Below are 58,249 nucleotides of genomic sequence, written 5' to 3'. Positions count from 1 at the left end.
CATTATTCAGTCAGAAACAATTCTATTTTGTTAAAAAAAAATATACATTATTAAAATCAGTAAAATTGTAAACATTACATAATTTATAATACTTTATATATTATGTCAATCATAAAATCATTATAAATACATACACTTGTATATACAATATTTAGTATTTTATATGTGTTTATAAATAATTCTATAATATTTAGTTTATGTGTGTTATGTTAATGTATTTATAAAAATTCATAAATGATTTGTGTTCTTGAATTATTAATAATGCTTTAAAAGATGTCATTTATAACATCTGGAAATTTTATATATATATTTTTTTGTAGAGAATTCAAATTTTAAAATTGCAGTTAAAAGAATTTGAAGTAATTTTTGAAAACACAGACATAATCACTTCCAAAATCTTATTTCCCCCTGAGTCAAAGCATCATAATTTTTTTTTTTAAAAAATGCATGCATTTCATGTGTGATAACATGCGTGTTTATTTTATTCAATTTTAAAAAGTGTGTATTTTCTTTTAATTTAATTATTGAATAAACAGTTTTTAACTTGATATAAAGCTTATATTTTTCAAATTTTGATAGAAATAAAACCTTATGTTTCATATTATAGTGGTGTTTTTGGTTACACACATTTTTTTCTGGAAATATACATTTAATTAAGTTATTAAATATTCTGTGAACATTTAAATGTGTTATAAAAAAATTTTATTACCATTTTGAATTAAAAAAAAAAAAATCATAAATCAATTCATACACTTATATGTAATTAAAACAACTCATTTTACTTATTTATGTCATGCTCATATGCCATAAAATAAAATGTATTTTTAAGATTTCATGGATGTAAATTAACATTCTATACATTGATGTGTTGAAATATAACACAAAACTATATTAATACTGTGAAATACAACAAATTTTTAAATATGATTTTAAGCTTAAATTTGGTTTCTTTTTGTTTTACACTTTATTGAAATGGACAAATCCACAGGTATACATATCAATAATTGATAATTAATTTTTATTTTTTGTCTTAATCATTAGTAGAATATATATCTATTAAATATTAAGTCATAAAATGTAGAAATTTGATTTTTTTAATAGTAACTGATAATTATTTATATTTTTTTGTAATTTATCTGTTTTTCACATTTCATAGGGGTGAAAAACTCAACAAAATCATGTCATTTTGTTTTAAAATTGTTGTATACATATATAATTTTTTCTGGTTTGACTTTTAAATAGGCTGTAAAAAGCACGCACAACAAAAAAATTTTAAAATTTTCATTTTAAAATTTTTGTCTGGCATTGCTACATTATACAATCACACAAACCTCTTTGTTGTGCATAAAACTTTTTTGTGTATTTTACATATTTAGGAAATGTTTATATAGAATATCATATCAGTTTTGCTGTATATATCTCCCATTTTTGTGGTTGTGCATGATGAGTTTTATATAATCTGCATTGTTGCTATCAGTCTTGGGAATTTTATGATTTTGTAGAGTGTATAGCCTGCATGGCATACATTGATTTTAAAAAGTGACTAGAGACTAACATTAAGTATTTTATAGTATGTTCATTTATGTACTAAGACTATGGTACTAAGCTTTGAGTTACAGCGGACTAGACTGGGATTTGAACCCAGGCCCCCTGAATCTCTGGTCAGGCGCTATAGTTGCTAAGGTATCTGGCCGTCGGCGATTGAATCCTGTTGACTACCACATTCCTCCCTCCTTAAAGGTCTTTGACTTCCATAAGACCCCAACCCAGGCTCATCCCTGGCAGGCCTCTCACCTGTCAGTACCAGGGCATGGCACAGCACCAAATGTAATGGGAGAGGAGAAAAATGCAGCGGACCAGACCTGGATTTGAACCCAGGCCCCCTGAATTTCTGGTCAGGTGCTCTACCGACTGAGCTATCTGGCCACCGGGGATGGAATCCGACTGACCGCCACACTGCAATAAGCCTCTATTTATTCTTCAATGTTGCAAGTTTATATTTGATTTGCACTGGAGATTGACAGATTCTTGATAAAGGTGGTCATGGGCCAGTACAGTTGTTAGACTAGTACACTGTAGTTCCAAATACTAGGCCACCAAGGGGGTGGGTGGGGATTGGGGACCCCCCTGAATTTTTGCAGGTTATTCTATGCACATATTTAAATTACTAAAGAATGAACTTGGACCCCAAAGCAAACCTGGATCCTGGTTTAAGATAAAGTTGATTGGAAAACACATAAATATGAAGGATATATAGTTAAAGAAGAGCAGATGTCATCCCCCTTTCTCACACATAAAGGATTTTTTAGGAAAGGAGTTAATTTAAAAAAAAAAGAAATGTCATTCTTGTCAAGATTTTTTTTGGAGGGGGGTGGGGGGTGGGGGTGGGAGTGGGGATTGGGGGGTAGAAGTAAACCTTTTGGTAATTCCTTGATCTGGGTCTGTGTATCAAAGAAGTCTGAAGACCTATGAATTTAAATGCTTCTGACATCAAAAAAATCTTTCAAATGAAGTTTAATTTAAATATCAAGTAAATGTGGGTAGTGATTTTACCAGCTGTGAATTTGTAAGCAGATGAGTTCCATGTACCCCAACAGGACCCATGCAAATCAGCCTTCCATTAATTAAAAATGTCTCTGCTATAGTGACCTATAGATCATTGAATGACATGCAGAGGAAAAGTTCAAATAAATGGCACCCAGTAAGAAAGTCATATTTTCAGAGGATGACGACATTAATCAATCAAGCCTACAACATGTATCATATAAGGAAACATTATAGCATGTATTCCAATCTGGTAAAATCTTATTGTTTGGCAGTCTGCGGTACATGTATAAAGTTAAGTATTGTATCATACCATGATCATTGAAAGTTTTATAGCAGGAGTGATATTATTTTATATAAAATGTTTTCTTTGTAATGGGAACTAATTAAGGATGCAGCTGTTTCCAAAAAAAAACAAAAAAAAACAAAAAAACATATCCTACAAAAGCAGTTTTTTCTTCTTCTGTATGGCACAGATCATTAATTTCCATACTGACATTTTATTTTTTACATTTATGCTGGTTTAATTAATCACACAAAGGATTTTCCAGGGTTTGTAGTTGGATATGATATTCTATTCAACAAATTTTCTATTTTATAATTATCCTTTACTGTTAACATTATTTCAAAGGACACTTTTAAAGATATGTGCAATTGCAGAGTACATACTACATGCACTGAGGCCTTTCAATACATAAACACGTAGTTTTGAAAATGTTTACAAATACTATAAAAGAAAAATATGCTGATTATCGTAATTTTAACATTTTGTGAAGATTTTCAGTCCTAGCATTACTTGGGTAATACTATATGAGTCCCTGGGTTATGTTGGTTATTGGCTGTCTATTGATGAGCCAGGGTGACCAAATTAACTGTTGACCCTGCTGCACTGTTGACCGGACACTGCACTGTGCAGAAGAGAGCCGGGGCATTTCAGGACTTGACTGATTCACCTGTACCGTCTTACAACCACAGAACGGACTCATCTTATTGTTCACAGACACCCAGCACAGGGACCGGCTATTGTTACCCTGGCCACAGCTAATGACTGTTAGAGAGGGAGGGGGAATAGAAGGGAATTCCTCCTGCTAAATGACATACTGACTTGACAGGGATGCCAACAGGAGGGGTCAGATGCATTAAGGGGCATAAAGTTGCATGTCAACAGCAATGCATGTCTACTGAAGGGCCAAACAATGGTGCTCTTTCATATCTCAGCAGGGCGACCAAGATTAATGCTGTATTAGTTTTATTGGCTCTTGTCCTGGAAATGCAAACAATTTTCCCAGTCTGCACAAATACAATGCAGCTTCCGTCTTGTCATAAGACAGAAGGAATCAGTAAAGCAGATAAATTTTCTGCCTTAGTTTGCCAAACTGATCAAATGCACATGGTGTGTTTTTCTTAAGGAGCAACATGCAAAGGTGTATATTTAAAAAATTTCTGGGTAAATTTCTTTACATAAATCTCTATTTTAAAATTTATAACTTTGTTTTGATGTATTGTAAGAATGTCTGTTATTAGACAAGTTTTTGAAAAGACATTGGTATTTGGTCTTCTGAGTTATGTTTTGTCAAAATCTGTTGAGTGTTCAAATTATGGAGTTGGTTTTCTAACTTTTTTTTCAATTTCCATATTTAAGCTTGACAAATCAGCCGTTCTAAAATATTCCCATTTGAAAACCATGTATGTACATGTATATATGATTTTTACATGTATTATGCATTAGCATGTTTGATAATGATAAGTGTTCTGTTTGATAATTGTGATATTTTGCATCATTTTTCTGTAAATTTTATGTCATTCTAATTTACCGCAGCATTTCAAGTACAATTTAATGACAGTGTAAAATATTCTGATTTGAAAACCATGTATGTATATGATTTTTACATGTATTATGCATTAGCATGTTTCATAAGTGTTCTATTTGTAAATTGTGATATATATTGCATAATTTTTCTGTAAATTTTAATATGTCATCCTACTTTACCGACAGTGTAAATTAGGGGAATGATAAGTCTTGATCTTGTCAAAAGAATTCCTGAGTTATGTAATAATTTTAATGTTTATTTAACATTTGGATGAAGTTATAATAATATGAAAGGTCAAACAATGGATATAAATATAAATTCATAGTTTTTTGTTTACTTTGTAGTTAATGCCACTTTAGTAAAATATTTCAGTCTGTTGAATTACCTCATATAGAACAACTATTTTGAATAAATTTTCTTATTTGCAAGAGAAATAATTTGTTTATTTCAATGTAAAAAAAGATTTTATAGCGCAATAAAACTGTGAATTTAATTCGCTATATCCGTAATTCGTTATATCCGTATACATATTCGATTATAACGAAAAAGTTCGCAATATGCATGTTTTCCTTTAACATTATTAAAATATGTTAGGAAAGCAAATATTAAAAAACACATCTTCGATAACTAAGGTTATAATATGAATTGGATTTTATATACAAATGCCAAACAGAAATAGAGTCAGTTTAAATTATCAATTTTTTTATAATCTTTGAGAGTTCGTTATAAAGGATGTAAATTTCATTATATTTAACCTCAATGTGACTCAAAATCAGTTCGCTATATCCAGTAAATTCGTTAGATCAGAGGGGTTCGTTATAACTGTAGAATTTTATCAAAGATTTGGGTTATTTTGCAAGAGAAAAACTTCGCTATATCCGTGAATTTGCCATATCCGTGTTCGTACTAAACAAGTTTTACTGTAAATCTTTTTTGTAAGTTGATAGATTTTTTTTCTGATCAGAGACCTGAACAATCTGTGCTATGATCATGATGATAAACCTTTGAATTTTATTTTTGTTAGCTTTTTCAATTAAAATAATAAATTAATTTTGTTTAGTAACAGATTGTTTTGTAGGGTCAAAAGGTATAAATAATAATATATGATTGTGCTTTCTATCAAATTATTGCATTATAAATGTATAGTACTATAATTTTCGAATTATTTTATTTTCAGCCTTGTAAACTCTCTGGACAATGCAGGGCCACATTTTTAATGGATTTTAGTCCTGATGGGTAAGCAGAATTTTCTCAAATGTATATAACTATCTGTTTTATTTTTAGGACAATGGTGGGACACCTTTGATTTAAAAGGGGTTTTCAAAATTAATGAAACTGATGTAGACTAAATCTGTTTTACAGTACATGTACCCCATTGTCAACCTGAGGCTCTAATTTTAGCTCAAGTGCCAGAGGCATTTTCATTAACAGGCTTTATTTTTTTATTCTCATCGTTTTATTGAAAGGCAATACATTCAGTGATAAGAAGTAAAAAAAAAAATAAATAATGAAAATAAATTGAAAAAAATATTATTTTGAATGCTATAGAAGTTTTTTCAATGATTTTAAGTACCAGTGAATATTATTATCAAAATGAAAAGTTCTGAGGTATTCCAAATGAAAAGTACAGAGATGTTCTGGAGAGATGTAATAATTATAGGGTGAAATAAGGGGTGCTTATATATAAATTGTGAAATACAAGTCTGGGTCCATTATCAGGGATGCAAAAGTCCTGTATTATATAACAGATATTTATAAGATTAATCATGCAAATGCCATCTTCTTGAGTTAGGAAGGCACAAATGTGTGATGTACGTGCTATGGATACTTTTATATGTAATAATATGATTTGATTCTCAGTTTGATCAGAAAGACTGTCTAATTGGTTTTTGATGAGGTTTTATATCTCTTTGCTTCTAAGGCCAACAATAAATGATTAAATGTTAAAGCTGTGAAAAAAATTAAGCAATTCCTAATGAAAGTATCCTCATCAGTGTACATAATGTTGTTGACAGGCATTATAACAGTATATAGTTACATTTTAGTGGGAATATTATAAATGGTAGTTTTTTAGCTGATTATAGTCAGTGGAAATTTTTAAACAGGATTGATACACTGCTCTTGATACTGAAGTGTAAATGATGTTTATAATTCTCTCCCCTCTGATTCCCATTCTCTGATGGTTCCTATGTTTGATTCCTGCGATCTCTGTAAACTGTCAGTAAAGCCAGAGTAAGCATAGCCTTGGTCAACCAGGGGTCAGATTTTCTGCACATCAAACACAATGGTCCAATAATTGGTACGATCAAATGATTTCTGGTGGTCTGGCTGGGCTGGTTCAGTGACCGGTCAACAGGTACGGGGGATAGATATAAACATCAACACAGCAGAAATGTTTGTTTTAGTTAAGAGCTTACCCACTCCACTGCATTCCATTGGAGAACAAGATTCTACAAGTCTGGAGATTTTGTATTTCTGGTTATATAGTCTATGGGAAGTTAACATAGCCATAATGGCTTTCTTTGTGTTTTCATTGGAATATTTTTTTGATTTTTCATATGGTATTTAGAAATCTCCAGGCCAGTTGACATCTCCCTTTAAAAGTACATAATACTTGTATTTATAGATGTACTAAAGTTGTGTATGTCATACTTTGGGAAATGCGCCTAACGCCAAAATGTCATTATTTTCCCCCCGTAAATGCAAATAAAAAATTCAATATTCCTAGGGGTCCCTCCTCAGCCTTTTTTTTTTTTTTTTTTTTACGTTAACAGAGAATAACTAGTGCTAATTGCGCATGTCTTAACTCCCTTTTAGTGCCATATGTAAGTTTCATTAAAATAGCTATATTTAAGACTTAAACAACATTGCATGAGCGTAATGACTATATCATCTTGGTGCATTTTTACCGTTTTTAAGTGACCGATTGTATTCATGACGTATCTGAGCATACTGTTACTTCGTTCAATCAGACTCTTTGTAGTCGCGATTTATGTTTTTTACACCAATCAGAGCAGCGCACGTACATGGTTGTTTTCAAGACAATTATTATATATCATAGTTGTACATGGAATATTTCCTTTAAATTTCAAAGCATTTTGTCAGATTACGAAAAGATAGAAATTTTTACCGAATACTGAGTCAATTATATTTATTAAAATTATATGTAATGATTTAAATAATAAACATATGAAAGTAATACTCCAGTAAGTAATATGTCCTAATAATATTTTTAAAACTTTGATTATATATATTTCGAAACAAAACAAGTAGAAGTTACTCAATTGTGTATCCAAACACATGCCCGAAATGCCTCCAAAGCGAAGATCGGTATTGGGCTAACTTGACCATGTAAACAACGAAAGCTTATATATTGTATAATTACATTTCATCAAAAAATATAAACATCCATATTAAATATATCAGTCAAACTTTTTAATTACCAGACTCGGCTGATGTCTCTGATTAAGAAGAACAGTCCAAGACGTTGACTTTTGATGTCAACGTCAACGATGGTCGTCATTTCCTGTCCAAGTGGCTAACTTTGCATCCGTGGTTGGAATTAGATCAGATGGGACTAAAATGTTTTGCAAACGAATAAAAATTTTTTCATTTAAGTTTTTTGCGTATTTTGCTCCAATTTGTTCTTTGCAAAAAAAACCAGTCCAGCTGTGTGTGTGTAACCAAATTTAATCTGCAACTGCCCAAGGTAAATTCATGTGTGGCAGAGAAATGTGCATGTAAGTTTGCATCCTTTATATATAGCTCTTCAACAACCTCCGAGAAATATATTAGTATAAAATCCAAAAGGTTTTCGTTTTCAGGAATTAACTCTCCAATATGATATTTTTCAGTACTGAAATGAAATTAAAAAAAAAATATTTTATATTTATAATATTATTGATTTTATTTGTAAAAAAAATTAAATTGGTTGTGTCAGAAATGGCATTTAAAAACCCTCAGGTACAGACCCATGTGTATTTACTTGAAATTCATCACAAAATAGCATTGGAAAATCAATTTTTCAGTTCCATAATTAGACAGGGGGCTATGCCCACTGTTAAACATATTAAATCTAACAGTCCCAATGGGGGATATGGGGTAACCCATATCTATTCTTGTTTAATTTTAATGTTGATGGGCCATTGGCCCATCAACATTAAAATCCAGAGTGATCCCTGGTACTTCTAGAATAAGAAAACATGTACTTTGGCTTCTTTGCTTCATAATTACAATGTATATATATATTTAGATCAGTGTTTTTACTTTTACGTGCCAGCCAAGATTCACAACTTAATACTATAATTATAAACTAGATATAAATTATATTGGCCACTAAGAACAGTATCTCCTGGTTACTACCACATCTTACATAACAGTGGCTGTACTAGACATTCCCCTGTGTACAGTACACAGTACTGGTCTGTAGTCTCCATGCCTGAGGCCCTGTCAGGCTGTGTCACTGTAACCTGCCCATTCCTTACATCACCACTGAAGCCAATTATCGGACTCTGCTATATATGTCAGTGTACACCTTACAGGGGTCAATAGTTCACAGCATTCTATCTGACTTATAGTGTCTTCTCTGTTTATTTATTGGGTTCATCTGTGTTCTCTGTCTCAATCCATCCTGTAGTTTACATTGAAATAAAGATTTTTTGTCAGTTGAACTGAGAGATATAATTCGTTTGTAATATCAGTACATGTGCATGTTCTGAAAAGAGAAGAAAAAATGTTGACTCAGACTTGTTTTTCCCCTTGTACTCGTAGTTAAATGTCAGATCATGAAATGTATTTCTCCTCCTAAAATTGCAGTTTACTTACTGTTCAAAACTTGTCGTTTCTTTCTATATATTAAAGAAAATAAGGATCAATCTTGATTTTTTTCCTGCATATCAGGTTTTAGTATCTACCAACAGGTACCACTTTTTGTTGGGGATATTGATTTTCTGTGTCTGTGTCGTATATTTTGATCAATCTGTCTTCTTGGAGGACACTCATTTGAGGGATAGGGTGGCAGGGGTCAGAGAGAAGCATGACCTTCTGACCTCTGGTTGAAGCTTGCTGCCTTGTCTGTAAAGCAAAAAAAGTAAAATAAGAATGTAAAAAAAAAAAAAAACATTTCAATAAGCATTGATAAAAAGAATAAAGTGATTTGTTATTTCAGTTGGTTGGGTATGTCAGAAAAAAGGTATTAGAAAAGAATCAGGATTCTGTAAGAAAAAAAAAAGTTTTAAAAAAGTGAAAACATTGATTGAAAGTCATGATTTTGATCATTAATCTAGCTAGTAAATTGTTAAATCGCCAAAGAGAAAATCATCGCTTAATGCACCATTAGCTAGCAATGCTATTAACTTTCTGTTCTACTGCCTGTCAACTTTTATTGAATCCCCCCTGAAAGCCCTGTCCCCCTGATTGGCTGGTCACCTGAGGACATGGACTCTACCTGAACTCTGCCTCACAGACCCCCTTATCATTGATCAAACAAAGTCACTACAACCTCCAGAACAGCTAGGAGGAGGCTTATCATTAATAAATGATCAGGAACATATGGTTTGTTAGATGGGTCATTGTTATGATGTGGAGAGTTATTAACATGATTATAATTTTTTTTGTTTATGTCTCAAACATAGGACAGCTCCGTGTCTCCATTGGGTTTTGTGAACATCTCTCTATCTTGAATAATGTGCTGCCTGTACTAAAAGGCAGTTGTTAATGGTATTCAGACCAATATCATCAAAAACTTTATCTTCCTGTATGTATCACACATTCAGGTTTTTGAGATGATGAAATGAAATATACAAATTTGAAAAAAAAAATATATTATGAAACACTGATATGTTTTGCTGTTGATACATTTACTTACATAACAACAAAGGCTTTTACTTTTAAACAAATATTTAACTACATATAATTCTTAATCTTTTCCACTGTATCCCTGCTTTTTCTGAGACTTTCATATTCTAAATAATGTTAGGCATTTCCTATTCAAAAGTTGCACTTCTGACATATTTTGATCCAATCAAAAACAAGGTCATTTTTAACATTTAAAAATTAATAAAATATAAACTTAAAAGATTTAATTATTTGTTAAGCTTTATAAAAAAAATTCTGCCTCCATGATGTTGATGTATTTAGCTGATTCTATATCTTTTTGATCATCCATTTTGGAATTATTACCCCTGGACTGTGTTTTTTGAATACTGATTCATAGTCCAGACAAATGTAAAGGGATTTTTAAAAAATTTATTACAGCAAGTTAAGCAAGTATGACTCCTGGGAGCCTCTTATTTTTGAGTGGTTAATTATTTTGTGATTCTTTCAGAACCAAGGTGGCATCCACACATGGGGACCACACAGTGAGGGTATCAGAGGTAGCCACCGGTAAATGTCTCCACATCTTGAGGGGCCATCCTCGCACACCTTGGTGTCTGGCCTTCCACCCCTCATCCAATCAGATCCTAGCCTCAGGTTGTCTGGGAGGAGAGGTTCGAATATGGGACCTACATGTAAGTTCTAACTATACATTCTTTAGGCCATAATAAATAAATTGCTAGATTCTCATCCGAATTTTTTCAAAAATCGAGGCGCCCGGCTTTTATATATATTTTTCATTTTTTCAGTTTTGCAGATTTTTTATTGGGTCAACAGAATTTTTTAATGTTATTTTGACTTAAAGTTAAACTGGTAATTCACATCATCACCAATCTTTTTCAACCAATGACCGTTGTTTAAAATATATACGCATATATTACAGCAATTACCATCTTTTCAACTGTCAAAATCATGTCGACTCCACTGTACATTCTTTACCATGAGAATTGAAAAACCAATATATATGACTGTAAATCAAGTTTTATTATCAAGAACTTTATTTCCAATGGCATGCTATAATAGAGAAACTTCTACTCATGATCTTTTTCTTTGTTTTTAATTATTTTTTTTTGACATTGATTGAATTCTTGAGAAGTATCAAGAATATAACTTGCAATTTGAATTTTACCCTATGAATAATATTATTCATCAATTTTTAGGGTTGTGGAACAGAGGTCTGGAGGTCAAAGGACAGCCAAGTCATAACCTCTTTGACCTTTCACCCCACAGACCATGTGTTGGTGTTTTCAGTGACCAATCATATTTACTTCTGGGACTGGAGTCAACCAGACCCATTTGTTGTCTGTAAAACTAAATATGAATTCGAAAAAATCAGGTTTGTGTCTACTTGTTAATGCCTTGAATTCTTTAGACATAGGACTTTTTACTGCATAGTTTACCACATAATGTGTGCAATAAAAATATATCAGTTTATACTATTTTAGTTTTTCATTTAACTTGACAAATTTTAACAGTTGTTTTATTATTTCTATCATAGATGGGTGAAGTTTGACCCCCTGGGTTCATACCTATACACAGGGATAGCCAACAACATCACAGTAAGACCTACATCCAGAGTGTCCTTTATAAGGTTAGTGGGTAAATAGCCTCTCTATCATAAATGTATGCATGTTAGATTTTTATGATATCTCTGGATATAATTTAAATTAAATTTTGGTAAACAAAAGGTAAATTATTAAACCCCCTGATTTTTCCAGCAGTAACAGTAACACCGCCCCACCTAACCCCCGGACCCAGCAGCTGGGTAATGTGTACGATGGTCTGGTGGAGTGTTTCCAGGCATCGAGACGAGACAGAGTCCTGAACCAGACCGAGGGAGGACAGGGTAAATAATAATATATAGAGGATATTCAATTTTTAGCTCTACTGGTCAGAGACCAGAAGAGCTTATGCGATAGTAATTATCCGGCGTGTTTCCCACTATCGTTGATGTCTGTCTGTCTGTCTGTAAACAATTTTTCAAAATGCTACTACTCCTACAGTTTTGATCTGATTTTAATATAACTTGGCTTATAAGTAGACTACACTAAGATACATAATTCTGTGTATCGGTTTTTGATTTCGACGAACGGTGTTGGCGATGTTACTAAAAATAGAAATTTCTATGAAATTCTTTCAAAATGCTACTCCTCCTACAGTTTTGGTCTGATTTCAATATAACTTGGCATATAAGTAGACTACACTAATATACATAATTCTGTATATCTTTTTGATTTCAAAGAACGGTGTAGGCGTTGAAAAAAATAGAAAATTCTGTGAAATTCTTTCAAAATGCTACTCCTCCTACAGTTTTGATCTGATTTTAATATAACTTGGCACACAAGTAGACTACACTAAGATACATAATTCTGTGTATCGGTTTTTGATTTCGACGAACGGTGTTGGTGTTGTTACTAAAAATAGAAAATTCTGTGAAATTCTTTCAAAATGCTACTCCTCCTACAGTTTTGGTCTGATTTCAATATAACTTGGCATATAAGTAGACTACACTAATATACATAATTCTGTGTATCGGTTTTTGATTTTGACGAACAGTGTTTGCGTTGTTACTAAAAATAGAAATTTCTGTGAAATTCTTTCAAAATGCTACTCCTCCTACAGTTTTGGTCTGATTTCAATATAACTTGGCATATAAGTAGACTACACTAATATACATAATTCTGTATATTGATTTTTGATTTCGACGAACGGTGTTGGTGTTGTTACTAAAAATAGAAAATTCTGTGAAATTCTTTCAAAATGCTACTCCTCCTACAGTTTTGGTCTGATTTCAATATAACTTGGCATATAAGCAGACTACTTTAATATACATAATTCTGTGTATCGGTTTTTGATTTTGACGAACAGTGTTTGCGTTGTTACTAAAAATAGAAATTTCTGTGAAATTCTTTCAAAATGCTACTCCTCCTACAGTTTTGGTCTGATTTCAATATAACTTGGCATATAAGTAGACTACACTAATATACATAATTCTGTATATTGATTTTTGATTTCGACGAATGGTGTAGGCATTGTTACTAAAAATAGAAATTTCTGTGAAATTCTTTCAAAATGCTACTCCTCCTACAGTTTTGGTCTGATTTCAATATAACTTGGCATATAAGTAGACTACACTAATATACATAATTCTGTGTATTGATTTTTGATTTCGACAAATGGTGTTGGCGTTGTTACTAAAAATAGAAATTTCAAAATGCTACTTCTCCCACAGTTTTGGTCTGATTTCATTATAACTTGGCATATAAGTAGACTACACTAATATACATAATTCTGTGTTACTATCGGTTTTTGATTTCAACGAATGGTGTAGGCGTTGTTTTCTAAAAATAGAAATTTCTGTGAAATTCTTTCAAAATGCTACTCCTCCTACAGTTTTTTTTTCTGATTTCAATATAACTTGGCATATAAGTAGACTACACTAATATACATAATTCTGTGTATTGATTTTTGATTTCGACAAATGGTGTTGGCGTTGTTACTAAAAATAGAAATTTCAAAATGCTACTTCTCCCACAGTTTTGGTCTGATTTCATTATAACTTGGCATATAAGTAGACTACACTAATATACATAATTCTGTGTTACTATCGGTTTTTGATTTCAACGAATGGTGTAGGCGTTGTTACTAAAAATAGAAATTTCTGTGAAATTCTTTCAAAATGCTACTCCTCCTACAGTTTTGGTATGATTTCAATATAACTTGGCACACAAGTACACTACACTAAGGTACATAATTCTTTAAATCCGTTTTTGACTTCAATGAACATTGGTTTTTTCCTTGGTTTATAAAGAGAGCAATTTCTGTTACTCTCAAAATGTAAATTAAATACATTTTGATTTGATTATAATATAATGTGGCATGCAAGTAGTACACTAAGAACATAAAGAGACTTATTCAAGGATCATTATTCTCTTTATTTGCTGGTGTAAAGTTATAAACAAAATTGTATTAAGTACTTTCCTCTTCCTTTGCTATATGTACGAACCAGTAGAGCTTCAGTCTCGACAGAGACTTCTGGTTTGTTGTTGAATATGGAATTTATTTCAAGAGTGGGACAGAAATTTTTTTTTTTTTATGAGTGCAAAGCGCGAATTTTTTCTTAAAAAATTCCCGTTAAACAGAAAATTAAAAAATTTTATATTAAGTGACAGAATAAATTTTTATTCAATGAATAAATTTGTATTTCATAAAATTAAATGCAATACATCAAACATTAAAGACTTTGTAAGATCTGATGACGTTGTTAGATGCAAATACAAGCATATTTTGAAATGTTGAATACTGATATGTCAGGTATTTTTAAAGTTTTTGACAGTCTTACCATGTTTTATTTATGTACAATTGACAGTTCTTTGTATTTAAATGAGAATTTTTTTTTGATCCTCAGATCCTCCATCCTCATCTAGTGTTCAGCATGGTGCTTCTAATCACCCACACTCACCAGTTCATGAGGAGGGACTCAACCTGGCACGGCAGTATGCCTCTCACATCACAGAGTCCTCCCAGAGATCAACCTATGGGGGGCCTCAGAGGACAGATATCCCCTCTGGTGCCTCTAACGACTCCTCTTCTCCTGACACTGACATGGATGTGATTTCTAGTCCCGCAGAACCTCGAATGTTGAGGAACCCTCCTAGAGCGGCCTCAGCCGAGAACGATGTTAGCGGGGAGACGACCCCAGATGTATTGAGTACAGACATTGAACCTAGTCAAACTAGGGCCGGGTCTAACAGTGACAGAACCTCAGGGACATTGGTTGTCACAGAGAGGTCCCCAGAACAAGCCAGTCCCCCCTTTCAATCCTTGGACCCTCCTCCAGGAGTTAGAATTGTCTCTGAGTCACAAGCAATGAATGAAAATGTCCACAGTAGGCTGGGTAATCAAGTTCATGCCTCAACTGTGGCATTTAATGTGGCACCCGAAGAGGAAAGGGCAGAGGAGATTGTTAATCTCAGTGATATAGCCTCAAGAGGACTGTCTGATAGTGACCTAGCCACACGTGGTCTCTTTAGTAGTGACGTATCCCAGCATTCCAACTCCACGGACTGTGAACGAGATAACTGTCCAGTCTGTGGGAACTTTAACACAAGACATCTCAGGCGAGTGTGCGAGTCAGAGATGTTTACACAGCTCCGAGCTAGACGCAGGAGTTTACAAAACTCAATAAACAATGCTTCAGCAAGGAGTGCATTCTCTCGTCCGTACTTTTATAACAGACATGGTTCACTGATCAGACCAGAAGTTCACTCCATACATGATCCTAGTCAGTTAGGTGAGATGCATGAAATAAGACGTGTGGAGAATCCTAATGCAGGTGCTTCTAATGTGGATAATGCGACATCTAATAATAATAATAATGTACCTAGTAACACTGAGGGGGATGCTCGTCTCACACAGGTTGGGGATAATATTGACATTTGTGCCAGCATCCATGAGAACTTTGCCTCCATTACGGCCCGTATAGAGAGGGAGATGAATGAACTAGACAGAAGAATAAACAATCTGAGAAATACATTTAACGAGAGTCTAAGAAGATTACAGCATCATCGAGTGTCTTTCTTGTCGGCCAGGGAGGGGGATGTAAATGGACGTCGACCAACATCATTTCTCGTGGCCAGACACGTCCCGCAAGCAGAAGGAGCCTCAGCTAGCCGATCAGAAGACAGTGAGATACATTGTTATTTCATCTTATTCATTATACCAATAACATAATAACTGGTATCTAAAATATGAATTTTTTCAGGGTTGAGTTTAAAATGTTTTACTCATGACTATATTTTTCATTTGAACTACTCAGGATTGTTTTGAAAACATCTATAATTAAGTATTGTATACTTTAGGTACGCATTCCATGGAGAGGGGACAACACTTGCTGGAGACAGCACTAAGGTCATCTCAGCAGGACATTACTAGTACTCACACACACAGGTGGGTGACAGAACCATCACCTTTGAATTAAAAAAGTGTTCCTGAGCGGGACATAACCTGTACTCATACAAACAAATACATGAATCGTCGACTATAAATTAGGTATACCTGAGTAGTCATTACCTGTTAACCTGTCTTGTAGTGCTCCTCGAGATCCAGACTCATCCCAGAACTGGCAGTCCCTGGAGCGCCACCATCTCCACCCCCACTACTCCGTCAGTATCCTAGACAACACGATTAATCGACCAAATGACCCGATTCAATCCGCCATCAACAGAGCCATAGCAGGTCAGTATCCCATACAACACGATAAACCGACCTAACGACCCAATTCAGACAGAGCTATAGCAGGTCAGTATCCTAGACAACACAATAAACTGACCCAATGACCCAATTCAGACAGCCGTCAACAGAGCTGTATATCAGGTTTGTAAACTAACAAGCCAGGGAAAACTTATATTGATGTTAGCTGTACCACAAATTTTTCTGATGCAAAAACTGTAAAGTTCCTTCAATCAGTAAATGTTTACCTTTCATAAATCACAGGTGCTTTACATGTCATGTCCCACTATATGAGATAACTGACTTTTTCAGATGCTTTTATGGGGCGTGGAGAGCCTGCGGTGGCAGCCAACATTATTAATCACACGTATCGTATCCAGGCCTGGGACTTCACCAAATGTTGTATACCGGATCTCACAGACAGTAGGGAGAAATTTACTTACATTTATCTATTATAACTATATAAACAGGTTCAAGAAAGGCTTATATTTAGCATGCAGAAGGTACAACAAATCTTAAACTTAAGAATTTTTTTCACAGTCTTGGGATTGTGTGTTAAGTTCATACAAATTAAAAGTTGCTTGCATTTTTGGTGAATGTATCTGTAAAACTGTTGTTATTGTAAAATGTGACTTTCATTTGAGCACTCATTTTGGAATGATGCATTGTCTAACTTAGATACATCTTCTGAGATATGTGTAGTTGAGGATATTTGTAATATTCAATATTTACTTGATTTTCAGCCAAGTCCAACATTATTGTACAGCACTGTAAACTTCACAATGAGGCCAGCTGTAATTTGTCCCAGGACGGCACCATGCTGGCGACCTTTGTACCGAGCCACAGAGGTTTCCCTGATGACAACATCCTGGCCGTGTACTCCCTGGAGACCAGGACAAGGGGGCAGTGTCTCTACACCAAAAGCTTTGGTAATGGGAGCTTCATTTCCTTGTTAAACTAAAACTGCTTTTATTATTTTTTCATATTTAGAGTTATACAGAGATTGTTTTGACAAAATTTGTTCTTTAGATGCATTGGTTTGTATTTGTTTGTCATTTTAAAAAATGTTTTGTCTGTAAGGATGTCTTTCCTTTCTCACTCCTTACTTTGAGCTGTTAAGGAAAACCTTCTTATCCTTGAAGATAGAAACTGTAAAATGAAGGATCGATGATTTTGTTTTGTAACAGGACCAAATGCCATCTCTGTGAGCTTGTCACCAGGGTGTGACTATGTCATGGTTGGATTGGCTGCCAAACAGCTCTCTTGGGTATTCACACCCAATCAGGTAAGAGCAATATAATCACATGATGGTAGTATCAACTAATCAGATAACAGCAATATAATCACATGACATCATAGCACATCATCATGGCCATGGGACTCAGAATATTCTGATACTGGAGTTAAGAATTCTCTGTTTATTAACAAACATGTTTATTTTACAGTTGGTGGCCCAGATCTTGAAGTTGGAAAACAAACATGCTGGTGAAAAGTCAATGCAGGTATGTATCAGTATGACCATAGGAAATAAATAAAATCATGTCAGATGGTTTCCTATTTATATCAAGGCAGTTGAGATGCTTTATTATAATGGTGTACCTTTTTCTCAGCATGTAACTGATGTGATGCATCCTTGTGACATGGACATTCGGACCCATGTAAGTGTGAACTCGACACGGTGGCTGCCTGAGTCAGGGGAGGGGATTGTGTATGGAACCAATAGAGGGGACCTACACATCTGTAGACCAGGGTAAGTGGTGCAGATCATTGTGTGAATGATAGTTTAACTGTGCAGCATTGATTGGTTATTGTATCCCAGTCTGTACTAAGTCTGAAGACCTTTATCATTATTATAATTATATATGTACAAGCATGTGTTCTTTTACAGAATTAAAAAATAACAATTGTCATAAATTAGAAGTAAATCATTGCTCATGTATGTCTTTTTTCCAGAACTAAAATGTCCACAAAGGGGGATAACTCTGATGACCGATCCATCAGGAGAAATTTAATGCACATGCTCAGAATGTCTGGAGAACAGGAAGTATCTCGGATTAACTCGTCCACACAGACACCAGGAGTTAGACGGAGCGCGGCCACCCAGACAGACACAGAAGATAGCACGTAATGGGAGAGTACTACTACTCTGGAGTGAACGGGAAAATATAATTATTGTCTTGAATAAAATTCAAGGTCATTAAGCTTAGGACATATTTAAGTTTGATGTAGTATAACATAAAATTTTGTTGTGATGTTCATGTAATGATTTTGTATTTGTCATTTGTCTTGTTCTGGACAATATGTATCAGGGGAACATTATTTCTGAGGAATAGAATAATTCAGTTTTATCCCTTGTTTGTTACTGGAGACATCTTGTTAGCAGTTTGCTTTTCCTCTTAGGTTTATTCTTAAAATTGTGCCATTAGCAACGACTTGTTTAAAGGCAGCCAAGTGAAAAGGAAAGGGGGGTAAAACTGGTTCCCATTTTCATTAGGAAGAAGCTTGACCTGGATTTAATCACAAGATAACAACTTTCCTGTTGATCCAAGAAGCGTTGGGGGGGGGGGGGGGCAGGGCCTCATGTAACAAAGAATTAATTGTAGATCAAAAACTTTAGTCATTGCAAAATCTTCCAAAACTTTATTCTTATCTCAAAAATTTCTTTTAAAAAAAATCAGCTAGAATTATTTGTAAAATAAAGGGAACACCCCTGGTGGAAAATCATTTTAAAATTAATTTAGAACAGAGAATTGTTTGCAAAATTACATTTCGTTTTTATTCATAAGTGATTTTGTAAAATAGGCACCTTTTTATTGCCAATTTTTTAAAAATTGTTTTTCTCCAAGTTTATGTTGTTAGTTAATGTAGAATTATGTGAATGATAAGGCCATGCAAAGTTAATTCCTTGGTTCTCAGGCCTTATTTCAAGAAATATGATGAGGGATGGAGTTTTTTTTTCTTACTTTTTACTGCCCCCTAAACATGCTGAGACAGCTTTTTACATTGTACAAAACCTCAAAAAATGATGAGGGAGGTGATTTGTTTTTTTTTTTATTTTATTGATTTAGCAATAAAAAGGGTCAATGAGACACCCTAGGAAGAGATGAGGGAGGGCCTGAGAACCAAGAAATTAATTTTTTTGGCCTAAATATATTTATTTATATTACTGGATGTTTATGAAACATAAATTTTGCCTTCATTAGCTTAAACATTAGCATAAAAAGGTTACTTAATGTGGGTGATAAACCTATGTCTATAGTTGATAAATTTGGACAGAAAGCTTACAGATCCAAGCATTGAAAAAAATTGCTTGGATCTGTTACTCTGAATTTTCTCAACTACAGTTCTGCAGTTGTGATGAGTGCTGAAGAAATGATGCTGTTGTTTAGAAGCAAGTTTATAATACGTTATCATGATTATTTTATCAAAGACAGACATGTAAACTTTGTGTTCTGCTGTTCTAAAGATGAAAGAAGGAGGCAAATGCCAAAATGACAGAAATCTGTCTTTAAAGATAAGTTACTCTAAAAAAAAAAAAACTAGTAAATGTGGACCTAGATATATTGTCATTGTAAATGATTTGTTTTATTGTCTTGTTTTGTTATGGATCATTTTATGAAATTTTAATAAATCATGGGAGCAGAACACAGTGATTTTGATTATTTACAGATCTCTGGACTGAGATAGGTATAAATCAGGGCAGGGTTTCACAAAACTAACGTAAGATTTCTCCTAAGATAGACTTACGATCATCTTAAGATCCAACTTATGACAATCATAAGATTTGTCACTAGCTGTTTCACAATACTATCTTAAGGTATACCTTGACTCAGAAGACAAAAAATTCCACTGATAAGAATGAAAAACCACCTAATGCACATTGTACACCTATGATTCTTGTGTTAAATTTCAATTTCAAATAAGTAGGTCAATGACCTACTTTTCATGCTAGTGGCCCCTGAGTATTTCTCGGAAAGTACCTCAAATTTTCCCACTATGACCAGTTTTTCCTTTACTCACAAAATAATACAAGCAACAAAACTCTTTAACTAATGATATATTATAGGAACGGAACTGCTTTGCTTCATGTAAATAAATGATTAGAGTTTGGGCCACAAACTGATTAATTATTACAGTCCGAATTTCCTCTGTCATATTTCTATTTCCCCCCATTTTAAATCGAATATTATAAAAATCTGAATGATAAGAACTCTAAATTATTTATGGTCTCAAGTTACTTTAGTTGCCCTCATTCTAATGGTATTAATATTATATGGGGTCAATGATCAAAGTATTGAGATAAGTTGTCTGGAATGGTTTTTGTTCATATTTTTGAATTTCTTCATTTCATAGCATTCAATTATTTGAAATAATTCTTGAGCTTTAATACACATTATATTTTGCAAAATGATGTTTAAAAATACATGTAACCTCTACACTTTAATTGATATTGCAAGAATTTTTTTTTTTGACAAAAATGAAAAATTTAGTCCGAATTTCCTCTGCATCACCATATATTGACTTTTGTTCCTGTATATTTTCTGAAACTGCGCAAATAATGAATGATTTTAGGAAGGAAATGCTTTTGAATCACCGACTCGTGTTCAAAGTTCATTAATAAAATTCGATGAAAGTGTCTTTAAAACGCTTCAACTACAGCAACAAAATATCAATGCTAACAGATGAAGAAGGGAAACGAAAGAATATTCCAATCAAAATTTTACAGTTTTAATAATATTAATAAAGCATGAAGAAAGCATGTACATACAGCATCAAATGTTACAGCATATTGAATCTTCATACAGATTCCAGTGGATTAATGAGGGATACCTAAAAAATTAAAACTATTTGAATTTCATCTAATGTTGCACGAATGAATGAAATGTTCACTTTCAAATAAAAAAAAACAAAGAAAAAAACCACCACAATGTTACAAAATAAATTAAAGTAAAACGTCTTAAAAATGCAGGGTAGCTACACAGAAGTTTTTCTTACTTTCATGGACCTATCCAATCCATAAAAATGCATATATTTCTTATTTTTATTATTTATTCAAAATACATTTACTTAACCTATCAATAATAAACTACATGTACCTCGAGTTACGTTCTAACCATTCTTAAAATAAGTTAGCAATGATTGGTCATAGATATTTTGATATTCTTGTGGGGTATTAAATTCAAATTTGAATAATATTATATGTGATTTCCGGATCTGACATACATGTACATATATACATGTATATATGACTTCAAGTCCTGAGCATTTTGGGAGAAGGGGTGTGCAATTTCAGTTGGGAGGCGGTACAACCAAAGAAAAATGCCTTGCAATGAATAAACTGGAAAAACATAAAGTAGGCACATTTAAGGTTTTATATCGTATATTTATTGGCAAGTTATTGGTGGGGGGGGGGGGGGTTGCACTGGCCTGATATAGTCCAAATGATCGTTCCATCTCTTAAAACGTTTTTCTTTAAATATCCTTGGGTTTTTAGCCAAAAGATATACTGTCGCCAGTTTCACTTTAGACTTAATTAAGACATGTATCTAGTTGTCTTAAGATTATGATAGATCTTAAAATTATAATAAGATATGACAGTTTTGTGAAACAGCTATGGTGCAATCTTAAGATAATTTTCGGTCTTAAGACAGATCTTAGTCGTAAGATAGAAACTGGCCCCTGTTTAATTGAAATTATAAAACCGTCATATCTTTGCGAATTTAAAGCATTGCATTGCATTGCTAGGGTTGCCCTATTTAGAGTCTTACTTCATTCCAAGCCTTACTTATAATGCTTGTACTGTTTCTTCTGATTTTTGTTACTCCCAAATTTTATAAAGCATTTCTTGAGGACTGGTGGATGGATTTACGTGAAATTTTCAGGAAATATGTGTTGTAACATAAACTTGGGCTACCTGAGTTGAAATTAGATAAAAAAAATAGTTTCTTTTATGGACCATTTTCTATACATGTATTCAAAATGCAATTTTTTTTAATGATTTTAAGAACAGCAGGGGATATTGATGCTCTTAGGGATTAAAGATTTTGATAGATCATAACGCTTTTTTGCTATTTTTTGTTTCCCGTTACTCGGAGAACCTAAAAAATAACCCCACTTTTTCTTTGAAATGAATAATGTTTATAAGAAATCTTATTCAAATGCCAGATATAAAATCTATTTTTAATCTCTACAAACTTTTTTTTCCAAGATGTAAATTATTTTTCACTTTATAAGCTGTCAGTTCCATTGGCATCATGGATTCCTGGATTTCCATGTGGATGACCCGGATTAAACTACCCGAGTGTGCAGATTTTTTCTGTCTTGAAATATTTGCACATTTTTGTCTTTAAAATAATATGTGGTAAGACCCCAGAACATTAACTAGCAATATTGTAAAATACTGCCATGTCAGTTATAGTGTTAACATCAAAACACTTGAGGATAGACATTGAAAAGGCCAGGTACAATTTGCTGTAGACATCTGGAAAAAAAAAGATTTGATTGAAATTTTAGTTAGAAGCAGAATTTCAATTCATTGTTTTCTTTGTCGTTCGTGATGAATTTATCGCGGACGTCTGAGAAAACATGACATTGAAATTCTGGGTCTTACTAGAGTTTTCAAAGACGTCCGCACTGGATTGTTCCCATCTATTTCATATCCATCATCAAATGTTTTGACTGAAGCAGATAAAACTTAATTGTGCAGCATATTTCCAGATTTGCAAATTTCAAGTCGAAGAGATTTTTCTTTTACTCTTAATTTTATAATAACCTTATAATTTGTATTAAAGGTGTATAGACACAGATTTGAAGTTAATATTTTCTCAAATTTTCTGTATAATATTACGATTTATATATTGCAAGAGCATTTCACAAGAAAATGAAATAAAAATCTTATTTCATCTCGAAGTTATTGAAATTTCCAATATCTGGTCGGGTTTGATTGACACGTTCTTGCACTTTCACAAATCAAACTTTATTCTTAATACTTGGAAAAGTGGCAATTTGTTGTACATTAATGAAAAATATAAAACTATAATCTAGAAAATTCAGAGTAAAATGTTCGAAATGAAAACGCTCTCACAGTGCTGTGTCTATGCACCTTTAAAGGTAAAAAATATATATATACATGTATTGTGTGTCCTCATTACTGGAACACACTTGCATCTCTCCATGCATACAATGTCATATATAAAGATGGAGATCTCTTTGTTGCTTTGCATGGAGTTCGTCTAGTTGTCATTATTCTTACTGCATTTCTTTTAACCACTTTTTAGTCCTCTAATGATGCACTTCCATAGCTATACATCATTGTGGCTCTCTTGCATTTCTGAGATTTATAAAGAGTGTAGATCAAAGAATGCAACAAGAATCACTTCGACGTATTTCAGTATGGCAACTCCCACGATTAATAACTTAAATAAACATCTTTGAAACACATTTTTAAAAACAAGAAAAAATCACAACAATGATGTATATATGTCGCAGAAAAATAAAATGGAGATAGAATATTTACAAGTCAATTAGTAATATTATGCTTAGACAGTTGACAGTTTTGAAAATCGAGTGTTAGTTATATAGAGATCTGTTCTGTGCTTTGATTCTGCCACTTTTCTTAACCGACAGCTTTTTGGTTATCTGTTAAAAATAAAGAATAAATAACAAATAAATAAGTAAATAGAAGAAAATAAATACTCAGATGCTGAGAAAATTAAGAATATTATATAATTATACCGGGTATCAACCAATTTTAGAACGTAACTGTCATATTAAAGTGACTTTACAAAGTGTTCAGTACCTCATTTAAAATTTCATCTCCAACTTCACTGTTTGCCACAAAGGACATCTGAAAAGATAACTTAAGTTTTTAGCTATTTAATTATAATACAGAAGCTATATACTTAAGTTTGTCGGAGTGATAAACATGTAATGTACAACAGAACAAACCTTGTCCTGTGAGCTGTGTGTTATTGTAGATTGTTTGGGAGATTTTCTTGTTATTATTTCGATGACCTGTTAAAACAAAGCATCCAATCACATGGGAAATGATGTAACAGAAATCTATGGCACGCCAAATTCACAAAAATGAGATAATCATAGTTTCACAATTGATAAACTAGGTTTTTCGACTGTAAACTATAGTTTACAAACCGTAAACTATAGTTAACGATTCGTTAAGTATAGTTTTCATCTGTATATATTTAACGGTTGTTAACTATAGTTTCCGAATGTGAATTTAAGTTTATCTGTCGGTAATAAAGCGTTAACAATAGATTTTGTTGATAAACATAGATTCACGTTTGTAAACTATAACAGTTAAGAGTTGTTAATCATAGTTTCACAATTTGGGAAACTATATTTATCAGATCGTTTACTATACCTAAGAGTTGTAAACCATATCAGATAATCTATATTTTGCAATCGCAAATGATTGTTTTCGGTGTTAAGTAAAACATAGATTATCGCGTTAACTCTGGTTTACAGATGTGAAATATAGATTAACGTTGTTAACTATAGTTTATGGTTTGTAAACTATAGTTTACAACCGATAAACCTAGTTTATCGATTGTGAAACTACGATTATCTCATTTTTGTGAATTTGGCGTGCCATAGAAATCATATTTTAATTCAAGCAATTTTGATAAGAAAAACATACAACAATTTTTTTTTTTTTTAACAGTTTATAAATGTTTTTTTTTTCTTCTAATTTTAAAAACATTCGAATGGGACGTTCAACATGGCGCCCGTGTAGGATTAAAACCCCATTGGAACGCAAAAGACTGTTTCTCTGGATTTCGAAAAAGAGTAGGCTCTCTTGGGGCTGTGAGGGAAACTGATCTTTCAAAAATCAGTTAATAAGGTTAACCCTAGATGGTACAAACTAGAAGAAGTCGAACAAACGTTAAATAAACTAAATTTTCCGCCGATATATGGCTGAATTATTACCGATTCAGCGTTAAACAATAGTTAATCAATCATATCAGAGCACCAGGATTGATATGCATAATTCTTTTTTCTTACCTTTTTATTGAAAATGCAGTTTGATAAAAATATGAAAAATCCCTGAAAAAAGAAGAATGAGGTTTAATTACTTAAAAACTAAAAACTGAATCATACAGTTCATAGACGTACCAGGTATTAGATGGATTAAAAAAAAAAATCAATGCAATTTTTTTTTTAATTCAATGAAATATAATCCATATTTTACAAACCTGTAGAGAATTAAGGATTGCAAATATGTACTGAAATATGATAACATTTTCACTGATGGAGAGGAAGCCGAATAACCACGTGATTCCCATAACCGGAAGTAATGTCGATATACTGCGGATACCCATTCTACAATTAATAGGGGAGAGAATAATATGACATGACGCATATTGTTCAATGCACTGCATGCCCTATTATTTGTTAGAATTATTGAGAAAAATACCCACACTGCTTTCCTTCTGATGGTGACTGTGGAAGCCAGCTGCGTTGAATACATTGTAACAACCAACGTAATTACGATGATAAAATTAATCTGTAAAAAGGAAATGTAAGTTACAGTTAAAATTTAACATTGAAAAAAAAACCTCTTCAACAACTCGTTTAAGTAAATTCATCTATGACACCACAGGCACTTGTTTTGGAAATTAATATTTAACCCATAGTACAATAATAACAAACTATGAAACAAGCCATTGATAAACAAGTTGATGAAACAAGAATATTAACAGCCCTATTTAAAATCACCATTTCATAAATTCTATTGTCAATGCAATGACATTGTCTGTAAATATAATTTTTCAATAGGTCGAAGGCTGGCTGACATTTTTTATAAAAATTGTATTCTAATTGTCAATGCAATGACATTTCTTTTGTTTCAATTGACTAAATATAATCTTTCAATTATAAAAGATTTTAAAGCAACTCTTACCATTTTGTTATGCAAATTATTTCCCTCAAATGAAACAATTTACTTTTCATGAGGAGATTCTTCTCGTTTTAATGAAATACTATATAGATATAACAAACTCGCAAAAGTGAGATATCTATCTCGTACAAATGAGTTTACTAAAACTCGTAATAATAAGATTATAATCGGTATAACAAGAAAAATACTTCATTATAACGGACTCCTTAGTCATTATAATACCCTGGTTTCAATGAGATGAAGTGGTTAAAACGAAACAACTTAGAAGTTAAACTGATTAAAGTGATAAAACAAATTCGTAATACAACTAACTAGTTATAGCCAATATATTTCCATTTCTAATTTTTTTCTCTGTGATAATTCTTTAAAAGTTAACCTGTTTAAATGAGATAACTGACTTGTTGAAATTGAATACACGGTACTGGAAGTCCTCATGTGATTTAAATCTATTAATCTACATTTTTAAAGTCTAAATCTATAATTTTATTTCACAATGAAATGGAAATATAAGGAATCACTGTCTAGAATATATAAATCAACGATAGTGGGAAACATAGGATAATTTTTGCATAACAGCCAACAGGCTTTATGCAAATTATCGTTTCTCACTTTTTCATCCAAACCTGTTTAAATGAGATAACTGACTTGTTGAAATTGAATACACGGTACTCAATACTAGTATTTAGAATACTATAAATGCTATTAATAAACTCTTTAATAACGTTAATACTTTTTCATCCCTAGGCATACGTATTGAATATATTGCTTCTTAACCATGGGGCTATGGCCTTGCGATTCCCTGACAATTTCTTTGCCAAACTCTTTTTTCTAATTCATCCTTCAGTTTATTAGACCTTTTCATGTCTGATGGGACACAATTCATGAATCAATTTATTTTAATCTTCAGTGACTTTACACAGTATAATAATTTGGTCCTCTGTGTACCATTGCTAAAAAATATACAGTACTTTCGCACAAAAATACACAAAGTTGAAAAAAAGTGGACATTAATATTTTTTGCTTTGGAAATAGAAGAATATAAGCCAATTAACTTATTTTTAATATGTTTGTTAACTAATTGGCTTCAATGATTTAATGTCTAGAGTAATGAAAAAAGATCGTTAGTTAAAAGAAAATTACAGAGCCTCGGTCATTAGGACACGTAAATATTGACATAACATCCTAAGATGCTCTGTTTTGTTTTTAACAATTTTATGGATGATCATTAGGTCGAATAATTTGCTTCATTGTCATTGATAAAATGACGATTTCTTAAGATACAGGATGACGCAAGATAAAAAAAAAAGACCGCTACAGTTCTTTTGTGACATTAACAAGGGAAAAAATCTCAAATCTATTGGATAATTCCGATATAACAAATTCAAATGAGAGGCTAGATCACATACACGTTCGTAGGTTTATGATGTTAATGGCTTGCAAGTGCCCACTCCCGATTTCAATATTTCATTGCCATATTTAACTCTTTTCATAGCTTATGATGAACTTCATTATCTCGTGTCCATTCACTAAAAGGAACTAACAAAGTAATGGTTTCCTGGAGAACAGCGATGATGATCCTCTTATTGGTTCGGACATCGTTCTGTGCTGATGCTAGACTTCTGGAACAGAGACTTTTGTCTAACTACAGCAGTATCATCAAACCACGACGTGACCAGACTCAGTCGGTGCTGGTCAATCTCACCTTTACCATGAACTCACTAAGGACAGTCGAAGAACGCTATCAATATATCACCTTCATGGGATGGTTCATTGTCACGTGGTACGACGACTTCCTGTCCTGGGATGAAAAAGAGTTTGTAGGACTGAGATCGGTTAATATTCCATACACCAAAGTCTGGGTCCCCGACATCAGCCTGTACTTCTCAGAGACGAACACACATGACCTGGGCGTGAATCCGTTTGTCTCCGTTTACTCTAGCGGCTTGGTTGTATGGTATCCCGGTGACCAGTACACGATTGAGTGTCTGCTAGATATCCAGAAGTTTCCTTTTGATAAGCAGTCATGTGAATTACGTATCGCTGCCTGGCAGACAACCGACTGGATGCAAAAACTTGTTCCCAAAAGGAGACTAAATGAAATGAAACAGATATCAGAAAATGGCGAATGGGAGTTTATCAAGACCGATTTGAAGTCTGTTTTTGTTCGAGAATTCAACGTGACGGAAGTAAGGTACACCATATTTCTCAGAAGACGCCCTCTATATGCTATGATGAGTACAGTTTTCCCGGTAGTGCTACTGGCCATACTCAGTTCTTTATCTTACGGTCTTCCAGTAACTTCCGGTGAAAGAATGACATATTGTTTGACAGTCCTGCTAGCTTTTACTGTATTTCTGACCCTATTTGAAGAAAACATGCCAAGGAAATCTACAAACATTCCTTACTTGTCATTGTATCTCTGCGTTCATTTGATCTCCAGTGTTATTTCTATATTTTTATCAGTCATCGTCATCAGAAGTCATCACGTGATGATCAAGACACTAGAGATGTTCACAGTTCAAAAAGAGATCACCATTCCAAATGATTATGAAAATAAAGCATTCGAAAACACGTCACCAAACAGGAATAAATCTTCTACAGTTCATCCTCATGATAAGAATTTGAACGTGGAGACAAAGAACATCGGGACAAATGGAAATATAAACAAACAAGAAGTTAAGGAAGATGTTGATGACAAAAAACCAACGTACGAAAAAGAAATCTTTGACGATGACTTCATAGGAGACGGAAGTCGTACATTTCCTTCCTGTTGTGATCAGATTTTGGGACAAAAATTTATGTATAGCAGGTTGGACAAAATTATGCTCAAAATAAGTGTTGCCTTCACACTTTTAAGTACAGTGGGACTAGGGTTGTTGTTTTGCCTCTGATTTGAAAAAAGAACACTGACGAAAACATCGCTTCTTTTCTTCCTTTTTTATCAAATATTATGAAGTATTCGAGATTTTTTTTTACTTTGAAGTTTAATCATAATTATAACCTTGCATGATTTGAAAAAAAGTCCGAATGCCTATGAAATAATGGAGGGATATATTTGACAAAGAAATTATAAATGTAGTAGAACTGTGCTTTTCGCCATCAGTTTGGATTTGATTGTGAGTATTTTTCTGTTTTGCAAATGCAATTCATGAATTGAAAGTATTGAAAACCATTGGTATTGAACGCTTGGTATTGAAAACTTGTACGTAAGTACTGACTTTTTTGCCTTGTTCTGGAAAAATACATTTGTGCTATAACTTTAAAATTTTGTGACAGTTTATTTATATACGTATTAATTATTATTTAATTTATTTATATATGTATTAATTATTATTTAATCATTCGTGTTCAAAAGAAATAAGGAATATTTTACTCACCAATACAATAAATGCAACAGGAGCAAGAAATCCATACAGAGCACCACTGTCAAACGACAGCCAGCATCTGGTTCAGAGAAAATTCAGAATTAGATTATTTTGCATAATTTTGAAAGCTTCGAATATGAAAGTAACAAGTAAACAACTTAGACCTGAACTTTTGACAGAGGATGTTTACTCCTCCATAGGGACCTGATCCCATCTCTGAAAATTCCAAAGTCCGTGTTAATGTCCCGATCACAGAATTGTATTAAATTGTTTATATGTTTATAGATTTTTTTTAGATCGATCACTGTTCATTATCTATTTCATTATAGAATCATAGAAGACATTTAGCCGATGGTAAGGAACAACAAGGCTCTTACTATCAGCAAGCTATAATCGAGGCATGCTAAAGAAGTTTAAAATCTGATGAACAAAGGTAACCTGAATTGCTAATTAAAACCTTTTCCAGCATACTTTCTAACAAGTCTATAAATGAAATTCGTAATTCACAAGTAATTTTCATATTAAAGTTTAAGAGAATAAAGGAAAGCGGCTGAATGAAAGGTAAAAAAATTAAGAACGTTTGCAAACTTTACATCGCATCTTAGATTCTCGTATTTTGAGTCACAGTATCCTTTCTTATTCTCTGCAATCGTACCAGCTGGACAAGTTTTCATATTAAAGTTTAAGAGAATAAAAGAAAAAAAGTGGAATGAAAGGTAAAAATTTAAAATGTTTGAAAACTGAACACCACATCTTCGATTCCTACATTGGGAGAACACAATGTCCTTTTATATTCTCTGCAATTGTACAAGCTGTGACACGTTCTAAGACATCACGTTTTCAGTATTAGTTCTGCTTGATGCATAAACCAAGAATATATACATTTCCAAATTAAACAGATGTTTCAGTATTCATTATGAAGTATATAAATAATGTTTCTGATAGAATTCAAGAAGCAGTTTTAACTTACTCTTCAGGTACGAAAAATCTGAGATGAGAAGAACATGGTTTTAACAATTCTTTAAAAATTCACTGCTTTGCATATTTACATAGAGAGTTTGTCTGCCATACATTCAGGAATAGTGAGAAAGATTTACAGAGATTTTATGTATTTTGAAGTAGAACCATGCTTTTGAGATAGTATCAGTGATAGAGTACATGGATTTAATAATGCATTATTATAGAGAATATGAAAAGAATTTGATTTATAAGATGAAATGGTTTGGTACAGAAAAGTGTACTTTTAATTTTATGCCTAATTTCGGCATGGACTTTATCTATAAAAAAAACTTGGAAACAACCGGTTTAGTAAAGGTATCATTGCTCATTTCTAGCAATTCTAAGATTTTTTGTCATCCAAATGTTCCAGATTTAAATTTTTTAATGAATGTATGATCAAATTAATAACACTAAGGCGTCCGTGGATCGCCCTAAATTCAGAAGACATATAGAGTATAGCAGAGGCCTCTAGTTTTCAATTTCTCTGCTATATATCTATGGATTAAATCGGATTTTTTGAAGCTCTGATCCATTTGATAGGGATAATCGCCATCCATCCCGATCAGGACACAAAGGATTCAAATTTTATAAATGTAGGTTAAGTGCTCATTATGATAATAAACAGAGTTTGCATATGAAAAATGACCAATATATTCTTAATTCTCTAAACTTTTTTTATTTCAAGTAGTCATACTTGGTCATAAAATCAAATTTGAGACATTATGGCTATAGCCTAACGAATATTATACATTTATTGCATGATAGTGAGGGAAATATGAAGACTTATTCAGCCAAGAAAATCATATTCCCCGAGGGCTTCGCCCGAGGGGAATATGATATTTCTTGGCTGAATAAGTCTTCATATTTCCCTCACTATCATGCAATGAATTGTATTATACCGAAACAAGCAAAACCTTTGAAATAAACATAAACTTTCAAATTCGGTCTCATTCATTTTCAAATCAAATTTGAGACATTATGGCTAATATGCCTATGACGAATATTAGAATCTGTGTGTAATATAGAGGTATAATAATAGAATCTGTTAATATAGTGGTTGGATTCTCCTATTATTAATCATTATAATTCATTTCTAGATTAAAGAATTTTCTCCCAATAAATTTTTATGTACCATATCTGTTTTTAAATACTCACATATTTTTAGGATGGTAGTTAGATGGGTACGTCAGACCTAATGTTATGCCAGTTATAACAGCGGGAAGACCTGCAAAAAAACCCAGGCACCTGTTATTCAAACTCTCATTTTACAACCTGCTTTTTTCTCTAGAATATGTGTTTTGAACTATGAATGCTTTTAATAACAAAGGAGAGAAAGCAGTTTCAAAACAAGCATGAAAAATCAGGATGAAATTCAATGAATTCGTATTTCTGGAGTTTTGATGTTCTTTCAACCATGCGTATCGGTGGTACGTATGGTTATAGATGAAAGCAATGGGGGTGAATCACTTACATATAATGCTTCTCATAATTTCGGAAAATCCATTGACATTCTATGTCAACACGTGAGCAAAGCATTTTTTGTTACTTATGTCAGATTTACTATTAATAAAAGGTATTTAGCACAGCAGTAGTATGAGATATATGCCTAGTACTGTTACCATCAAAGAAGTGGAAGCCTCTTTCTGTTCTTAGAGGCAAGACTGTGATATTTGTTTTGAATATTATTACCCTGCAATGTTCGAATATATTTGCTTAAAAGAATATATGCCTTTGAAAAATAATCTTTATGGATCATAATTAACAGAGTTTATGTCAAACTCCTACAAAATCAATTAGCAAACCAAACATCAAGTGTATTTCTTGGGAGAGTAAAGGTATATCCAGAAAGCTCTAAAGTATTATCAGGAATTGAAGGCTTAAACTGTATTATGGCGTTTACTATACCCCCAAATACTGAATTGGTAGCTTTTTCAATTTTCAAAATTGTTCCAGGTAAATTACTATAGGTAATTAAATGGAATCATTTCTACTAGAAATCTAAAAATAAGAAAGTTATAATTTCAAAAGTACATATTTATACAAAATGTTTTGTTCCCAGAAGTATCATATATATTTTAAGAAAGTTTTTTATTCCATCTAACTAATTTCAGAATGCTCACAATATCTTGTGCATATTATTGCAATTTTTTTTTGTTTTTTTGTTTTTTAATCGGTTAAATTAAAAAAAAGCCATTAAAAATCTTAATGCTTTTTGATCTCAAACAAATCATTTTTTTAAAAAAAACTAAAATCCCACCATTTTAAAAACCATGGTCCTCCTATTTGTATATGCTTGATCTTTTCTTCTATTTTTAATAATTGAGTAAATCAAACTGCTAACTTGCTAAAGCATGAAACAAGAAAATGTCTATTAGCTTATATAGTTTCCAGTATTTTAACATTTATATATTCATGTTCAAGAAATGTGTCCTGCATACAAACAGCAAAGATATTACTACAGCTGACAAAAATTCGTTAATTGTGGCAAGCTAGTAGATAAGTGTCTGCATGTGAAAATTGTATTTTAAGAGGAAATGAAATATTTTTTTTATACTACATTTATAATTAGAGATATTCTTTGGTCTTTTAAGATAATGCCAGAAATAATTTTCGTATTAGTGCAAGTGGAAAAAGTTAAAACATTCTTGCAATGCATTAACTCAGCCATATACAAGTTTTATTTACCGCTTCATAGATGGTAAAAAGTACATTTAGGTCAGTAGTTCAGATCGTGAATACGATACTACAATTCTCAGATAGCATCAACATTCTCAAAAATTGATGAGCACTCACCGTAAGCAATAAGAAGGAATAGCGTCTTCCTGGATTTTGATGTAAATCTGTTGGCACTGAGAAAGGATATCTTAACAAGGGTCACGTGGACAAAATAGTATATCCCGATGTCCAACATGAGGCAGAAGACAACTAGGAATAAGTACTGCAGAAACACTGTGATGATTAAACACGTGACCTGAAAAAGGTGATTACAAACAGGTATTGTACCAAGTTCTTTGATGAACAAACTAGTTTTGTGAAAAAGAATTAGTGAAAAGTATTACGAGAAACAACTTTTAAAATATTTAGAGATGTCGAGGAAGAGAGAAATTGCTTTTCCAGACGTACAAGTCAAAGAAAAATATATATGTATCCTGCAAAAAAATTGAATAAATAAAATGAAAAAGGGAATAGATGCGTTTTTTACAAAAAGATAGGTGGAGTGCCCTTTTGGGTCTAAAAGAAGGCTCTAGCAAGAAGCGACGAATTTTTCTATAGGCTAGTTAACATGTTTACAATATACAGGTGACAATTCGACATGGGGTGCTCGCTCCTCCAAGGCGCCTGATTCCACCTTTGATATTCAAGAAGTCCGAGTATGCTCTACTTCTGATTTTATTGTTTGATTGGTTTTTTGAACTAGAATACTGTTCATTATCTCCATATATGTAATAGTATAAATAATTTTATTTAAAACTATAGATTTTATTTAAAAAACCTACAAATAAAAAAAAAATAGGGAGTTTAGAATCGTACATGTCACCTAGGGTATAGGTCCATAAACCTCTTTATAAATTATTAAGATTACAAACTGTATTCAAGCTCAAAAGTACATTTAAACAGAAGAATACAGTAGAGAAGGGATTAGGAGGAGTGGATATATTCCCTGCAGGTCTGTCACACCCTCTGTGTCCTCCTTGATATGGAAATAACGAAACACTCCTTAGACAATTCATTGTGTAAATACTGGTATAACATTTGTATAAATAATGTCAATATCTCATTTGACTTAAGAATGTATACAGGGAACTTTTCGCCCCTGTTTTGTCGCCCCTTTCATCCTACCCTCTTTGGGAGAATATAAAAGGGGGCGAATTCAAAGAATATACAGCATAACCTTTTCAACAAAATTATGACTGTTTTGAAAGTGTGAAAGGGCGAAAATAACCCTGTATACAGTCTTGAGTCAAAAATGTGAATTTCGTAAAATTTCATGATTTCAGATTATAAAGATTCCCTATTTGATTAACATCTCTTCTCAAATATGTTGTTTTACAGTATCATGTGGCTTTCTCCTTCACTGCTGTTCACATTTTCGTGAGGAGTAAAGCAAGAACACTGGGCGACAGACAGCATTATAAATGTGTCATTTAAATAGAAAGCCTGAGAAGCGTATTTTTTTCGTTTTTGCTTGGATGGAATCTTGTTTATAAATACACAATGTATTTATCAACTACGTAACGCGTGCATTTTGCATGAAGGTATGTTGAGTGAGAAATGCGGGAAGAGTATTATATAATTATTTCTGTAACTAACAAAACAATGAGTAACAGCGGTTACATTTGTTTACAATTAAACAGAAGTAAACAAGGATTGCTATTGTCTTTAATTGTCATGAAATCATAGATTACTAAGAGCAGTGGACTGTATTTGACAGGGCAGTATTTCATTTGGTGTGGCAAAGAACATTCACAACATTCCAGGATGAGGTATCTCTTTGCATTAATACTGTACAGTTTATTCAAAGTGGAGTAATAAAAACGGACTAAAAGCATTCTTGTACAGGTAGATTGCCACAAAACGGTTTGATTACACAAGTTATCAATGACTGAGAACACATGCTAGACGTGTACCAAAATACCTTATTTTCTGTCCTTTCCACCCCGGCAACAAACAGGGTGTAGGCCAGGGCGATACTCAAACATAGATGAATAACCAATAAGTTCATGTCAGATCGGATAAATCTGTATGTAAAAAGACAATATTGGCATGATTTATATGTTAAAATGAAAATGTATACGTTTTCGTCTGAGTGAAATTGGTGCTTAAACTTTTCCCAGATGGTTAGAGTGATATGCTGTAATTACAAGAACATATGCTCAAAACGCTTCGACTAATCTGTCGGAGTGGATTTCAGGAGAATGTCATTTTTTATGTAATTAACAGAAAGTCGCACAAACCTCCAAAGCACTAGAAAAATCACAATGGTGATGATACAGAAAAAGACAGAGACACAACAACCAATCAGTGATATCCACTTCAGGGCCTCTGGTTCCTCTATTTCCTAAACAATGCAGACAAACAATTAGGCTTTAAGAACAGCGGTATACAAACTCCCTCGACATTCGACATCTTGATCATTATCAAAAAACACAGATTTATTTCATTGTTTGTAAATATCAGACTTTCTTCTAGGCGGAAACAAAAAGTTATTTCAGTGAAAAAGTATTTTTTGGCTGTTACAATTTATTATTGTTGATTGTGTCTAGCATTCGTTTGGTGTAATACAGAAAACCAGATGGCATCGATTTAATTGAGGTTTTGTATTCTTTATAAATACATATCACAGATTCTTATTTATGCTGTCTGTGTTAAAGAAAGTAAATTAACAACGACAATTAAAATGTTTGTCAGAAGTACACCAGACAAATTTTGGATGCAACAAATCTATTTATAAATCAATTATGATGCAATGCAGATTGAAAAAGAATCACATATAGATAAGCTGATGTATTTCACTGTAATCATAAAACAGAGTTGTTCTATGTCTTTATATTTTAATATACTAACCGATTGGTATGGTCTCACGAGTACTGCAAAATTAGTCAGATGGTCACACAAGCAATGTGTTACGTTCTCTCCAGATCTGGTTGTTAAGCAACCTTCTTTGGACCAATGGCTTCCTCTCCTGTATAATGAAGATATAACTTAACATAATATTTTCTTACAATCTTAACTATCTAATTGAAACAATAAAAGCTAATTTAAAAATTTAATCATTTTTACATAAATTTCATTTTTTAATTTCTTAAAACCAAACTCATCCTTTGCAACGATTGGCATATTTTATCAAGCTAGAGAATCCTAAACTACCTACGTTTTATTTGTATTCCAGTACACACATTCAGTATTAGCTTTTTTCATATCCTGTCAAATAATTAAACAAAAACGGTATCAATTTCATAAATACTAACTTTATAAAACACATTTAGAGTTTGTTCAGATTGTGGTCTCACGAGTAAGCTACAAATTTTACAAAACGTAAGAGGTTTTATTTTGTATGATGAATATTTTATATAATATTATTGTATATAATAATATATATTATAATTATTTTATATGATATTATTATTATATATTATTATTATTATTATATATAATATTATTATATCATCTCCCAAACTGTTTTGTTTACGTGTTTAGGATGGGTAAAACTCAGAAGCAGTCCTGGTTTGAGGTTAAAGTGTTGTTTCTCTCCATTTAGAGACAATGCTAGGACGTCAGAAACAACAGAATCATCCACCTCAGGTTTACTGTAGAAAAGAAAAAAGTAACTTAGAAACGATATTTGTTTTATATTTTTATGAAATCGGTTAAAAATTATGAAACCCTTTTAAGAATCAAAATTTCTACTTCAAATAATATAAACTTATATTTTAGTTTTAATATACTCAGACAATATTGTGTTTTTAGTTATAATTATTGTTGATTTATCTATAATTATATTTATAATATATATTTAATTTAAAAATCATAAGTAAATTAATTCATAAACCTTTTCATGTTAGATAGACCTACATTGAAGTCACACCTCCAGAGAGAATTTCTGATATTGACTTGAATTTAGTAGCCACGTAACTGAAATCTACAATGAAACCAATCTCATGAAGTAAGTTGTTACTTAATATACAAATGTCAACATTGATTGAATTGAGATTTTATAAAATACAATTGCAGATGAGATTATTGCCTTGCTTTTACCTGATTGGTTGATTTGTGGTTGTGGCGGGAGAACTAAATGTGTCCTGGCGGTCTCCTCTTCTTCCGGAAAATGAATGCTTTTGTCCCTAGCCTCCCTGGCCACTGTCATAACTAGAACATTGATTAATTAGTTAATTACGAGTTTTCATTAAGGTAAAAACCTACACCGAATGTTCACTTCAGTAATAATATGGAACACTTCAATATATCTGGATTTATTTTTGCCAAAACCAGTTCGTTATTGAATATATTGACAGAGTTTTATCCTGGATAAAATTAATTATTATAACTTTAATTAGCATCCTGATTTTAAAAATCTCCTTTCCCAAATTAGGGGAAAAAATGTAGACATGTTGCTTTCTTGCAACGAAGACCGAAAAAATTAAACTATTTCTTCATGGAATGCTTTAAATTGAATATAAAAAATGTCTCGGTTTTCGTCTATTATTGCACACATGATCTGTACTTAAATATTATTAACCCTGTGGTTCAGAATGTACACTACAAATTTCTCACCAAAATTCTCTGTAGTGAACGTTACGTTTTCGTGTAGCGTGACCGTCTTTGCCACCACATTGCCGAACGTCGATACAGCCTGTAGAATCTTATTAACGCTGGATTCAACCTCAAAACAGAAGATGACTGTTTACTCTTTTTCTCTTGTTAACAACTGTTTTGTAAAATTAATGCATCGAATATAAATATTTTGCAAGAAATCAATTTATTGTCAAAAAGTTCTGATATAAGAATAGCCAAAAATGGTTTTAAAGGGAAAACTTTTTAAGAAATCAACGCTAATTTGTTTAAACATATTAAACTGACTTATTAAACAGACCAATGGTACATCTAACAGAAAAAAAGGCTAGCTGAGTTCATATCAAATGGAATGATTCATGAAATGTCAAAGATACGTTAGTTTGGCATGAGAAAGCTACACCTAGAAAACATCAAGTTGAATAAGCCCAAAGACAACCATTCGATAATGAGATTAGGATGGGAGGATCAACATGAAAGAAGAGGTGTTTACGCCTTGAAATTGCATTTGATAAAAGCATTACGAAGATTTAGCTGAAACCAAAATAAAAGATAAAAAAAAAGAGAAGAAAAAGAGAAGAAACAAAAACAAAGACCCCCGAAAGTCAAAATTATTTAAATGGCAATATGATGAAGAAAGTCTGAGAAATAGTTGATTTAGTTTTAATTCGCTCAGTTTCAGGAGGATTGTTTTTCGTGAACCTGATCGCTTCTAAATCTGTTAAATGTGCATTAGTTTCAGATGGTAATATCTTGCATAATTTTCCTCCCTCTTCATTTCTCATGCACGGGCTTACCGTCTCACTTCACAATATCTTAAAGAAACTATTCTGACAAAAAACCTTAACTTTTATCAAATCTAATTCTCAGGGAAAATTTTTCTCAGCCTAAAGTTCATAATTTATAGCATATTATAGTTTTAAATTTACGAGGAAAATCCTACTGAAGATTTATTGGTGATAAATATTGTTGAAGTTTTTACAGTAAATAAATCTTTTGTAAGTGCAGCTTCATAAACTGAAATACATTTGGTAATTTGGTATTAACTTAAGAAGAATGAAGAGCGATTACGGAAACACATACAAAGTGCGCATTCAAATTAAATAAATTTTGAAGGCAGATTGAAAACGTAAAGTATTTTAACCGTATTAAATGTTTCTTTAAGTTTCCCTTTTATTAAACCTGAGTAAAAGAACGCTAGAATTTTCCTTAGGAGTAAATTAACAATGGATATGATAAGTTATAATGACTTTTAACTTATATAAGTTAAATTAGAAAACCTTATTGCTCTACATCTTTCACATTTCTTATTGCTACACATCAAACTGACTGAAGCTGCACCTTACCGGCGTGGATTTGTTCTGCCAGGCAGTGGTCCGATTGGTAGACAATAAGTGATCCACCATTGTCACAAACGTCTAGTGAGAAAAATACCCAAAAGTTATCATACTATCGAATGCAGTAAACATAAAAAGTAAAAGAAAGTTATATTGGTGTCTACCTGGTGTTTATTTATTAACAAAAAGGGGTACCATAGGTACAATAATACAAGCCTCGGTTTAGTAATGTTGATTTATTAAAAAATTTAATAGTAAGGTGGTACCTCGGGATGTAAGGTCACATTTGAGGCGTCTGCCAGGTTGGCCATTTTATGTATAATGTCCACTGTTCTGTCCAAACTTTCGGCGTTTGATATACCGTCCCTGACGACAGCGGCTATTTTTGGTAACGCCGTCTTAATCACGTGATGAATGTCACTAGGTTCTGTTCCTTCAGCAAGAAGGTTAATCTGTAATAACAATTTTAATCATAAATCAACATTTTCTAATAAAAATGACATTTATTTCTGTATATATTACATACACACGTTTAAATAGAATTATATATAAGAAGCAGTATACTCACCTCAGCTCCCACTTCGTTGATTTTGTCCATTTCACAGTTTGGTTTCTGGATCTGGACCAGTTTGCATTCATTCTCTGGAATCTCTAATTATTTTTAAATAAAATGTGTTAATCTGAAGTGTGTTGTTTAGTTAAAAACCTACAAATATCTAAAATAATGAATGAAAAGCTAGCTTACCTGTGACTTGTACGGTTGCCAATGACCTTTGACATTGTTCGAATCCACAGGTATAAGTAGCTGTATGTATCGATAAGGCCTGGCCAACACTGTAAGTCCATTTACTTGTGGCATTGTGTGATTCTAAGTCAAAAAATAATATTTCAATTTTTAGTGCATTGAATGATAATTTTTAAAATTATTTTTATATGACATTTTTCCTACAAGAAAACGTAACATGTTTGAGTTAAAAAGTAAAGTTACCAATGGTTTTGTTGAAGAATATAACATCATTTTTGCACCATACTATATGACCACTCGACGGGATATCATCTGATGGTGTGAAACAAATCAACTGGAAAGAGTTATTCCATGGAACTATATTTTCCTGCGGAGCAACATAAAATTTCGGAATTGCTGTCACAGGAGATGGATTGATGGTTGTTTCTAAATAAATAATGAACATAATTCAATGAATGATCGAAGAAAAATTATGTTTTTCCTTAGAACTGTTGAAAATTAAGATTCATAATAAATAATATTATTTCATATTGTGTCTGTCTATTGTAAGTTACCAGTGTTGGGTTCACAGATGACGCCGACATCCTCCGCATGCGTACAGTCGTTGATACCCCACATGGTATGAGAACAGTCTACAATTGACGTTTCATTCCCGATGCAAGAGACTTCATCGAGCCAAATGCTTCCAATGCCATTCCCAAACTTAGAAAATTTTCTAACTGAAGCATTTTCTCTGAAATTAGTTGTATATTTTAGATTATTTCAACTTTACAAGATTGCGAAAATGTTTATTTGGATGAATACAAATATTGTAAGAAATTAAATAATTCATAGACTCAGTTAGTATGTCTTTGGCGGTAAAAGAAAATGGGGAAAAACGAAACTAAGATTTTTGATTTGTCGATATGTTTTATACAAACAAGACAATCAAATTATATGAATTTTAAATTAGTCACAAGGAATATTTTTGGTATTAATGCTTCGCCCATATCTTTACAGCACCAGAAAGAAAAAATGACATGGAAACTGTACCTCGTTGCTCCGATCATGTGACATATAACCCCGGCTTCTCTGTCCGTCCATTTATCATCACAAATAGTGCCCCAGACGCCGGAATGGTAGATTTCAACCCGCCCTTCATAGGGACTTTTACCGTCCATTAACCGGACTGTTTCGTCCAGTACATTGCCTAAATTGGTTTGATCAAATGATATGTTACAATCAAACTAGCATTTACAACGGACAAAACATTTAACTTCCATATGACCTTATGATAAGGCAAATTATTGAATTAATACAACTACAATATCAGTAACACAAATCAAGAAATAAAGAAGTTCTTAACATCGAAGTAATAGAGAATTCCCTGATTGAATAAGGTGATTTAAAGACAGACTTTGAGGGACAAGAGCACACACATAACCATTTATAATATTCTGCTATCTATGAAATAAAATGAATCCAATCAAATTGTTTACAAATCAAAGAGGAATTCTTACTTTCTTGGGAGACAGATGTAGAGGGAAAAACAGCGGATATCAACAGGAAGCAAATGATCATACTGGAGCCGATGTATTTAACATAAACCTGAAAAGACAAGTTATTTGTTAATAATAAAAAAGATTTCTGTCTCTCAGCAATATCTGCTTGTTTGTACAAAAACATAATATCAAAGGTTTCGTTTTTGAAATATTTACGAAGCAAGCAATTATCAACTTATTAGAAGTACGTAAGTGTATGTTTGTAACTTTTTATAAATATGCATCTTTGTTCCTTAGGTAAATGCACTAATGGTGTATGAAATTTCAAATATTCACCATAAAATGATTTTTTTATAATTCAGGAATGCAAAATAACACAATTTTAACGAGAAAATATATTAGGTTGTTGTTAGTTGAAAAAGTAATCCTTACATCTCTCTCTTTATTTTTCATGAGAACACATTGGAATACAATTTATCTCCTTCAAATGCACTGATTGTAATCAAAAACACACACATTTTAACTTCATGTCGAGGAGGTAGGCGATGTGAACAGATTTTAAAAAGAAAGTCAACACGGTTCCTTGTCCCTATAAAAGTCACTAGATGTTATTATATATTAACGGAGGACTATGGATAGGGATCAAAATTTCTGAAAGAGAAGTGCGAAACTGAACTTAAGTCAATTAAACACGCCATACCAAGATCATAATAACCAATTTTTTTGAGATTAGTTTACTTTTATATAGTGGTACCATTCTGTCTTTATACACGTCAGCAAAATTCTTTTCAACTCTACCCCAAATGTCCATGCTTGATTAAAAACGAATTAACAGGTTTGCCCTGGTATACAAAATAAGAAGCCATTCCTTTCAGGAACTAAGTATTTAATGGAAAATCTGAATTACTGTGTCAGATGAATTCTTACCTCCTGGTTCTTGCAGTATGATACTAATTAAACACATTCAAATTATGAAAGGTATCCGGGATAAAACAAATACAACATGCAGAGCTAGGAACACCTTGATGTTCAGATAAGTGAGATAACAGCTAGCTTTGATTAATAATGGAAGATAACCTGAGCAAGGTGTTTGTAAATGATAAAGAAGTTATCTGGGATTAGATATATAGTTTCCTGAAACACAAACAATATATTTTATAATCGATCTAATTAAAAAACATTTTTTTTAAATAAAAAAAAAGGTTTAAAGTACTGGTGCATTTACAAACTTTTTCAGAAATACCAAATATAAAGTATAAAATGCTTTTAAAAATATGGTATTAACAAGAAAAAACACCCTTCGTTTATGTATCTTTTTACTTAGATTATTTACGAAACTTAAGCCAAAAAATTAGCTACTGTTTAAAAGTTTGATATATTTCCATCTCTACAGAAAAATATTTTAAAGCCTAAAACGATTACTCTAAATAGTTGAATCTTTTTAGAAATACTTCAGTCAGGAAGTTTGTGGCCAAAACCGTTAACTTTGAACAAACTGTAGTTATATTAGTAAATAAAAATTACTCTGGAACATTTTTATTAACTAAACTAATTTTAATCACGAGATTATTATTTTTTAAATAATATTTTTGAAGACACACGAAAAGTATAAATTAAAGTATTTAAAATCACACTCCTAGTTTATGGTCTTAAATTAAGCCATGCATGAATATTGTAAAGATATACTGAAATCATCATAGTGTACTTACCCAAACTGAAACACTTTATATAACTATGAAGTAAAAGTTAAGAAAAGGGAAAATCACAAAAATTTACAGAATATCGTTAATCTGAATTCTACAGATCCAAAAGAAATATCCAATCAAAAAGAAGCTCCCCAAAAATAACTATGAGTTAGATCAATCCTCGAAAATATAAGTAATCACATTGTCATACAAATATCTACTACACAGTTCCGTAAACGCCACTCGACGTAAGCTGACATTGCTATATACCGTTCTCTGAAGTGGTTCTTTATAAACCTGCACTTGCCGATCCCCCCAGTTTTGTTCCAACAGCACATGGTGGAATTTTTTGGCGAGGAATACTGGTGTTTCTTGATCAATACATGATGTAAATGCTTTGGATTTTTCATTATATTAATCAATTAATTAATTAAATAAATTTACTACCAACTTGTTTTTTTTTTCAGAAAGAGAACATATGCATGTAATGTCATATAAATTCGACCTTTCTGTGATTTTTAATCATGAATTTTGATCTCAATACAAACTAATTTGTATGACTGTCGATGCATCATGAGAGTTACTAGAAAGTTCGAAAAGTTCGTGGACTTGTGTTATATCTTTTTTATTTGACGTCATATGTTACCAAAATTTGGTAGAAATATTTTAACAATAAGCCCAAATGCTTTGTATATTGTTTTTTTTTTTTAAATATCCCGATTAATTTAAAACTTATCCAGGCTTTAAAAATGCAAAAATCGGATAGCGGAGCAGGTCAAAATTAAGTAAGTAACAGACACTACACTAAACTGTAAAATGGAGAAAAATGAAAAACAACCCAAAAATTCAAATTAAGAATTGTTACATCGATTTGTATTCAAAATTATGGCTTAATATTTTGCTTCGTTGAAAAGAAATCAACTTGAGAAGATAGTTAGTCCTCATTGAAAACGACAAAAACGATGACGTTTTAGAACATCACGGAGCAGCAGATAACGATGCAGTTTTGTGTTTTACTCAGAAAAAATCCTGATCAAACTCTGAAAATGTTGGAGGAATCAAGAACATATGTAACAGGCGAGTCGTGCATCTGTGTACAAAAAGTACAGGCAGTATTTGAGTGACAGACACTCTGTATCGAATGAGGACAATATGTGAAGAAACGGTTATAACTGTTAAAATCTGAACAAAAACTTTAAAAAAGTAGGAACGTCAAGGAAAGACATAGACGAGTTGATTATCCTGTGAAAGCAGAGTTAAGTAATAAAAGAAATTAAAACCTTAACAAAGGAAATTATACAACCAGAGCAATTCTTAAAAAAAATTTCAAGTATTAGAAAAAGGATTTAATGAGTGGGCATTGTATTATACTGTGTGAAAGGTATCGGGATAGTATATTAATAGGGCCATTTCACCAAAAATTCTTCCCGGAAGACTGAGTTGCGATCTAAGAGCGTGGCTTGATCGCTGAAGATCGCACGAAGTCGAAGGTTGACCGCGAAGTGGTCACGCCTCGGTCTCCTGTGGTCGCTCAAAGTCGAAGAATGGTCTTCCTGAAAAATAGATCGCAGCTCAGTTTTTTGACATGTCAAAAAACTGAGCCTCGACTTAAAAGTCGCAAAGAGAGCGTCGAAACAGCGAATACAGTCGAGGAAAAGACGTATTGATCGAGGGGCAATTGAGGCTAGAGCGGGGATGAGCGAGGCTAAGTCTTCTTGAGCGAAAACTGATCGAGCACACGGTCGTGCTGCTCGATCAATTCTCAACACTCGCTCGATCCATGCGATGTAGCCTAGATCCGCTGCGATCAAGAACCGCTTCGTGCGACCTGCTCCCGATTTTCCTTAGACCAGTGCGCTCACTGTTTGCGAAATGGACTCGATTTGATTATGATCAGAGGATTGAGGTGCGATCTATGTGCGTTTAAGGTTCAACCACTAAAGATCATTTCTCGCTTAAGTTGCGACTTACCTTCGCCTAATCCGATTAAGCCACGCCTACTGAAAACCGTGCAGATAGGGCGCAAGCTCATGCGATGATCATTACACGATTAGCTTTTGAACACATCTGAGTTAATTATGCCGAGGGCGGGAAAACCAAGGCTGCAGCTGGCCCCAGGAAAAGAAAAGTTGCCCCACCAAGGGACCCATCCCCTCAGGATTCTCCCACCGCTATTGAGGCTGAAGTCGAGGGGATCCCAGGTGAAATAACGGAGGATAAGTTGAAATAACGGAGTTTCTCCATTCTCCAGGAATCATACTGTGTTCTAAATCTTCCATGTCCATATCTGCATTCTGGAGTGCTGGGTACCTCATTCTCATTATGTTATGCAGGCAAACACAAGCTTCCACAATTAATCTGCAGTTGTCTGGATTCTGTTGTAGAGTTGTCATCAAACACCTGAAACGTGAGGACAGGATTCCAAACGCATTCTCAACCACGCGCCTTCCTCTGGAAATTCTGTAGTTACAGATGGTTTCTTCCTTGGTTAAACCTCTCCTAGTGTATGGCTTCTTAAGGTAGGGTTTTAAGGCAAAAGCATCATCACCCAGGATAAAGAATGGTACATCAACGTCATCATTGGTCATAGGTTCAGCTGCTGGCAGATGAACTGAACAATCAACAATGCATTCTTGCAGCTCACTGGCGTTGAATATCTGAGCATCAGATTGGTGTCCCAAACCACCAACATCGATCCACAGGAATTTGGCATTCGCATCCACCAGAGCCCAGAAGGACGATGGAGCAAAACTTCTTGTAATTATAGTACAGAGATCCAGAACTTGCTGGTTTTCTGATGGCCACGTGCTTACCATCTAGAGCCCCAATTGCATGTGGTACATTCCATCTTCTCTCGAATTCATCAGCAATGGCCTTCCATTCAGCAGCTGAGGTTGGACAGGGTATAACTTCATTCTTGTACTCATCCACAATAGCTTGACACACAAGTGGAATGAATGTAGCTATCGTATGGCGCGATACTCTGAAGTCATAAGAAAGGCTTGGATAATCTATGCCAGTTGCAAGGTGTCTTAAGGTGACGGTCAACTTCACCCCTGCTTCTAGAGCAATGGCTCTTCTATAGTTAGTGTCCATCTTTTCAATCCTGGGGCCAACCCTGGTCAACAGTTCGTCGAACATCTCCGGTGGCATACGCAGATAGTTCCGATAGGAAGCTTCATCTCCAAGCCTCAGTTCTTTCATGAGGGAGGTATACTGGCCATAATGATCTCTTTGACGTTCTCGTAACCACGGAACAACCCAATATTTCTTTTTAGTATATTTTTTTCCTCTCATCTTCAAGATCGTCAGCATGATCATAGAGTCTTGCTGTAGTTTCAGGGCATGATGTTGCAATAGCATTGCATGATGTAAAGCGATAGGATCCATGCTTCTTTCAGGGTGGTCAAAACTGATGATCGCCCACTGATCGCTGGGTCTTTTTATACGATAGCAATAGGTCGCATGTAAATCTGAACGACCAGGGCAAATTTGGCGTAACTCGGACGAGAAGTAGTTGAGAAAAGAACTAGAATTGAGCGTATAGATCGAGGCTAGAACGTTTGTATCGTATCTAAATCGTATTGATCGAGTGTTTATTGCAACTCGTACGCGCCGAAATCGGCCAAAGTCGAGTACTGGTCGGCAGAGGTCGCACACTTTCGAAGATAGGTCGTCGAGAGGTCGATGCTACATGGTAGACTGATCGAACACAACGATCCTTGATCGTGTTAAGATCGGATGGAAAGGCGCAGGTAGAGCGTGCAAAGAGCGTCCATAGAGCGTGTAGGACGCACCAAGAACGTTTACAACGAAAGTTATACGAGATGACATCGAACGTAGAGCGCAGAGAGAAAATAAATGTCTAGGTCGCACGGATTTTTCACGCGACTACGTAAAAACAGAGGTGCGACCATGGTCGCGCGTGGTTGCATGCGATTTTTCCAGATCGTACTTGGTGAAATGGACACATTAAGAAATTCTTGACGCTTTGTTTTGACGTTACATTGCCGTTAAGTGTGCATCGCGGGTACAAAACATGTAAATTTTAAAATGAAGTAAATTGATTTCTGTTAAATCGAATGGAATGAAATTTCACATATCAACAAAATAGATATTCTTACATATTATATTGGGCTTATTTTAAAATTCTAGTAATGCCTAGGTCACATTTCCCGGCCGGTAGCCGTAGACCGGTGGTAATCGGTGGTAATCCGTGGTGTTAACGATGCCCCAACATCGGTACACATCGGTCTAGTAGTCCTTAAAGTATCAGTCACATTATCCAGCGATGTGCATACGATGGGCAACCAATGCATTATATGAGAAAAATGGCGTGGTTGCCGGCCGGACTTACAAAGGTCCAGCGATGCATTGCTAATCATAAAACGATGTTCCAGGATAATCGGCCGATGTATATTACATCGTTCATACATTGTTGAATATCGTTCGTACATCGGTCGACTACGGGCCAATGTTTGGTCGAACATCGACCGATGATCGGTCGTTATCTGTTGAACACCACTAGACTCCCCGATGACCTCAGATTCAACGGATATTGGACGATGCTCGGCCATACATCGGCCGATCCGTGAAAGATATTTTAATGATGGGTTACCGATGAAGAGCGATGTGAGGCATCGTTTGAGACATCGCTGAATTTTAACTACGAATTATTTCCTACCGATGACCCCACCGATTCGCAAAAAAAAGACTCAGTCACCGTCCGATCACTAGTGATGCCCGGCCGGCAACCACGCCATTTTCATCAGAAAACGCATCGGTTTCTCATCGTATACCCCATCGTTGGATAATGTGACTTATACTTAAGTAATATAACGAAGATTGATATCGTCCACGAACTTTTCGAACAACCCTCGTGGTTTACGACTTTTTCTCTGATTCGATCATTGGACAGATATCTGTAATAATATTTTTTATCAGACTTGCGTGTAGTCTCAGCGGGAAATTCCAAATGATCTTGTTTGATATACAGTTGAGAATTAAAAATCTATAGAAATCTTTAGATTTTCATGGTTATCTTTAGTTCTACATGAACATTAATATTTCATGTATTTTTTTTTTTAGATTAAGCATATTTAAATCAATATAAATTATAAAAATATTTCAATTTGTTTAAACATGTAAACAAAACATAAGTAAAGTCATCCCTAAACTATTGTGGTTAATTTCGGATGTATCATATGTTGCCTAATAACTGTCAATATCTAATGTTCAATAATTGTTTTTAACATTTTTTGAATTTTGAAGGGGTTCGTACAATCTCATAAAGCTTTCTAAATTTTCAAACGTCAGTAACATCAAAACGTGTTATTTTTCTACTCTATATACAGCCATTTTTCATCATACATTAAAAATAGGCTTTTAAAAGACCTAGCATCTGTACCGGGCTCCTAATTTGTAAATGTTTTATGGATTTTTGAACCTGAGTGCAGTTTGTCCGCATATATTTCATTTTCAATAAAAATAGAAGTCGGACATTTTCCTATCTTGTGATTTGTCATCAACAAAATTGCTTTGTAAAGGATAACTCTGATTCTTCACAAAAGCACTCTGAAGTTCATAATTAAAGGATGCAGTAGCTCCTCATTGATAAAATGTATGTAATCTTCGAAGACCAGGTTTTCCAACAAACTGTTGGAATTCCGACAGCTACAACTGTTGGAATTTCGATGGCTGTTAGCTGGGGATGATTGCTAATTCTAGGCACCTGATCCCATCTATGGACTTTTCAGGGGCCAGTGTTTTATGCCCCCCACACGCAGACTTGTATTGTTGAGAGATTTTTTGAGATCGATCACTGTTCTGTACCTTCCCCTTTTCATTTCTTTGAAAGAAAAGACAATCCCAATTTACAGAATATAGTTGTTTTATTTTTTTTTTTAGTTATTAACGCCAAATTGATAAATTGTTCGTTAAATGACTTACTAACTGCAAAAATGACCGACATGATCTTATTGCCGAGACAACAAGGAGGCTTCCATTATATTATAACTCATAAAGAAAGGTGTACTGTGTTTGTGAGGGTGTGTTTGTAAGTGTGTGTCTTGAACATCCATCATTCAACTAACTAGAATAAATACTATTAACTTTTAAATTGAAATTTTATTTAAAAAATTAATCCTGGTATCTTTTAGTATCACAGCCTAATGCCTTAAAATTGAACAGATGAAACAGAAAAAGCCAAGGTTATAATTAGTCTTTAGATATTGTAATTCTTGATAGATGCTCTCAAATCTCCACCAATGCTGTATGAGATATTTTCCATGAAATGTTCGAAATGATTGACTAGGAAATGTTTCTATTATAGTTTAATTAAAAATGTTTCAAAATCGCAGAAACCACATTTTCTCATAGCATTATCTTTGCTCCACCATATCAAAAAAAGTTCCTGAATCTATCTTTAAATTAAAATATTATAAAAACCCTATAAACACACATTATTAGAAAGTCCGTGCTAAACTATACAATGTATCTATCATGTACTCCATAAATACGATTTAGCACTCCTCATCTCCGGCTGTGATTGATGCTAGAGGTTAGAGAAGTTCCCCCAAAAGAATTCTCTTTACACTGGAATGAAACGTATGGAGATAACAAACAATATTCGAGATTAAAGTCTATAAAACAATACAAAATAGGAGCAGAGCAAACACGGACCTGCAAAACACCAGGCATGGGATCAAGTGTCTTGGAGGAGCGAGCATCCCCTGTCAACCGGTCACACCCACCGCGTGCTCCTTCTCATGATCGGGAAAATCCATCGTCAATTCAGTGTATAAATAAAGAACTAACAATTCGTATGAAAAATTTCAGTCAGCATTTGGCTCAATGAAAAATTGTATTTGCTGACAAGGTCATTGTATCGACCATGGAAGTAAATGTTAAAATAAATTATTGCATCAGAACTAAGTCAGTTGGAAAATATCAATCTTGAGAGCAAATTGATAACAACTTTTTAAGAAATATACGTTCTATTTTCGATGAAAAAATAGAATAATTGAACGAAAGACACAAATCTTATTGTACATAAGTCATTTTTATTTTAGTAAAAACATCACTAAAAATAGATCCACCTAATCATACAATGAAGTTAATATATACGTACCTTATGTTTCAGTTATGTTGCGCATACCTGCGGTAGCAATAGGGTTGGTACAAATACCGTTTAAAGATTGTTCAAAACTAAACGGCATAAAAAATCCAGGATCTTTGTATTTTTCGAATTAAGGTAACATGGCGTGATTTTCATTTGTGAAGCGTTAGTGCTGCACACAATAAATCTATTATCATACAAAAATACCAGCTAAATAACAAAAATGTAAAATAACGAATACCAACCATGCTAAATAGTCACATTAAACCTTATCTTAGAAAAAAATTATAATGAACGATAATCAAAAGTCTGATAAAACAATACAAATTGAATAAGGAAATATCTAACAGTATCAGCTAAAAAGTCCACTCAAACAATATACATATCTAGAGCAGGAGCATTAACAACATCTTCAGACGTTGGTTCAGGAACCATGGAAGAGTGGGCATCTCATGTCGACCTGTCACAAACATTGTTACCCAATTACTTAAATAAGTAATTACTTAAATTACTTATAAATGGAGTATTCCAGGGAACAGCAGCATAGTTCTAATCACGCCAGAACTATGTGTTTATACCTAACAAAACGGACTTCATATTTTGGCTGCTTTAATAGGACCAAACATTGTGCTTGTCCATGAATGCCATTTTCTAAACACAATACACTGTGCGGACTTCTAAGCACTAATTAAAGATTACGACAACCCCTCAATTCTCGCAATTGAAAACAACTTTTCTTTAAAAGATGTATTCCAATTTTACAAAAGAAGAAATTGTTTTTAGAGTTTAGTTTATGAAGTGATTAATCATTTAATACTAAATGTATTGTGCTCTTATTTATCATATTGATAATGGATAATAAACAATGGGCCCGTTTTTGCTCTGTTCACGATTATTTTCTTTATTACATTAATGATCCTGATGATTTTTCATTATCTTTACCTATGTCGTGATGCAGATCGAAAGTTTTTTGCATGGGTATGGGGGATATTGCAACAAATTTCGAACCTACTGATTAAACGATTTCCATTCAAACAAATGGTAAATGTGGAATTCGGGTCAAAATCCTGCTAATTAATTTTTACGTTTTAAAACTGCTTTGTTTACATTTTCTTATTGGTGATTTATTTTTAAGATAAATATTTTTGAGAATGCAATGAACTTCCAGATTTACGGTATACACTCCGTATGCAGGTGATGAAGGTATATTGCTGCATAAGTAAGGGAAGTTGACGATAGAAAAGTTAAAGTCATCACGTTTATCATATAGCTTGGTTGTTAGATTGCCATTAACGTCTTTGTCAAGTAAAGTATCCCAATATGAAACAGATGTGTCAGACTCTGTAGTATCTTTTATCTCAAGCTCACCAAGGTATATCGTATCGACAGAGGAATGGAAATTACCATTGTTAATTGACAATACGTCGTCGATATATCTAAATGTCGAGTTGAAGGCCACAGCAAGTGTTTTCTTCTTTTCATGCATAAGAATTTGCACAAATTCTGTTTCATATGAATATAAAAATAGGTCCGATAATAACGGAGCGCAATTGGTACCCATGGGGATTCCGATAGATTGTTGGAATACCTGGTCTCCAAAAACCACATAGATATTGTCAATCAGAAAATCAAGCATCTTTTATATGTCAACGTCAGAGTGCTTGTGTGTGCAATCAGAATGTTTTTAACAAAATAATTTTGCAAATGACCTATGACCAGGAAAGTAAATTTACAAGTTCCATTTTTATTAAAAAAAGCAGCTGTCAATGATATCAAAAAGCCAGGACTTTAATTTATCCTGGGGAATGGTTGTGTGTAAAGTTGAAAAGTCTTAAAAGATTTTAAGCTATTGATTTTGGTAGAATCTTGTGATTTCAAATTCTCCAAAAGTTCCTTGGAATTTTTGAGTATCCACATCTGATTCACACCACGTCTTAAATATATTGTTGCAGAGTACGCTTGAAGTTTTTTAATTCACTACTGTCAATATCTCAGTGAGGAGTTAGGAAAGAGGCTTGGTTGAAAATTTACTGGAACCCGCAATGCATCTTGGTTTTAAGGATTTTTATGAAGTTTCGGAATCCAATGTACGAGGATTGATCCAAAAGTAATGTCACTGTGTCAATATCTTTAATATTTGGCGTCATATTATCAAATATTATATACCAAAAAATGCATAAAAATAAATCTAATTAAAATTGAAATTTTCATTGAATAAAATTGATTTAAATTAAGTTTATAGACGTTTAAAATATTAAACATAGGGGTTGTCGCCGCCTCACAATTAAACGTCACGTTTTAAAGTGTAATTTGTTAAAATGAGAAAAGACAAACCCATGAAAAAGCATAAAAAAGCGTCTAATCGCCCAATATTTTAAAAGATAAAATTTTTCGACATTTTCTAATCTGCAGTAGAAATAAAATGACGTCATTGCTTTTTGATAATAAACATAACTGTAGTTTTAATCTGGTGTATTGAACAAAGGAAATGTCGAAATGGTCGAAACGCTGAAACGAGCTGTGATGCATTTTTGCTGCGATCATGTATAATTTTGTTGATTTTAGTCGACTGGTAGCAATTTTATCTAGGTTGTGACATTACTTTTGGATCAACCCTCGTATATAGGGTAGTTAAGATTCATTTTTGCTCTGTGGAATATTTTAAAATATTTAAAACTGACATATGATTTTGATTTTTAATCTTTTCCTAAGAAAGGGAAGTATGGGTATAAGAAGGATTACATGTACCATGTGTAGAATTTAATCCAAGTTCTTCTAAAATACAATTTATATAATGAGCCTTATAAACGAAGACAATGTTGCTACCTGCTTTGTCGGCAGGGACCAGCACTACTGATCATGTAATCTATCTTATTCTTTTTTCACTTCTGATTTATTGAACACAAAAGGATAGATGGTTTTCATATTGCCCCTCAGTATTTAAATACGCAACTTTAACATGGATCTGATACATTTAATTCATTCTGACAAGGTGTCAACGTCTTCTTTTCTGCTGACAAGGTCATTGTATCGACCATAGAATACATGTATACGAAATTATGACTTTAAACGATACTGAGGATATTTTTGTTTCATCGGCTTGCTTGTCAATAATTTTAAAGCTTTATTATTAGGATACAATAATTATTAACGTCTTTTTATCGCATAATATCCAGATATGAAAAAAATCTGTCATCTTGTTGTATTTTCTATTTTAAGTCCACTGATGTAATATTAAAAGCTACTATAGTTTGAAAAAGAAATTTAATTTCAGATCCATATTAATTTTCGAGAAGTAAAGTTTATATTTGATATTTCAAGCAGATTATGGATACAATGCAAGTTTCTTTCGTATTTCTTAATTTCAAAAGTTGAGCAACCATTGACGTGTACCCCGTAAAATGAAGCTAATAAGTGGATTTCAAAATAACAATGATGTCATTGAAAGATAGACTGTGCAGCACCCAGTACAGCTTGAAAACTGAGTAGATACATGGACTAAAAACCGTCTTCTATCGGTTGATAGAGACTAATCAAGACGATACCGGTCTAACATCTCTATGTTAATCGATTTGATTTGAATGCTTCCAATTTCATGAAGAAGAGCTGTTGACAAGAAAGACATGTCAATATTTGTCGACACCAATCTGCTCAACTATCTATCCTTTGATATATGCTTTCATATTTACTACCACTCGCAAACATTCTTTTACAAAGTTGTGTGCCCTGATGAGGTGTACAAGGAGGAATATCCCGGATTGTAAACAGCATCTAAAATTTAAAACTCAAATAAAGCTAAATACAATAATACACGACAATAAATCCTATTTGATTATCAAATATGGACAGTAAACAAATATATCAAGCCATTTACATGGCTTCATGATGAACCATTAAAGTAAATTATGACAGACAATGCTGATGTTTGTGCAAGTCAATACTTGGTTATGCCGACAGTGGTCAAGATCAACTTGTCCAGAAGTAACTTTCATATTGAAGAAACTAGTCGCATGTTCAATGATGAACACTTTATATGTCCTAGTACTTGTTCTAGGACTTAGTAGTCCCTGTTTTTCTCAATGTATTTCTGAACTTTTTAGAAGTAATAACAATATTTATGATGAAAATACCTCACTTGGAGTGGGACATGCCTTTAAAGTTTTGGTCAACATTGATGTTTGGACGTGCATGGAACTCTGCTATGATTTTGCTTTGTGTCAATCAGTGGACTGGAACCTAGATTATAAAACCTGCAGGTTAAATACTAGATCCGCCACTGTGTACCCAAGTCTTCGCGTAACTACAACACGCACCATCCATGTCGATAGTGAACATTTCCCTGATGTAAGACACGGAATATTGAATACAAATAATTGATATCATGTGCTAATAGCTAAAAAATTCAAACAATTTTAGGAATTGTAAAGATCTTTTACGAATTTATATAATTTTTTCTTAAGGAGGTGTCGGGCGACTGCTTCAACCATACCTGTGATAACACATCCATGTGTGTCAGTGGCAACTGTGTCCCTGTCTTGGAAGGTATTGTATTAGATATTATTTAAATCTAAAAATAAAAAAAAGCATAAAAATAACTCGTCCAATCGTTTGAAAAGAAGATAAAGTAAGAGAGAACATAAGGGGCCTGGTGATATGGCTTTGCTATATTTTATTTTACAGGTAGAACCTGCGACTCTCCTCCTGAAATCCCAAATACAGAGCAGCCCTCTCCACCAGGTCCTTTCCCTGTTGGTTACACTTACAACTACTCGTCGTGTTTAGAGGGACACGAACCGTCTGGGGAACTCTACACCACTTGTCAGGACAATGGACAATGGACGACAGCTTTGTTTAGATGCATAGGTATGTTTTGTAGTTTTGAGCAGTTTTCATACCGATCAAGAAGGGAATAATAAAACATTTCCTATAAACTTTTCGTGAAACTCAGTTAGGCACTGAATGTTTGTTAATCATTTTCGAATCTTTTTAAAATTGAAATAAACTGAAACAATTTAAATGTTTAGCAGATAATGGTAGGAAAACTACTTTGAAAATATAATTTTTTTTTACCAAACAGTTTGTGTTGACAACCATTTATGTACCGATGAACCAGTGAAAATTTTTGCTAGTGCTCAGAGTACAATGAAACTTTAACATCTAATTATAGTGCACTGAGTTGACCTATTTTTAAAGATATGCTTTGACCGGCCAAATAATAAAGAATTAATATACTTTCTACATATATTTTCTAGTTGACCAAGATTGTACTGCGATTTTATACAAGAACCTCAGTTTATTTGGAAAATCCTCTTCTCTGCTCCTGGGTATTAAATAAACTAACTAAGTACGTAGTTATGATGAGCAGGAAGGGCCAGGACGGTGTTTACACTATTTACCCGGACGGTTTCGGGATTCAAGTTTACTGCGATATGACGACAGAACTCGGAGGCTGGACGGTGAGTAGTTTTGTTATTTACACTATCACAGGGTCTCCAGCTTTCTGTGATATGACGTCAGAAGATGGAGGTAGGACTGTGACTAGTTTTGTTATTTATAAACCACTATCACGTGGTTTCCTGCTTTCTGTAATATGACGTCAGAGGGTGGAGGGTGAATGGTGAGTAGTTTTTTTTATCAGGGTTTCCTGCTTTCTTACAATTGAGAACAGTTGGTAGATGGTGAGCTAAATACTTTTTTTTAATCTATACCTAAACGGTTAAACGATCGAGATTCCCTGTTTTCTGTGATATGACGCATAGGTCGGAAGGTAGATGATGGGGTGAGTAGTTTTGATATTTACCCAGAGGGTTACTCTTTGATATCTTGATCTGTATCTGTATTTTGTGCATCTGCTTGTAATTAAACTTGTGTATATTAACATGATAGTGCTTATTTACATCATTGCGGGGGTTTCTTAAATTGAGAAAAGATTTCTTGTTATGATAAGCAATGGTGTCTCTAAATATTATGAATTTAAATTTCATACCTCGGCAACAGATTAGGAAATGTCTTCAGTATCACTCTGCTTGTTCTTTGTCAATTCTGTCTTAAGAAAGCTTATGAATGGTACAAATAAAAGACAAAGAAACCGTAAGAAAGGTTAACGGTCCCGGTATATTTCAGTATGCGCTATTTTACTTTTTGAGTCCGCTGTAGAGCAGAGCGACGCTATAGGATCACTTTACTCGGTGTCCGTCTGTTTGTCTGCCCGTCTGTCACTTTATCCCTTGAAAATGCATGAACTATAAAGCTACATACAAAATAAAACGCTGACAAGTGAAAGATTAGTTTGCATCTTTGATAATGCTAGAAAGCATGCGACAAAAGCGTTCCTTGGACTACTCTAATGGTACTCTACCTGATCCCACTTCTGATGTGTCTGAGGCCCGTGTTTGCTCTGCTCTTATTTTGTATTGTTTTATGGACTTTTGAGATTGAGTACTGTTCGTTATCTCCATATCCTTCTTTCCTTCTTCTAAATTTTGTATTTACATTTGGGTTAAAAAGTAAAATGAGGATGTTATTTACAGGTAATTCAACACCGACGAGACAACTCAACCGATTTCTACAGAACTTGGCAAGAGTACAAACAGGGATTTGGTGCTCCTCATGATAATCATTGGATAGGTAAAATCTATATTCTCAAAGGTTTTATTATCTAAATAATTGATAGATTAAATTCACATTCTAAATAATAAAGGTAAAATTCATATTATGAATAAAAAAAAAAACAAAAACAATTAAGATGATGGTTTGTCAATGTTGAAATTATTGAATAAATTATGATAGTTGACTAAACCCATGAAGACACAAAGTTGCAAGCTTCAGAAAAATCTGCATAGCTTCTAGCGAACAGAATGAAAAATTGCGAATAATATAATCATAACAAAATCAATCAAATTCATGTTCTTTGATTGTTTAATTAAAAGAATATATATGTATATAAAAGGTAAAAAAAAACCCATTAGGACATGTTCATTAAATGAATGCATGGTTCCTGACAATCAGAGAGCTAAGATAAATAAAGACGACGTTTACACAGTGTTTGAGTAGATAGAAAAGGACTAATATAATATCCAACGTCTGTAATAATTAAAAAATATCTAGACAGACAGAATAAACATGTTTTACACTGTTTCTATATGGAAATTCATTTTTTATTTCATCAATCTCATGCAAAAACTCACTATGGTTCACGCCTTAACTGTGGGATAAGAAAAAATTCCAAGAACTGATGTCCGAGGAATAAAGGGTGAACAGAGGATAAATTGTCAAATTGAAGTAAAATCATTACTTTGATTGTTTGAATAGGAAATGAAGTAATATATCAGTTAAGCAAGAGAAAGAACCAGAGACTGCGAGTCTCTCTTCAGAGTTTCCGTGGCGAGACAGCGTTTGTAGAGTACGAAACATTTGAGGTCGGGGACGAGGCGAGTAATTATATACTCACTCTGGCTGGGAATTCTGGAACAGCTGGTAAATATATTTTTATGATACTAATAAAATGTTACGAGGTTCTTTTGATTTCCTACTTTTTGGAAATTAAAAATGTTGTAGTTTTATATGTTTTTTTAGAAGTCTTTTATTGATCAAACATATGGCGTCATCAAAGCAACGAATAAATTCGCATCCTTATTCAGGATAAAAACTGTTATCTTTCCTTATTCAGGAATATTCATTAACTAACCTAACAAGTAATAATGGATGAAATTTAAAGAATAGGTTTCGTCAAGAAATATTTATTTAAACATTTTGACAATAACTAATGAGATTTTTTGACTGATTGTTGATAATAAGTACACCATCCTCCTGACCCCGCATGCTTTAGAGCAGCTCTTCTTCCAGAATCACGAA

At 33.3% G+C, this 58,249-nt stretch overlaps 3 protein-coding genes across 6 annotated transcripts in view; 2 read left to right on the top strand and 1 right to left on the bottom strand.

Moving 5' to 3' along the window:
• The first annotated feature begins 5,535 nt into the window (after positions 1 to 5,535).
• On the top strand, positions 5,536 to 20,076 carry LOC134234816 (activating molecule in BECN1-regulated autophagy protein 1B-like). Of its 2 annotated transcripts, none has more exons than XM_062716862.1 (14): positions 5,536 to 5,591; positions 10,681 to 10,864; positions 11,390 to 11,565; positions 11,728 to 11,820; positions 11,951 to 12,075; positions 14,638 to 15,915; positions 16,091 to 16,178; positions 16,321 to 16,466; positions 16,773 to 16,883; positions 17,204 to 17,389; positions 17,648 to 17,745; positions 17,906 to 17,962; positions 18,071 to 18,210; positions 18,414 to 20,076. In XM_062716862.1, exons 1-14 carry the CDS (start codon positions 5,572 to 5,574, stop codon positions 18,586 to 18,588), a joined length of 2,877 nt encoding a protein of 958 aa, XP_062572846.1. In that variant the 5' UTR covers positions 5,536 to 5,571; the 3' UTR covers positions 18,589 to 20,076. The 2 variants fall into 2 exon arrangements, with proteins under 2 accessions (XP_062572846.1, XP_062572845.1); XM_062716861.1 differs by having other exon boundaries at positions 11,948 to 12,075.
• A 3,811-nt stretch (positions 20,077 to 23,887) lies between these two features.
• LOC134234815 (adhesion G protein-coupled receptor B1-like) lies at positions 23,888 to 43,542 on the bottom strand. 3 transcript variants are annotated; one of them, XM_062716858.1, is made up of 26 exons: positions 43,303 to 43,542; positions 41,612 to 41,699; positions 41,145 to 41,301; positions 40,667 to 40,845; positions 40,356 to 40,538; positions 40,113 to 40,235; positions 39,936 to 40,018; positions 39,634 to 39,819; positions 39,377 to 39,448; positions 38,013 to 38,121; positions 37,497 to 37,607; positions 37,314 to 37,380; positions 36,931 to 37,048; positions 36,613 to 36,662; positions 36,306 to 36,423; positions 35,696 to 35,799; positions 35,377 to 35,479; positions 33,534 to 33,711; positions 31,896 to 31,965; positions 29,754 to 29,820; positions 25,898 to 25,983; positions 25,673 to 25,799; positions 25,482 to 25,523; positions 24,408 to 24,473; positions 24,259 to 24,306; positions 23,888 to 24,098 (listed from the first exon to the last, which is right to left on the bottom strand). In XM_062716858.1, exons 2-26 carry the CDS (start codon positions 41,670 to 41,672, stop codon positions 24,030 to 24,032), a joined length of 2,577 nt encoding a protein of 858 aa, XP_062572842.1. In that variant the 5' UTR covers positions 41,673 to 41,699; positions 43,303 to 43,542; the 3' UTR covers positions 23,888 to 24,029. The 3 variants fall into 3 exon arrangements, with proteins under 3 accessions (XP_062572842.1, XP_062572843.1, XP_062572841.1); XM_062716859.1 differs by lacking the exon at positions 43,303 to 43,542 and adding an exon at positions 42,521 to 42,684; XM_062716857.1 differs by lacking the exon at positions 43,303 to 43,542 and adding an exon at positions 42,026 to 42,503.
• Positions 43,543 to 55,770: 12,228 nt separating this feature from the next.
• The window catches only part of LOC134234824 (ficolin-1-like), a 3,235-nt gene continuing 756 nt past the window's right edge, over positions 55,771 to 58,249 (top strand). Inside the window, exons 1-3 of the mRNA XM_062716871.1 lie at positions 55,771 to 55,851; positions 56,926 to 57,022; positions 57,707 to 57,871. Of these exons, the coding sequence (XP_062572855.1) occupies positions 55,825 to 55,851; positions 56,926 to 57,022; positions 57,707 to 57,871 (289 nt within the window). The 5' untranslated portion in view covers positions 55,771 to 55,824. The remainder of the gene's footprint in view (positions 55,852 to 56,925; positions 57,023 to 57,706; positions 57,872 to 58,249) is intronic.

This window comes from Saccostrea cucullata, unplaced genomic scaffold (assembly GCF_032062105.1).
Source record: "Saccostrea cucullata isolate Sc308-1 unplaced genomic scaffold, CSIRO_AGI_Scuc_v1 ctg179, whole genome shotgun sequence".
Classification (NCBI taxonomy): Eukaryota; Metazoa; Mollusca; class Bivalvia; order Ostreida; family Ostreidae; genus Saccostrea; species Saccostrea cuccullata.
This window is presented reverse-complemented; position numbering and strand designations above follow the sequence as displayed.

Bases quoted from the DNA above. Each gene is read 5' to 3' on its own strand.
- LOC134234816 (XM_062716861.1), top strand. From the start codon at position 5,572: ATGGATTTTAGTCCTGATGG. The intron at 10,865-11,389 runs GTAAGTTCTAAC...ATCAATTTTTAG, and splicing joins TTCGAATATGGGACCTACAT to GGTTGTGGAACAGAGGTCTG. The intron at 18,211-18,413 runs GTAAGTGGTGCA...TCTTTTTTCCAG, and splicing joins CTACACATCTGTAGACCAGG to AACTAAAATGTCCACAAAGG.
- LOC134234815 (XM_062716857.1), bottom strand. From the start codon at position 42,046: ATGAAAAATAAAGAGAGAGAT. The intron at 37,381-37,496 runs GTAAAAGCAAGG...GTTTCATTGTAG, and splicing joins ACCACAAATCAACCAATCAG to ATTTCAGTTACGTGGCTACT. The intron at 25,984-29,753 runs GTGAGTAAAATA...TCCTTTTTACAG, and splicing joins CTGTTGCATTTATTGTATTG to ATTAATTTTATCATCGTAAT.